The sequence below is a fragment of the Pelmatolapia mariae genome, linkage group LG10_11 (genome assembly GCF_036321145.2).
Source record: "Pelmatolapia mariae isolate MD_Pm_ZW linkage group LG10_11, Pm_UMD_F_2, whole genome shotgun sequence".
Lineage (NCBI taxonomy): Eukaryota > Metazoa > Chordata > Actinopteri > Cichliformes > Cichlidae > Pelmatolapia > Pelmatolapia mariae.
Window position 1 is genome coordinate 12,014,927 of NC_086236.1, and position 72,089 is coordinate 12,087,015.

Here is a 72,089-nt window from a genome sequence, read left to right on the forward strand (position 1 = left end):
CTCATTTAATCACAGGTGTTGCGCAACAAGTTCAATAATCGAAATGGTTAACTCAATACAAAAGTCTCATAGGCCGCTTTGGCATTTATTCAGAAAAGTAACAAAAAACATCCGAAACGGACAAAACTACAAACTTCAAATCACTCGTTCAACTCTTGATACGTTAATTCAACATTCGGCCATAGTGGAATAAACAAAAACAACAATATTCAACAAATAAAACTAGTAATTTCACTTTCAGTCACTAGCCTAGCATTAGCTTACCGGCGTTTTTAGAATGCGCGACCGCGGCACCGCATTTTCATTCATTGTGGCAAAACAAAACAAACAAATAACTCACCGTTGAGTCGAGTGTGAGACGGTGTAAAGATGAATGAATCGGCTGGGTTATTGCACGCTGTCAACTAGTATGTAGTATAAAAGTTGTCAATATCTGACAAGTACGCCAACCACAGGGACAACAGCAGCCAGAGGAGCAGGGAACATGCAGCTGAATGACCCGGAACTTATACAGAGTTCATTCCCGCCCCAATGAAGGGATTGGCGGAAGTGGGGTCAGATGTTACCGTGGTTACATAATACCCATGATAACCAATGACCAAGAAGTCATCAGTTCACCTTGTGATATCGCTATGCTCTTTAATCCTTGGACAAACTTCTCAGCCTATGCTGTGGTTTCAAACTCAAGTATTTGTCCATCAGACAACACTCGGAGATTAGCTGGATAAATTATTCCCTAGCGTATGTTCATCGAACTCAGCTGTCGTTTTACCCTGTCGAAAAACCTCCTTCTCTGTTGTAGCTCTGCCGATAGATCACGGAAAAACAAAATCTCCCGCCTGCCACTCGTAACTTTGCCTTTGGGCCTGGCTGCTCGCATCACTCGGACTTTATCCCGGAGTGTTGGGTCGATTAGAATGTGTCCAGTCGGGCAACCTATGTGATCTTTCAATGTAGAGTGGTGCCGGAAATGTTTCAGGTCCCGGCGCCACAGGGAGCCACTTTTCCAGGAAAGCCACCGCATCATTTCCTTGCATTTTCTCCGGCACTTTGGATCAGCGAAAGCGGTTTTCGAACTTGTCAAGTTTATTTGTGAGGAGAGTTACTTGTTTAACTAGTCCATCAGACCTGTCTTTCTCTGAGTTAACTGGGTCTACTGCGTTGCTAATTCGCACTTCTGCTTCATTCATGCGTACCAAGAAGTCCTGCACATCCCTCTTAACGTCTTGAATCGCTTTCAAGACCACATCAATTGGAAAAGTCATTTCTGATCTAGTCGAGTGTCTGAGTAACATCGGGACTAGCATCATCTGCTGAGTTAGCTTGGTTGCTAGCATACAAGACGTCGTCTTCCTCATTTGGAGAAAAGTTAGTTTAACTTTGTTTTGTGCCTTCTTCGCCGGCATATTCTCGCAGGTTACAATAATAAATCTCCACAGGTGTTAAATTTCTACTGTTTCTGGAGTTTGAGTAGAGATTTTCAGGAGCTCACAAAAAGTGAATATTGTTACGACCCGTCTAGGGCATTATTGTAAGTATGTACTGGTGTCCGGATTTCGTTTTTGGCAGGGGGCCCACACAATCCAATATTACCAATCAAATGGCTCACCTATTACTGGAATAGCATGTAGCAGAGCAGGTGGGATTGGTCTGTTAGGTTTCCTCGCCATCTGACATGTGGTACAGGAAAGGCAATATGCCACCACATCAGCTTTCAGCCCCGGCCAAAAGAAGTTGCGCAACACCCGATGATAAGTTTTGTTTACCCCGAGATGTCCAGCCATGCTGGCATCATGCGCTAAGCTAAGCACCTGCCCTGTGGCTTCGGCACCACCACCTGCGTAGCACCACGCAAACCACTCCGGTCAGGGGACCACCTCCTCATAAGAACTCCATCTTGTACAAAAAAAGAAGTGGGGGATTTACTTTCTGCACTCACGGCTGCGGATATAAAACAGGGAGCCAGTGACGAGTCATTCTGCTGAGCGGTTATCAGTGCATCCCTATTTAACTTTTCATCCAGCTCTGGCATCAGTTTTGTCACATCATTGCCGCTTTCTATTCTGCCACTCTCACAGCTGGGAGACTTTCTTTCATCTAGCGTCGCCATAAATGTGTCAGCGACATCCATAACATCGTCAAATTTGCGCGATTGCGCACGAGTAATAGCACAAACAGGAAACACACTTGTTATAGAGGTGGCAGCATCAGTGACAGAAGCAACAGGCGTTTCCACCACTTCGAGTGGCGGAAAAACGGTCCCACCAGCCAAGTCATTTCCCAGAATAAATGAAACCCCTTTAATAGGCAACTGGGAATTCATGGCAACTTTAACATGCCTGTTACGACCCGGCTCAAAAGCCGCAACATAAAAAAGGAGACGAATAGCAGAGTGTAGGTGAGAAGAGGTTTTTTCTTAAAATGGACTACCAGGTTGGCTAAAATGGCTGGTGCCACCCAGGCAAAGACAAGTGAGCTCCCTGGAAGCTTGCCTCAGGTGGTTTTATCCACACCTGATTAGGTGTGGCCAATTAGCACCAGCTGAACACATTAAGATGATTAGGGGCTGCAGAGGGACGTAACAATGCCCCGTTATTACGGGCGAATGCAAATGCACATTGTGTAGCGGTGCCCGAAGAACGCTCATCTTAATTCCCCAGACTAACACATCTGAGTCACAAGCAGTTTTATCTGACAATGGCAGTACACTGTCCAACATAAATGACTGATGCGCACCTGTGTCCCGAAGAATAGTGACAGGCACCTTATCCTTCTCTTCTCCCGTCACAGAAACAAAGCCTTTGGTGATAAATGGTTTAAAATGTGGCTCTATTTCAGCATCCGCATGGTGCAAATCACAAGTGGAATGCATTTTAGGCGAAGGGACAACTTTAATAAGACCTACACCGGCTGGATTTTTAGAGCCTTTGCGCTGCTTCTTCCTCCGGAGCGCGGGACAAACAGCGATCAGATGTCCGGGTTCGCAACAATAAAAACAGTCGCGATTACCACCATCCTCATGTCTATCCTTCCGTCCTACCTTTGGTGACTTTATTTTCCTCTCCTGTCCCACCCTGATATTTTGTGCGACAGCGGCTGAAAATATAGTTTTGTGAGTGAGAGTAAACTCATCAGCCATCACTGCCACTTTAGCAAGTGACGTCACCTTTTGTTCATTCAGATAAATGACTACTGTGTCCGGCAAACATTTTTTGAATTCCTCTAACAAAATAAGCTCTTTCAGCCCCTCAAGATCCTTCACTTTACTGGCCTGCAACCATCGTTCAAACAAGCGACTCGTTTCACGGGCAAACTCCACAAACGTCTGATTGGCAGTTTTTTCACACTTCCTAAATTTTTGACGGTAGGCTTCTGGGACAAGCTCATATGCCTGCAACACAGTCTTCTTCATGATGTCATAATCAAGGCTATCTTCAATTGATAAACTGGTACACACCTCCTGGGTTTTCCCGACCAGTTTGCATTGCAACAACAGTGGCCAAAACTCCTTTGGCCAGCTTAACGCGGCCGCTATACGCTCAAAAGCGTTAAAATAGGAGTCCACTTCGGCCTCACGAAACGGGGGAACCAGTTTAATGTGCTTAGTAATGTCAAAACCTGTTGAAACAGCGGTGGATGTACTAGGATGACTAGAGGCAGATGTGGAGACAGAGGTGGAGGGCTTTCGCTCCAGCTCCAAAGCTCTGACACGGAGGTGCATTGCTTGTACCTCAAGCTCTTTAGCACGGGTTTCCACCTCCCTTATACGGAGGGTCAAACGGAGATCCTCCGTAGACCGCCCCGCCAGGGGTTCCCCGGCCGTACTAGACTCAGCTGCTTCAGACTCCACCTCAGCTGCATCAGACCCCACCTCAGCCGGGAGCACATTAACAGGCCCTTTGGCATCCGCCTCCGGCTCAGTCTCCGGAGCCACCTTCACACCCCCGCCGCCAGGCTGCTCTACAGCTGCCTTCAGGGCAGAAAGGATGCCTCGCTCCACCAGCCCTGCACACAAAGCGTCCTTAACCTCCGCTTTACGGGCATTATAGAACACTTGAAGATCATAAAAACTAGCAATAATGAGCAAATCCGCCTTCCTGCACTTCACTATTTTATCCCATGTAGGCGAAGTAACAAAATCATCCAAAGAAAACTCCATAATCCCACACACCTACTATCCCCACACCAAGAAAACTGCCAAACAGACCAAAACACACGAAAACAACCACAGAACAAGGCAGAGAACGAGCCCCCAATTCATGTTACGACCCGTCTAGGGCCAGGCAATAACATGAGTGAGGCACTCGCTCTCCCCCCAAGACCCAAGCAGCCACAGGAAACAAATCTGTTCTTAATAATGTGATTTCTTTATAAAGTGGAAAAAGAGGAACAACAAAACAGGAGTGTCAACACTTCAGAGTGAGCCAAGGCCAAAATAATAAACAAAAACAAATCTACACAAATCGCGCACCCCTTACCTTACCAAAACAAAGTCCAAAAATAAAGACAGAGTCTGACCTCCTTAACTAATTCAAAACAGGAGAAAACGGGTGATCAAAAGAAACAGCAGCTCACCCCTACCCACTCCACTTCCACAACTTTCAAGCCGCACTGCAGCAAGCGGCTGCCACAGTTACACTGCTGGGTCATGAGGAGAAATGCGAGGACCTCTCCCACCGTAGCACTCCAGCCTTCTTTTAATGGGCGGGTCCTCCAGCTGGAACCAGTCACGTCGGGGCAGTGTATCCACGCACCAATCGGAGCAGGGCCCTGGCACAGCTGAATTAACATAAAAAGATACATCACCTGCACAAAACAAACACATGAACATGCAAGTTCGTAACAATATACAGAACACATATGGAACATATGGATGTTCAGTTATGCGCCATAACCATGCCCCCAAAGTGTTATTTATTTCTAAAAATAACCTTTTTAAATTCCTAGTCCCAATTCTCTGTGTCTCCTCCCTTTGTCTCCCCAGTCTGTCTTGTTCCACCAAGCATGCCTTTCTCCCGGATTGTTAATGGATTATCCATTAACTATCAAACCAATTTATATCAACTACATGCATAACATGTACAGTGGAACGCCATTTAATGAAAAATTCAGGTTACAAAGGCACTGAACGGCAATATTTCTGCCCGTATTATGGCAAAATGCCCGTATAACGAAATCCTCTGGCTCTGATTGGCTGAGCCTACAATGCCCACAATGCCTTCCGAATCATGTGACAACCCCTTGGCTTTCGTAATTGCGCTTCGCTGTTCCACTTGAACGACGTATTGTTGTTCTAGTTAGCAATTAGCCTATAGCCTATCGTTCAGCATCGCCTCACTCAAAAGGCGTGATGGGTGCTTCGACTTACGAAAAATTTCGACTTACGAAAGACCCTTGGGAACAAATTAATTTCTTAAGTCGGGGTTCCACTGTAGTTGATAGAATTTCCTTCCAGCATAGTACTTAAATGCTGCTTTACCCATGTTGACTGAGTAAGACTTTACTTCATATTGATCAGTGTACTTAGCTAACACCACTACTAATAGCCAAAATGCAGTTTATTGTTGTTGTCGCTGATGCTGTTAATGAGTAATGAGCGATTTTTAGTGTCTGCATCGATTTTATCATTAATCATAGTGCTAATGTACTAAAACAAAGCTTTGAAGGAAACTTGCTGTGGCTAATAAAAAAAAATGGAGATCAAAGTGAAAAACGAGAAGGATAATTTTTAATGAAGGGGTGCAAAATCATTTTTATTTCCCATATATCACTACCTATCATAGAACCCGATCTTGTAATAATAAAACAAAGGCAGTTTTGTGAATTTACAGCCTATTTCCCCTTTTGATAATAGTGTTTTTCCTTTAGATACTAAACTTGAACATAGCACTGCTTCAAATCTAAAAGTCAGTATCGCTAGTGCCTACCTTGACAGTCTAAATGAGTACATCTGAAAACGATGTCCAGCACATAAGGAACATACATGCTAAAAAGTATTCTATATAAGGTACTGTAACCACATCTCTTTCTCTTTCATTCTGTGTAGCGGTTGTGTTGTTTTTGTATCTATGTAGATAAAAATAAACACCCTAGTTTGTTACCGTTGTAGGACAGTGAGAATGGAACAAGTTGTGGCTTAAATAGATCCTATCACGCATTGTTTTTTCTACTGTCTACTTCCTGTTTGTTTCTTTTAACAAACTTTGTTAATGTTGCTGAGTTCACATGCAGGACATGAACCCCCTCTTATACTCCTAGGGCATAAGACAACTCTTACTGCACAACGCACAGCTGACGCTTTGTTGTTATATTTAATATACTAATATGCATATCAAGCACAGACTCAGGGTAGCATGGTTCTGATCATCTTTTCTCTCCATACCTTTCTCTTCTTCTAAGTTAATATTGGTTTCTGTCCCAATAATTCGTGTTAGTAAAACTATATCCAGTTGGTTAGTGATCACCAATTTTTCTGTCTGTATCTGGAATTCCGCAATCCCACAGGATCTTAGATGGGTATTCTCAACCACCCTAAGGGCGCATCCCATTTTGACCTCTGGTCTTCTAGGCCATACTCCCCATGGTATGTTTCCTATACACTATGCCCGCCAGTTGGTTATGGTGTTTATGTATGCTATGCCTGCTACAATCTTGTATCCTGCTGTTATGTGGTGGATTGTTTCAGGGGCGCCTTTGCATAGCCTGAACCTGGGTCTTGTCTGTGTGGTAGACCCCAGACTCTATGGATCTTGTGCTTATAAATGTTCCTGTACAACCATGATTAGTCATGATTAGCCATGATCAGTAGCGGTTTTAGATACGGGCGACACGGGCGGTTGCCCGGGGCGGCATCGTGGTGGGGGGCGGCATCACGGGCATCGGCAAAAAAAAATGCTCTTACTCATGCTGCCCCGACATCATGCCAGCGCATATTGGGAATGGCATAGGCACCGATCGGTTTTCTATCGCCCATTTGCTGGGAGTAAGGGCGCCCTCCGTTTGCGAGGTGCGCCTGCTGCTTGCGGCACACGCGAAAAGTGAGCGCGAGAGCCCTCGGTGCGCCTGCTCGCTGCTGAAGTAAAGTAAACTTTATTGTCATCTCCGCTACAGTCCAGTATATAGAGAGACGAGACGACGAGGCTCCAGTTATAGCAGTGCAAGTAAACAAACAATAAATGTAAGAAGAGTAAGAAAATAAATATACACTTTAGGACCAGGGGTAAAGGGATCAATAACAATTTAAAATGTATATTTTATATTTTGTTGATTTAAAGTCTCACACACAACCCGTTTTTAAAGTTTAAAAAAAAGAGAAAAGAAGAGGAGGAGTGTAGCGACTTCCACAGTCGCTAGAGGCCGGGGATTGAGCCTGCCTATTTGCCTGACGCGCTGTCAACTGTACGCAATAATGCGAGAGGTGGAATTGCTTGCTTGTTTATTAAAGTGCTTGAAAAGTTTACAGAGCAATGTGATCGGCTCGCGATTCAAACTCTTAAAACATCACAGCTCTAATGCAACAAGGGGAAACTCGTTGTGCTGCGGTCAACAAAAACTACGGCTACCCAGCCCTCCTCTCTGTCAAAATCAAACCAGTGAAAGACAGACTGACAACGCCCTCTTAATGTCACCGCTAGCACCCACGTGACTCCCGTTACACATCACCATAGCAACCAAACAAATGAAAACCCAGTGATCATTAAAATTCAATACATTTAATTATGGCTCCTACAAGGAGAAACGAGCAAAAGATACAGGTAAGCAGATGTGTCATTGGATAATGGCAGGTCATGTATCCTAAAACATTAAGAATCAGAATACTTTCTTAATCCCTAAGGAAATTATGTGGGTTACAGTTCCTCCAAGAAGAAATGGTAAAAATAGTAACAGTAAGAGACTAAACTCCAAACAATATATACAATAATATAATATTAATTAGTCAGTGTCAATTGTTGATTTGTCCTGTTCCCATTGTATGACGAATTATGATGTCTGTTTGGTAGCCGTTTGCATACTATGCATACTCTCTCTCTCTTCATATATAGGGTCATATATGTGTGTGTGCGTGCGTGTGTGTGTGTGTGTGCGTGTGTGTGTGTGTGTGTGTGTGTGTGTGTGTGTGTGTGTGTGTGTGTGTGTGTGTGTGGGGGGGGGGGGGGGTCAGTTTCTCTTGTGAAGACAGGTAAGACTTTTTTAAGTCTTGAGGTCCTATTTAGTTTTCAATTTTATTGAGGCATGGAAGATCCTGACTTTAAATGTGGTAACACAAAATATTTAACCAAGATTTACAAATACTTATTACAAATAAGTAGTTATAAAGGCTTACTTAACACACTTTCAACACAGTCTCAATTAAACAAACAACTAGCTCATTTCATAATCTATATGTTTCTAAATGTACATCTAATTATGTTGCCATAATATCATTTACTTGATAGTATGGACCAAGTATTACATCAACTACAAACAAGTTTTAAACAATTTGTTTGTAGTTGATGTAATACTTTTTTTTTTATAGTTAATTCATATTTTATAAACTAAAAAAAGTTTTGTTAAAAATGCTTGTTCATCCAGTCATTCCCTTGTCTCTGTTTTGTAAATACATGCTAGCAACATTATGTCAAGTTGAATTCCCAGTAAAAACAAGAATGGACATGATCTTGTTTCAAAAATATGTTTGATAACCATATCAGGAATATCTTATCTGATTCGGATATCTGTTTTTCTCATTTGCTCGTGGCTCGGAGTCCTTCATTTTTCTTTGCAGAAAGAATAAAAGAAAACATATAAAGATGCTGTTGGAAAATAACTTTTTTAATAATAAATTTGCAAAACTGATTAAAAAGAGAGAAAATCATTTCACAAGGCTTTTGTAAAGTTGTGATACTATAGAACGATTACCCACTGTTTCTGAATACTACATGAATATTACAACAGCCCACTGTCACCATAATGACAGTAACACATTCAGGACTTTAGTAGAACTGCACGAAAATAGCTGCTTCCTCAATTCTCTCTACACAAGACAGTGAGAAGACATATATACCACCCAGCTGTCAGTGGGAAATTCACTGTCCGTTCTAGCAACAAAAAGGACCTCGTACTTTAAATATGGTGAGTACCTTTTACAGTTTTGACTGTTCCAATTGCAACATCAATTAACAAACAAACATATTTTTAAGTCTAAATTATATAAAATCCTGTCTCTGAAACTGTCTGCTAATTATGGAGATAATCCACAAATTATATTATATATAATTTATATAGTTATATATTATATAATATATAATTATATATGCATATTATATTATTATTGCAAATATGAAAGTGTCTTTTTATACAAAAGTAAACCTGAATCTGGTTGACTGGGTATTAGGGCCACATTACGAAAAATATGTCTTGATCATTTTGAGAATGAAGTCAAAATGTCAAGAAAAAAGTCAAAGTAGTATACTGAGAAAAAAGTTGAAATACTAACAAGGAAAAAACAAAACAAAACAAAAAAACATACAAATGTGGAAGAGTTGGCTGGAAAATGACCAAGGATGTATGTTATATCACAAGACACGATCAGTTGGCTGATCAATTTTTTTTCAAACTCATCTACACAAGGTATGGCAGCTGTGGCAATTTGTCTTGAAAAACAAGTTTTCTCCACATTTTGACTTTTTTCTTGCAATAGTATTTCGACTCTTTAATCGAAATAGAATTGCAACTTATTCTCAAAATTATCAGTAATATTTTTGTGGCCCTAACACTCGTAGGTTGTCACTATTGTTAAGAGTTTGATTCTGCCACGACAGAAAATGATATTGACCAGCATGATCATTGCAGCTCTGACAACCGCTCCTCTGGCACAAGGTATGCTTCAACAATTACAAACTACTTTATAGTAATTTTGATGAATGACAAACATACAACAAAAGATATTCAAATTTCAAGTCATTCTAAAAAATATTTTACCATGTTATTTATTAATTGGATCAATATTTAATACAGTGGTGTATTATGTAACACCAGATAACTATGTCTTTAATACTGATACTCACACAGCATTGCCTCAGGCATTTAAAATATAAATGACTGAACGAACTATGAATCTGCAAAAATGAATACATAAATAAATAAATAAATAAATAACTTTCATTTGCAAATGCTGTTATTCATTTTTTTTAAATTTATCCTAAGTATCTGGTTTTCAATTTAGTGAATAGTTGCTGGTATTCATAAGGTACATCGCAAGTAACTAAAAATAAGAATTTTCCCTTTTTGAATTTTTAAGTTTTTAATTTTGTATTTTTCTTTTTTCTCTCTATAGGGTTTTCAGAGTGTAATCTAACTCAACCTAGATCCCATAAGTGTTTTGGAATATTGGGACAACCACTCATTTTTTACTTACCTACTAGTCTAAACACAAAGACCAGATTGGAGAAGAATACAGATATTATTTTAAACTTAAAAAATTACTCCTTACTAAATATAAATGAAAAATACAGGAGTCGTTCTACATTCTTCACAAATGGAACATTTATGCTCAGCAGTGCAACAAAAAATGATTCTGGAGAGTACAAGATGGAAAAACACGCATCTAATGGTTTGTTATTGCACAAAATAATCGTAGAATTGGACATACTAGGTAAGACAACAATTCCTATTTTCTTCATATAATATATGTGTAACAGCAGTAATGCATATGATATGGATTTACTGTAAAGGAGAAAATAAACAAATTTCATTACAAATGTCTTGATGCATGCTCACCGTTTTCAATGGGAGAAACATTTGAAAACGCTACGTCCAGATGAACAGAATCAACCCTTTGGGGTACATTACAAATCGTTTTAAACGTTTCGTGTAGATTAAAAATGTTTGTTTTCAAGCAGTTTGTCTAAGAGTCAAAATTTGCCACCTGCATTTTCTTAAGTGAGTTTTCAAAGTCCCTGGAAGCAGAGTTTCTGTAGTATTTTTATATTAATTATTTTGATGTAATACTACTCTTTATTTTTTTTTTATAAACTTAATAACCAGTTGCATAGATGACTTATACAACTACTTTGTTGCAACTTTTACTGTAGACAGCTCTTAAACATACTTTGTGAACTGCAGTTATGCGGTACATTTATCAGCTAATGTCTCCAAAGAAGTAATTTGTTTAATAGTTTCTTTTACTGGAATTTAAATAAAAACTGAAATGAATATATAGGCAACAGTTTCCAGTTGGCATCACATTTTTAAGTGATTATATATATATGTTTTTCAGCCCCTGTGTCAGAACCAGCTATATCACAGACGTGTTTGTCACCAGAACAGAAGACAGTGAGCTGCTTCTCTGAAGGAGATGAAGTAGAGTTCACTTTGTCGTTGTATGATAACTCACTGATACAGACCAGACCCAAGAAAACAGACAAACACAACGTTTTAAATATTGCCATCAGCTTACATGGTCAGATGATGGGAAACTTGACATGTATTGTTCAAAACAATGTCAGCAGAGAACAAACAGTCGTCCGCCTTAGAAGCTGTACAGGTAGAGTCATGACATTTTATTTTATCTGAATATCTTTAAAAATATATTTTTGGGGGTCGTGTATTTTGTTGTAGCTATTTGGTATATGTGTGTGCTTTTATTTATTTTACAGAAAAAAAGAACGAAAATGATCTTTCAACTCCATGGATAGCTTGCATTTTTAGTTTATAGTAGTTTACAGTTATGCACCAAATTCAAGTTTGCATCTTGAGCTTGAGGTCACTTGAGGTCATGTAGCCCTGTAAATAAGAGTGCATTATCTCAGTTTCTTAATAATGCTGTTTTTTTATATCTTCTAGATACAGTTTCTCACCTCTCTGTTTTGAATGTGGTTGTGGTGACAAGCATTTCCATTCTGCTTCTGGTTTTGGCCCTGCTTCTTGGTATGAAATTTTTCAATAAGACAACTAACCGCATCACCGTTAATGAAGGTAAAAGATACATGTTCACTTAATGTTCTTGTCTTTATAAACTAGTATAAAACCTGGACAGTTTTCTTGACATTTCTGAAGACAATAATAATTAATACAAATATTTGGAAAAAACTAGAAATTGGAAAGTGTGAATTTATGTATTGGGAATATGTACCTTATTTTACCATTATATATAATGTAAAAAACAACAAAACAATATTATTATCCTTAACTATGCAAGACACAGTTAAAATGTCTTATTTTTTTACTTCTTTCAGTTGATGCAGAAGAGGAGGTTGTCTACTCAGATGTCAGAGTGAAGCAACAAACAAAGAAAACAACAACCACTTCACATCAAAATGCAAATTAATTTTCTAATGAAACATGAGAAAATTAAATTACATATATTTTCTCTGTACATAGCAAATGCTTAAGGTTAAACCCTGGCTTCTCTCCTTTGCATGCAAAATATCGCTGGGTGAAATACTAACCCCAAGTTGCTCTGTGATGCATCGTAGTATGAATCTGTGTGAGGCAATTTGTATAAAGTGATGTCACAGAGTAGAAAAGTGCTATATAAAAACCAGTACATTTACCTTGTTTTTGTTTATTGTTTTTTTTTTTACTATTTTGCACCATCTACAATAAAAATGTCTTTTTTCAAAACAATGTGTTCAGAGTAAAGTGAATAAATAAATAACACAGGACATTTTTTTCTGTTTTTTGTAACAAAAACTTTCTGCTCTATATTTATGGGACAGTCTGAGCAATGAGCTAGCCAGATTTTTTAAGCATATTATGTAGTAAAACCGAGTCATACTGTTAAACATGCACTTCTTTTTCTCATACTGAGATATAGCATTAAATTTGCAGCAAAAGCTTTAGTGTAAATGTAGTTTGACATCACTGGTGTAAGTTATCATTAACACTGGTATAAGGGTCACAGGCTCATGTTGTCTGCCATGCTGTACAGGTACATGCCACCAGGAGGCAGCAGTATCAAGTAGTTTAAGCTTCATTTAAGCTACCAGCCAGACATAATGTGTAGACTCTCAGCTTTCATTTGAGGGTATCCACATTCAAATTAGATGAAGGGTTTAAGAGTTTCAGCTTCTTAACATGTGCCAGCCTCTTTTTAAAGGGACCAAAAGTAATTAGACAATTGATTCAAAGTCATTTTCAATTAAATAGATAAAAGGACTGGAGTTGATTGGAGGTGTGTTGCTTGCATTTGGAAGATTTTGCTGTGAACAGACAACATGCAGTTAAAGTCATCCTTAAGCTGCAAAAACAGAAAAAAACCCCATCTGAGAAATTGATACAACCAAGCCAACCAAATGAACAACACTCTTCAGGAGGTAGGTGTATCAATATCCAAGTCTACCATAAAGAGAACACTGCATGAATGTAAAATGCAGTGTTGCAAGCCACTCATAAGCCTCAGAAATAGAAAGGCTAGATTGGACTTTGCAAAAAAAAAAAGAAGAAAAAGATAAAAGTATGAAAACCTGAATGAATTCTTAAGTGTTTAGAGAAATACAGAGATGGCAACTCAAAATAGCCGCCTTATTCCGGACAGGACCATGGCAGATACCTGGTGGATTCCTGACCAATTACTGGCCAATCCATGGCTGTAATGATATATCCCACCTGTGACATGTACAATGCAAACACGACTGCTAAAGTTTGGGCAACCTTGTTAATAGCCTCTATATGATATATGGGGTGCCTTTGTCTGGACGTGCTTCCCATCCAGAGCTCCACAGCAGAGAGGGAAGTTCCAGCGCTCCTGGAATCCCTCTGTGATAGACCGCCAGTCTCCAGGTGAAGGCACAGCCATGAAGTCGTCCACTAGACAGTCCCAGATGGCCGTCGCTACCTGGGGGGTGATCTGGCACACCGTGGACACACCGACTCTGAAACTGAACGCGATGGTCCTGAAGGAGTCCCCGGTGGCAAGGAACCTGGACAAAATTGTTCAAAATTAGTATTATGTGTACTGCAGTTACAAAATACATTATTCAAATTCCAAAATGCTTTTGTGATGTCAGATTTAAATTACAAAACATAAATCTTACATAAAACATTTTGTAATTATAAGGATGATTACATAATATATATTAGATATAATATAAAACAGTCAGTTGTGTTTTGTTTTAACTTTAACATATCATAATTTGATTGGTAGCAACTTTTACCACTACAATGTGCCAATCACTCATAATTCCTAGACATGTCAATCAGGTAGGAATGAAGTAAGACATTAATAGAAATAAAGAGTTGTATGTTGACATGTAGCCCTTTCCTTGCTTAAATCATTGTTAATATTTTTGAAAAATTAACCTGTGATAAGACATAGATTATCAAGATAGAATATGCTAGATAGAACCATATAACTAAAGATGAACCAAACTGTTCACAATTTTATCTAGCTCTCAGTTTTAAGAAAGGCTGGTGACCCCTGTTATAGAGTCTGACAGCTGCGAGGATTATATACAAATATTCAACTATACCAGAATTAAACCAGGTCTAAATAAAAAAAAAAGGAGTGAGTATCACTACAAAGATTAACCCACAGTGGTCCTCATACCAGTTTGATATCAGCAAACACCGAGAGCCATAGCTGGACTGGCCATCGGGCATACCGGGCATTTGCCCGGTGGGCCGAACACTGATAACAGCATAAATCGAATTAAATCGGGACTTGATGAGACCTTTCGAGTATCACTAGAAATATTATAAACAGTCGTCTCCATACCACAGTTTGCTATCAGTGAACACCGACGGCATTCACTGATAGCATACCACATCCATGTTAGCAGTGTATAAACGATAGTTTAGCATATATTAGCACAGGTATCGATAAAGGACTACCGTATTAAACACTTTTACTAACCGCATGCAGATGGACAGGCGCTCTGCAGGTGGGATTGAGCGCCTGTAGTTGGTGTCTAGGCGGGCGATGCTTGGACCAACGCGGGACAGCAGGTCCTCAAACTGGGCGAGGGAAAGACTGTGGTACCGCTGAAAGCCGCTGTCGTCCAGGCGCAGCTCCTGGAGCAAATGGTGAAACTCACCAAACTGCTCACGCCTCTGGAGGACCTGATGGACCCAGGTACGGCGAGGATGTCCTTTACGCCGCTACTCTGCTCTCCACAGTAAATAGAGAAGGGAGACTCTCTCTTCAAATGCTAGCTCGACAGCTGCCATCTTGCAAAGATACCGTCTGGCACAACTTCCTCCCACATTTCCGGTTCACGCGCGTCAAAATTGCATATTTTGACACGCGATTGATTTGTGTTGGACACGCGTCGAAGTGCGAATGTGCACGTGTCAAATTAGGGGCGTCTGGCGCGTTTGCGTTCGCCTCTATCGCGATATTTTCTATCGCGATAGAGGCGAACGAAAACGCGCCAGACGCCCCTAATTTGACACGTGCACATTCGCACCTCAACGCCTGTCCAGGGAAAATCCACCGCGCCTCGAAATTGCATCTTTCCACGCGCGTGGACCGGAAATGTGGGAAGAAGTTGTGCCAGATGTGTTGTGCTGCAGATGTCCTCTGAATAAACACATTATCTTGTTAGCGGAAAGGTATTTGTACATCAGTGGGAAAATAGCAGGACAGTAGGCGGGCTTGCTAACTTTTGCACGGTTTCATCGGGTCAGTCTGGAAATTAAAAAGCAGAATGAATGAACTTACCAGGTTGCCCAATCTCCTCACTAATGTGCCTCCAAGCTAGGTCCGTTTTATTCCTGTCTCGGTAGAAGTAGTAACTAGCATCATTTAGCTCTGGATGATTAGCCACGGCACTGATGAGCTTTTCCTCCATACTGAATGACGAATGAAGGGCTTTGGCTGGATCTGCCCCTTTGACCTAGTTACAGCCACGTCACCGGCCTCCTGATTGGTTGTCGGGGCGCGATTTGACACCGGAGTTCATATTTTCCAACTCGAGCGTGTGCACAAAATGCAACACACAATCTGACACGCGTGGTTTTCTTCGCGAGTCACACGCGCCCCACGCGGTACACTGACGCGCGTTTCACGGGTTTTGGCGTTTTCGCGACGCAAATCTGCTTCCGCATTTTCGCCGGATGCGCAATCGCGTGTCATCGCGCTCTTTCCATTGACTTTACATGTGAACCTGACGCTCTGGCCGCCTCTATCGCGTTCGGTGTGTACGCACTGTAAGGCCCCCAAGCTGCATTTATTAATATCAGTGGTAATACCTTGTGCATCCACCAGGGGACGCAGTGCTAATGGAAGTTCATGCACTTACACCTTTCTACACATATATCCGTGCATGTTTTTGCATTGACCAGGGTTTCTATAAATATAACAGAGGTTGTGCGCATGGCACAAGCAAGATATGGCAGGAAAATAGTGACACTTGCATTCTGTGGTTATTGCAGAACATGTTTCTGAACATAAAAGGATGGCACTGCAATGTGTGTTTTGAATTCAAAATTGAAAATTGAAATTTAAACACAAAATGATTATCGGTTGTTCCTGTCAGAGAACAGTGTATTTAAAATGAGATATAGAAGGGCAAGTCAGACAGAGAGCACCATGACTGCAACACCAATGTGACAATGTGACGCCGTTTTACCAATAACACTAGAAAAACTCCAAAAGTTGATTCTGTTCATCTGGATGTAGTGTTTTGTGGGAGAAACGTTTCATCACTCATCCAAGTGACTTCTTCAGTCTCAGCTGACTGCAGGTTTCCCCAAACCTTATAAACAGTACATTTGCATAATGACTGAAACCAGCCCACTGAAGGAACAGTGGGCTGGGAGGTCAGTTCCTTAATCTTAATTATGCAAATTCTCATGACCATTGATCAACAACCACTGACCAAAACCAACTGATCAAAGACCACTGATCAATGGCCATGAGTACCATTCACAGAGAGTTGGGGAATGGCTGCAATCACAGCATTGTAAGATGGCGAAAGATGTACCCTTAGGCCCCCTCCTCGATTCAGAGATGGTCTTTCCCTTTTCACGTAAATGGCCTCCTTGACTCCACGCTCAAACCAGCGTTCTTCCCTGTCCAGGATGTGTACATCCTCATCATAGAAAGAGTGTCCACTGGCCTGTAGGTGTAAATAGACTGCAAAGTCCTGGCCTGATGAGGTAGCTCTTCTGTGTTGTGCCATCCGCTTCACCAGAGGTTGTTTGGTTTCCCCGATGTATAAATCCTGGCAATCCTCCTGGCACTTAACAGCGTACACTATGTTACTCTGTTTGTGTCGGGGGACCCGATCCTTGGGGTGGACCAATTTTTGGCGCAGCGTGTTTTGGGGTTTAAAAGCCACAGAGGTGTTTAGAAAAAATGCGTCTCAACTGTTCCGATACTCCTGACACATATGGGATCACTACAGGTTTTCGCTTGGGCAGCGGTTGTCCTTCTCTCCTGGATCGGCTGGAGCTTTCTTTAGGTGCCTTTCCAGCTTTGACAAAAGTCCAGCTGGGATAACCACATTTACTCAGGGCCTTCTTGATGTGCTGTTCTTCTGCCTCCCTGGCCGCTGTGTCAGTGGGGATGGTGTTCGCTCTGTGTTGTAGCGTCCTGATGACACCCAGTTTGTGCTCCAGTGGATGATGAGAGTCAAACCTTAGATACTGATCCGTATGTGTAGGTTTACGGTACACGTCAGCTTTTAGATGTCCCCCATTACTGATGGAAATCTCACAGTCTAAGAAGGCTAACCTGCCACTTTTCATATCCTCCCTGGTGAATTTGATGTGTCGGTCCACCGAGTTAATGTGATCCGTGAAAACACTAGAAAAATGTTGCAACAACAAAGAACACAACCAAACAAAAAACTCCACATCATGAGGAGGCACTCCCAGGGGCCCACAGGCCCACCCTGTCACTAGCAGCAGCTAGCTTTACTGCTGCTGAGGCCCACAAGCTCACACTACTCACATGAAGCAGCTATACTCCCCACTGCTTCCACAACTCCACACCATAGGATCTTTTCCGACACCTAGGACACACCAGAGAAAACCACCGTCCGTCATCCAGTTCATCCCCAGCTTATATGACCTCAGAGAGGTGATTGCTGACTAGGCCCAGGTGGTAAATGAGGCCAATGAACAGCAGCTGTGTCCTGGGGAGAGAGAAGAGCGAGACAGAGGGGTAGAGCAAGAGAAGAGGAGGCGGAGAGAGACCACACCCCCGCAAGGGCAATTTCAAGAAGAGGCCCTGCTATGGCCGTAACATACTGCTACTTTGCAGCCGTTCTGCATTCAGTTGTGTATTTAATGACTGCACTGGAAGGCTGGCAAAGAAAGTACACAGGAGCACCTGGCATCTAGTGTACAGCTAAGAAAGGTGACAAAGGAAAAGGCTTAAGCTGACTTGTATGTGAGGCTGGATACTGAAGGGAAAATGCCTTGTATTAACTTGTTAAAATTGAGGATGTGCAGTAAGTTCAGGTGAGTATTTTAAGGACCACCTTCAGAGAGGAAGGCCTCAAATGGAGTGAAGATAGTGAAGAAGGAAGTGCAAAGGATCAGTAAGGAAGAGTTGAACTGTGGTTGATCCAGATTACGGTGAAAATATGATACAAGATACAGTCTTGGAGAGTGGAAAGATGCAAAACAGACTGAACCATTCCCTGAAGCTGTGGGAAAGGTTTTTTTTAAATTAGGTTAAGAAGGGAGGAGTTGATCAGTGAACAGCAGTATGGCTCCAAGAAGGGTCAAGAAAGAAGACTAGAGAGTCATATGTTAATGAGACAATATTGATGGAGAAGTATAGAGATGGCCAGAAGGAGGTGCACTGTACCTTGGTGGATCAAGAGAAAACAGGGCACTGTATGAGGAAGAAGAGTGTCCAAGAACTATATGATGGTGGTGCAGGACATGTATGAAGACAGTGAGACAGTAGTGCAGTGTGAGGAAGGAGGTCAAGGTGGGGGTGGGATTACATGAGGGATCTCTCTGAGCCTCTGAGGTGGAGGTATGCATCACTTATACTGTCATCAGGGTCTTTGGGATGCAATCTAACATCAGGGTTAAATAGATCCAACTCATAAAAAAGTTGATGCAACACTTTTGTTAAATTCCTTGAGTTTAAATCTAGCCTTCAGTCATATTTTGATTGTTTCTTTCAGAATCCATTGCGGTGGTGCACATAGCACAAACTGTTTGTCCAAAAGATTTTGAATCTGACAGTGTCCTAACATTATTGTTACAAGTCTTTCATATATCATTGTAAAATCTTTTGACTACCTAAAAAATCGATTTCTGTTTCTGTCTTTCAGATGATGCTGAAGATGACATTATCTACTCAGATGTTAAAGTGAAACAGCATACAAGAAAAGCAACACCACGTTCAAATCAAGATGCAAGTTAGCTTTCCCCTAATACATTCTGACCTAGCACCAGTCTTAAACCTGTTGATGCCAAGTTAGCAGTTTCAGTTAGAAGCTTTCACCAACATCTTATATATAACACTGGAGATTAAAAAAGCTGTGGTCATTAGTGTTTGTGCTTTTCTTGTGCTGTGCTTTGTATATATAGCAGATAACAGCAAAGGTGAGCTGTGCCTCTCTGAGACAACAGCAGAGTCAAGCATCAACCATCATCTCATAGCTTGAACATTTTAGCTAATATTCACTGTGTCTGTCATGACTGTAAAACAATGAAACCATGTGATACTAACTTAGTTGCACACGGTGAGAAAGTGCATACTATACATGTATCTTACATAACACTGCCTTGTTTTTTTACTATTAAGAATCATAGCAGATGACAAAATGCCCACTTATTCTATCTAACAATACAAAAAAGATGAAAGATTTACTCTAGAAATAGTTGTAATTGTGCTTCTATTACAGTTTGTTATTTAAGTCTTGTATTCTCAGTGCATACAGCTTTTTGCCTGCAGCTTAGAGTCTCAGTATTGTATGTATCAACCTGCAACTTGTGAATAAGAATGATTGTTTTCCTTTACTTATATTAGTTTCTGATTAGTGGTTGTTCTGTCATATTCTGGAACAATCTGTAAACCTTAGTAGTAAATGTAAAAACAGTTTGAGAATTTTGAGCTGCAAGAAATGCAGGGATCAGCACTCACCTCATGAATCCAGTGTTATGTACAAATAACTGGAAGCAATAAAATGCAGAGCACAACATCTGCGAGATTGTATAGGCTATTACTGCAGTATATGTTTTGTAATTTTGAGTGGATAGTTGTGTATTTGTACCTCAATCCACGTTTGCCCATTCAGAGCCATATGTGAGAGATCAGATTTGTAAACGTGTAAAGAAATATCGAAATTTGTACAGAGATTTGTGAATTTTTTTGTCAATGCGTAAAATGTTTTCAAATATAAGCTTAAATGTGTCGCCAACTCTGAAAATGCATGCATGGAAATGAATAATTTACAAGCTGACATGACATCAAAGCACTGAAAACACATGAAAATTCATCAGTTACAGCTTCTTTCAACAGACTGTCTGTTAATATTAACCCTGGGATGAAGCATTACAGGCTCATCACCAGGTGGCGCCAGTACCAGTGATTTTAGCCACCAGCTGCCTAGTATGCTGCAAGTGTTAGTTGCATACATACAAAGCAGACTTACATGGAGAGACTACACAGGCTGAGGGACATGTATGCTGTAAGTCCATGTTTATGTCATTTTTTAGTCTAAGTATAGTGTAGCTTTGTAAAAACTGGACTATTATTGTTAATACAACAACTGTGCTAGCTCAGTTTATGCTTCAGCTATCAAACCCATATACCAAGTGACAGAAATGAGCTAACTGGTGGGTTCAGCACCTATCTGGCAGCCAGAGTGATGCACCTGAAACTGATAGTAAAAGCTTACAGCAGTGTGTTGCAGATAATTTGATTCTATCCGTGTAAGACAGACAGAAAAAAAATAGACTTTTTAGCTATTTTTTTTAACTCAATCTTGTAGAGTGAGAGGATGGCTGAGGAATGGAGAATTGCACTGGTACCGTTTTTTAAGAAATCCAGTAACATACAGAAGGATGAAGTGGATGAGCCATACCATGATGATAAAGGGACGTTTTGCAGCTAGGTTAATAAGAGAGAAAATGACGAGTGAGCAACAGTAAAGCGTCATACCAAGAAAGAGTGCTACAGATACAGTTTGCTTTCAGGGAGTTGATGGAAAAGTATAGAGACGATTGGAAGGAGCTTCACTGTGTCTTTGTGAAGTAATTTCCCAAAAAGTATAAACAACTCTAATTACACTAACATTATTCTATTACTTTTATACCAGATCATTTAACTAACCTTAATATATTATAATCAGATCTATCTCCTTGCAGTTTATATGATATTGTACCCCTCTCTTTCTCACTCTGTGTGGGTGTGCTCGTACATTTTCTTTGTATTTTTAAACAGAAACGTCAATCAGTCAGTGAATCTGCAACAAATTTAAAATGGAAAGAGCTGTGGTTTTAACCTAACATAGTTTTAGCATCCCACATTAGGGTGTCAACCGATACTTGCTGTAATGTTGATGAGTTCAAATTGCAGGACGTGAGAATAAAATCCCTTTAAAGGCATATAGTGCTTTATTGGTATGTTTACAGAGATTCAGAGAAGCATGCGGTATCACAGTCAGTCTAGTGAGAATATAATATGGGATTATCTGGGACATATTCCATGATTTTCCATGAATTAAAGGAACCCTCAATGCTGTATTTTTGCCTATATTTTAAAGCACACCTTAAAGCATTCTCTTCCCTTACCAACAGTTTAACCTTGAGATGATTTTCTGGGCTACACTTAGTAACTGTAAGTAAAGTTACTCTTTTTAAATTTCATCCACATAGCAGCTCAAAAATGCTTGATATTAAGAACGTGAAATAAAATGTCTGAATAGCATCAAAAGTAATACTCTAATTTGTCTAATTACTATATTTACATGTTTGTATAAGTAAAGATAAGTATGATGAGACACTAAATGCTTGAGTAAGACTTAGGTGACTTTAAATACATGCTTACTCATTTCTGTTCAAACCACAAGACAAAAACAGCAGCCCAAAGCCCGTCATGCCTGCCGCCACAGAGAACTCCAGGTGCTGGTAAGTAATGCTAAACTTAATTCTCAACAGAATGCAGCGAAATTACTGTACTATAAAAACAATTTTAAAAAGATTTCAAAGATCCATTGATTATGATTGTAAAAAATACTAGATAATACAAGAAAAAATGTTATGAAACCCTTTTGATTGGTCACCATAGCTATGGTGTCCACAGTTCAAACAATATGTAATAAATCTGTTGACCAGAACAACAAAATTTAAGCTTAAAGTAGCGATTTGAAAACAGACTAAGATTTTAAAAGTAGTAATATTTTGTTTGATAGTATAGCTTTAATATGGTGTTCAAGAAAGGAAATGTGGCCTCTACCAGCGAGCACAGAAAAAAACAAAGTAAAGAATAAAAATGTTTGTCTAAGCTAGATATTTATAATTATCAGCCATATAACAATTAAAATTCTAGTTGTTGACTTATTAAAATAATGGGAAGTCTTATACTGTGAGTATCTGACATACAGGTACAACCCACACATATACACACAGAACTTTAACTAAACGTTGTACTGTTGTACCGCTGGGTATTTACAGTTAGCACTTGATGCTAAACATGTCACGTTGTTCTTATCCTTCTGTTTTATAACTACATATTTGCTAAATTACTTTATGTTGTGGAAATGTTTCAGGAAGATCTATATCTATAACTATATCTTATAATCTAATTTGGATATTTGCATTTTTAATCATCCAGTTCTCATCATCATGTTCATGTGCATTCTTGTCTTGGTACATGCAAATAGAAAGTGCTCAAACAAAAGCAAGAAGCAGCATTGTTTATTAATGTCAGAGAATGACTCCTCTTCATTCATAATGGGCTAACATGAACACCCATTGAATCTGACATAAAGCTTGGTAACTGCTCTCACGGGATTAGCTGTAGCACAGGCCATCTCCTAATTGGAACATTGGTGAATGTTCCAATCTGCAGAGTATCATTGGGCAAGATACTGAACCCCGAGTTTCTCCCAGTGTGTTTGTCAGAGTTGGAATGTGTGTGCAACTGGATGATAGTAAGATCGAAAAATTGTGTGTGTATGAGACATGTTGTAAAGTTCTTTGAGTGCTCAAGTGCAAAAGTGCTATATAAAAACAAGGTTTTTTTTAATATTTACATTGAGTCTAGTGCTCTGGTTGTGCTGAAGGCAAATAATGTCTTCCTCGAATTTCTTCATGAAAGGGAAAAAAGACTAGAAATATACCATCCAGATGCCAGCGGTGAATTCACATGCCAGAGAGTAAGAAGTGATCTTCTTTTAAATGTGGTGAGTGAATGTTGTCATGGCGACATTAGTTAAAAAGCATGCAAATTTCTAGTATGTCAATATTTGTTGCATTATTTTCCAAAGTAAGAATAGTTTCAATTTATGTAGATAATCCACACATTTGGTAGTACACTACACATGCAAAATAATCTGATTCTGTCCAAACAGAAGATGATTTTGATCTACATGATCATCGCAGCTCCAGCAATGACCGCTGTGGCACAAGGTACGCTTCAACTATTAAACAGTACATAGAAGAACAAAATAAATCTACAATGTTAAGTCATTATTAACCTCCTAAGAACTCTTTCATGGCATGCATTTTTCATTTCTCTTTGCTATTTGGGCTGATTGGGACCTGATGAATGTAAAAACAAAGAATGACCTGATTTTTATTTTTTACCTGATTTTTTTTTTTATGAGACTGAAATGAGATCCACATATGACATTCGTTTTACATTTTAATAGAACAGTGGCAGTATAATGTCCTCGTAAGTGGATATCAGGCCCTTGTAGAGTAAAATTCAGTATTTTGGTCTAGACAACCCAAATGTTGAATGATGTCCACATATGTGGACCCCAGGTCCTAGGAGGTTAAAGCATTTAAATGTTTTCTCTTATGATTTAATGTTTAGTCTGTGAGAGAACATTTCTGTTCTCTATAGTGCTGTACAACATTACATCAGATAACAGTGTCATTAATACTATTACTTAAATTACATACACATGGATTTTGTCAGTAACTATTAATCGGTTACATAGATACAAAGTTTATGGTTTTCTGTTTAGTGCAAATAAATGATAGTTATTAATTTCCCTCTTTGTATGCATTTGTTTATTTATTTTCTTAACAGGGTCTCCAGAATGCAATCTAACTGAACCTGGACCCCAGACATGCTTTGGAGTTTTAGGAGAAACACTGATTTTTTACATACCTAACAAGCCACATATAAAGACAAGCTTGAAAAAGAGTACAGATAACATTTTAACCTTAAAAAATGATACATTAATTAGTCTCAATGAAAAATACAAGAATCGTACTATATTCTTCACAAATGGAACATTGAAGCTCAACAAAGCAGCAAAAAATGACTCTGGAGAGTACAGCATGGAATCACACAATTCTACTGACGGTGTGTTATTGCACACAGTTAACATCCATCTACATATACTAGGTAAGACCAACAACTTATTGATTTATTGAATAACATCTGTGTAATAACAATGTACATGTCAAAATGTGGTTTAGAGCTAAAACCAGAATTTTAAAAAAGCAGGTAGTTACGTGAACAGTTTGTAGATTGTATTTATCGATGTTTTTATTGCTGGTTATATATTATTAAGCGAGTTATCAAATTATCATTCATTTTGTGCACACATTTCATATAAGTAAGCTATGAGTAAGCACTTACATAAAGCCTGTATTGGTATGTATTTACACTTCTTAGAGTAGCAGTGAATGTCATATTGCAGTTGATACTGTGTCTATATGTGACTATATGTTTGTTTTTTCAGCTCCTGTGTCAGAACCAGCTGTTATGCAGATGTGTTTGTCACCAAAACAGATGACAGTCAGCTGCTCCTCTGAAGGAGAGGAATTAGAGTTCATTTTGTCTTTGGATGATAAGTTGTTTATACAGACTAAAGCCAATGGTATAGAAAACCGCAACATTTCAAATGTTACCATCAACTTACCTGGTCAGCTGATGGGAAACCTGACATGTGTTGCTCAAAACAATGTCAGCAGAAAACAAAATATCATCCACCTTACAAGTTGTACAGGTAGTGTAAAATATATGTAATAGAAATGCACATGTTAAATGTATTGTAAAGCTAAAATATATCTTTGGATAATCAAAGACATTAATAACCTGTTACATTTTTCAAAAATAGCATAGATCTGTTTTTAAAAGTTATCTATGTTGACAAAGTCTCCCAAAGAAATCTTTTTTTTTTTTTTTGCAAAATTCAGTTTTTTAAAAACTATAATGATTTAGCAGGTACCACTAGAAACAGAGTTTCTGTAGACATATATGATAGTTTGCAGAGCTGGCAGTGGATGCTAAATTGCAATTCGTACTGCATACATATGTGACCATATATGTGCATACATATGTGTTTTGCACAATATCCAACTACCAACCTCTGTATATTTTATATATTTTATTTTATTGTTTACTCTATTTAATTGTTAAAATATGTACACACACACACACACACACACACACACACACACACACACACACACACATATATACACACATGTAGATATACATATTTAGTATACACATTCAGTAATATGCATACACTCTTATATTGTACATATATTTATTCATATAATTCTCAGATTTAGCCATTCTTATATTTTGCTTGTTCTTATGTTATTGTATTTTTGCACACCTCTGTTGCTTGTGAAGCTCGCACACAAGAATTTCACTCACATGTACTGTACCAGTGTACCTGCACATGTGATGTGACAATAAAAGTGATTTGATTTGATTTGATTTGACCATATGTTTGTCTTTCAGCTCCCGTGTCAAAACCAGCTGTATCTCAGATGTGTTTGTCACCAGAACAAAGGACAGTCAGCTGCTCCTCTGAAGGAGATGACGTAGAGTTCATCTTCTTATTAGATGATAACTTGTTGATAAAAACCCAACCCAACATTTCAGAAAACCACAACATTTCAAATGTAAGAATCAGCTTACATGATCAACTGCTGGGAAAGTTGATGTGTATCGTCCAAAACAATATAAGCAGAGAACAAACCATCATCCACCTTACAAGATGTGCAGGTAATATAAAAAAATGTTCTACTTAGATATTCATTTATTTTATATTTTTAATTATTTTGTTTAGTTTATGTATTCATAGCCATTTATCTAATTAAGTTATTTATTTGAGTAAAAAAAAAAATCGATCTCATAGGTCTATAGACCAGTTATTTTATAGATACTGAAGCATAAATTGCAAGTGACTTGAGGCCATTATATCCCCATTATCTCAGTACATTCTTCTTAATGTTTCAATTTCTAGGTAATATTTCTGACCACTGTGTTATGACTGTGGCTGTGGCAGGAAGTATTGCCATTTTACTCATTCTGGCTGTGTTTTTTGGTATCCGGAAATTCCAAAAGACTGGCATTATGACTGTTAATGAAGGTAATATTTTAAATTAACTATATTGTTGCTATCAATTTTGTCTCAGTGAGCACCACACAGGAATGTATGCCAAACTGTTATAAAACCTTTACAGTAAGCGCCATTGTTTGTATTGCATCTGTACAGGACCACAAGGGATTTTAAGTAAAATAATCAATATGTGATTGAAATGCTGACTTTCACCTTTAATTCAATGAGTTTTACAAAACTTTTTTATTAAATATTTAGTAATTACAGTCATTTTTCTCCTCGGCTGTAAAAGGCTGATGGGTTATTTTTGTTATCCTGACAACGGTGGGCAGGTGGGCGACATGGACACCCAAGTTTATCATTGTGATTACTTGAGAATAAAGCAATGTAGGAGTTTCAAATTGATATCTTTCGTGTATCTACAAAAAAAATCATAACTTTTGAGAACAAAGTGACGTGGGATTTTGAAGGTTATAACATAGGTCTATCTACCTTGATGCTGAGGGTACCACTGGCCAGTGGAGGTATTTTTTTTTCCAGTCTCTCGTTTTCAGAGGATCAAAATTTACTGGACAAACTAACATGATTTAAAGTGTAAGGATCAGTTTATACTTTAGTCTTGCAGTAAGACTGCCTTCAACCCATAAACATTACCATGGTATTTTCTTTCCTTGTGATGCTCTTCCAGGACTGCACTGCAGGACCACCTTCTGTTGCTGCTAGTTTGCAGGCTATCAATCAATTATGTACAAGGTGGCTGACTGGTCATTGAATAATATCCCATCTCTTTGCCTTAAGACAAGCTTGGGCTTCTTTTGTAGTATGTTATGGGTCATTATCTATTTGCAATGTGAAGCACTGCCCAATCAGTTATGTAGTATTTAACAGAAACTGATCAGAGAAAATAGCCCTGTTTGCTTCAGAATTCATCATGTACTCCTACCAGCAGTCACATCATCAATAAACACGATCGACCCAGTTCCATTTATGGCCATTTGCCTGTAACATTATTTTCACCTAGTCATACAGTGTGGTATGCTTAAGCTCATGAGCGATTTCACTCGTTTTCCGGACTTTCCTCCTCCCTTCTGATACAAGTTAATATTGGTTTCATATGTCCAGAAAATTTCTTTCAGAAATGTGCAGGCTCTCTTTAGATCAAACCTCGCCTTACTCTGCTTGAGTGTAACCAGTGGTTTTCAGCTTGTTATGAACTTGTTATGTTATGTATTTCCACTCAGGAAGGTTGATTCCTGACTGGTCTTGATTGTAGACCTTGATTGTGATACAATCATCTCTTTATGTTCTTGACTTCTTTAGATATTGTGGAGCTCATGAGGTGTTGAGTAGGTAGTGTGTTAGGGATCAATGGTAGTGGCAAAAAGGATGAAAATAACTGGAGTAAATATATACACTATATTGCCAAAACTATTCACTCACTATTCCGCATAATGGAATTTAGGTGTTCCAGTCACTTCCATGGTCACAGGTGCATAAAATCAAACACCTAGCCATGCCGACTGCTGACATAAACATTTTTGAAAGATTAGGTCTCTCCCAGAACCTCTCAGGAATTCTATCATGGTACCGTGATAGGATGCCACCTGTGCAAAAAGTCCAATCATGAAATTTCCTCACCACTAAATATTCCACAGTCCACTGATAGTGGTATTATAAGAAATTGGAAGTCAATGCTGTGGGGCACAGTACTCAGAGGCCCCTAACTTTCTGCAGAGTCAGTCACTACAGACCTCCAAACATTATGTGGCCTTTAGCTTAGCTCAGGAAAAGTGCATAGAGAGCTTCATGGAATGGGTTTCCAAGCCTTACCCCCCCCCCCCCACCCCCCCCAGTGCAAAGTGTTGCAAGCAGTTGTGTAAAGCACACCACCATTGAACTCTAGAGCGTGGACGTGTTCTTTGGAGTGACACATCACAGATGGGATCAAGGTGGGGGTCAGAGAATATCTCTTGGATAGAAGAAGAATGGTGTATTTGAGATGGCACTGCAGCTCAACCTTGTACGTTTTTAAGAATGGACAAGTTGTTGTTGTTTGGCCATCTAAATGTTCTGCCATCTCTCTGGATTATTTTTGTCTTTTTTCTGCTTAATGATGGCCTCCCTTACTTATACTGACATCTATTTGAGCATTATATTTAAAATTACATCAAAAAGCTATAAAATACAAATTTAGATCTTTGTTATGACTTTAGATATGATGTCTGCTTCATTTTTCCAGAAATAAAAAGGAAACAGAACTTGGTCATGATACTACTTTTCCATCCATTATGTAATTAATTGATTAGAGGCTTTGTAATTAATCTTGATTAATCACATTTAATCGCACAAGAAAATTTGCCCCAAGGCGCCATTTTTTTTTTTTTTTCATTTAAAAGGGTTTTATTAGGCGACAGAATCAAATAATAGACATGGACATTAATATTGTAAACTCCACCTCTTTTAATTTCTGGAAAGAAAAAATAGGGTTTAAACTGCATTTAAATTCAAAACAGAGAAACAAAAAATAATATCCCTGGCCAAAATTGGGCAGACTTAAAAAGAAAGTGCTATTTTAAGTGCTTTACATACATTTTCATAGTGGTATTGTCTTTAAATAATAATAATAAAAAAAAATTAAACATAAAGTGCAGTTTTTCTTATTAAAAAAATAAGGTAGAAACATGTGACCTGCAAGTGAGAACAGTCTCTCACATGGGACAGAAGTGGCAGGATACAGGACAGACAGCTGTGGGTGGGTCCCTGCTCGACTGACCACCACTGCAGCAGGCAGTCTTTCTGTCACTGATGGTGGATTCTGCTCTATACAGACTCAGGGCCCTGTTACACAGGGCTTCTTCATCTGAATCAGAGTCTGAAGACAATAAAGAGAGGAGGAAGCACTTTGTCTTTGCTGGCTCCTTTGTGGTGCCATCTTTACACTGTTCCTGCAGCAGGGCCTCAATGCTGCTCCAAACTTCTTCTTGCTCTCCCCTTGCAAGACACTTGAAATCCTTAAAGTGTGGGTCAAACACAGTAGCTATCTTGAGCCACTGATGGTTGAGTGTAGCTACATGTTGGGATAGGTCCTTTGTGAAGGCAGTCTTAAATTTCACCATGTAGTTTGAGTCATAATTGGAGACCTCCATGGTGTGATGCAGGTGGCAGAAAGCAGGTAAAACCAATGAACATGAGACATGTGTCTCACCTCCAAGAAGCTCAGTCACAAATCTGTAGTAGACAGCTCAAGAAAGTAATTATTAATCTACACAATAACTGTTAACTATGGATCTTTTTGAAGAAACAGTAACAATAAGTTAAAAAATAGTTTTATTTACCTGCATGGCTCAAGGACAGTTGCCAGCTTTTGGAGGTTTATCAGCTCCGATGGAGTTAAAATCACTAGCTTGTGCTTTTGTTTGTCCAAAGCAGCAAAAACAGCCACTTGATTTTTTAGTAGACAAGAAACCATATCCAGCGCTGAATTCCACCGTGTGGAAACATCCTGTATGAGTGGCTCTTTCTGTTGCCCCAGTCTTGTTTGCTCCTGGTGTAGTTCCTCCACATTAGCAGGGCTGTCTGTAATGCATCTAATTTTGTTTGCTTTTCAGTGTCATGAAGCTGTTGAATTTTACTTGAAATAGTCTTCAAGTAAAAGTAGTTGGAAAGTTAGATCACCTGACGCTAACTGTAGCACATTTTCTAACCCCCTATCTTCTACCACTGATGGTGGTCTACAGTCCAGAGCAATCCATTTTGCGAGAGAACTTGTAAGTTTGTCCGATGTTGACTTACTAATTTTGGTCCTGAAGCCAGTCATTTCATCAAGTTTAGGCTGTCGACACAATTTTTGGTACTTAAACTGACACTGCTGGAGCTAGCAGCTCCTACAGTTTCTGTGCTCGCTGCAACATATTTTGCATTTAGATGGTACCGTAAGGTTGAAGTGCTTCAGTGGTATCCAAACTCCTTTTTGCACAGTTTGCACAAAACCACGCTTTTTTCAAGGCTTCCATCAGGTAGTCTTTTGAAATGAAATTTGCCTCCGATCAGTCCTAGCAACACGCTTTCTTCTGATTCTTTGTAGCTCTGATGTGTGCATCAGTGTAATTGTTATACCAGGAAATCCAACATTGATAAAAGTTCCCCTTTGCTTGGAATGCAAAGTGTGATTAAATGCGTTTTTCCCCCCTTTTTTTTTCTAATTAATTAATCGCAATTATCTCGTTAAATTGCTACCCCCAATAAATATCCAATTTTGGGCCTAATGCCTTAAACTAAAGGTAATTAATACTGAAGTCTTTATTTCAATCACAGTTTTTTGTTTGATTTAAAATCCACTGTGGTGATGTACAGAGCCAAAGCTACAAATATTGCGTCATTGTGAATGTTTGTGAAAACTTTCTTGCTACAAGTTTTTGATGTACAATATTAATCTCCTTTGATTACACAAGACACAGATTTCTCTTTCTACTTCTTTCAGATGATGCTGAAGAGGATGTTGTCTACTCAGATGTTAGACTGAAGCAGGATGGAAGAGAAACAAGAGAAACACCACCTATTTCAAATCAAGATGAAAGTTAACATTGACTTTCGGTCAAGTAGCTAATAAAACTATGCCAGTTTAGCAGTTCCAGCTGTGCAGTTAATGTAAAGGTAAATATATTTTACAAGTACTCACTGGATTACTTTAATTTTGAAGAAAACATAAAGGGGGAAATAAGGTATTTAGAAGGCATTTAATATTAAATTAAATACTTAATACTTCATATTCAAACTACATTTTATTTGACATAATTTAAATAAACTACAACGACCCTGTAAAAATTCTAACCAACATTTTACATTTAACCTTGGAGATTGAATAAAAGGCTTTGGTCAGTGATGGTGCTTTCCTTGTGTTGTGTTTAGCAGACGTGGGCTGTGCCTTTTGTTAGAGATAAAAACACAGTGAAGCATCAGGGTTACTTTTTTCTGTGCTGTCATGACATTAAAACCACAAACTATATCCTGTATTCACTGAGCTGCTAAACCTCTAAACCATGTGACATTACCTAAGCTGCACAGACGTCATCGAGAAAGAAAAAAACTGTATAATGCATAAAACACTGGCTTGTTTGTTCACAATGATCACAGTAGAGACTTAAGAGATCTAAGATCATGAAAAGAAGGTTTTAATTTTTTTGAAGACGTTTTACCTCTCATCAGGTGGAAAGTCCCAGTTATTTAACCCCTAGTAGGGGCTGTCCCTTAGGAGGTGATCATTGACCCACTATTAATCATCTGCGACATGACATTAGCCATGGTATGTAAAAAGGCATGGGCCATTACCATCAGAGGTTTTGGATGAAACTACTGTAAGACCTTTACCCTATCATATGACCTATTGAGGGATCTCAGGACTGCATTGTGGGTAGCTGACAGTTGGTGTCATAAGCTGCTCGCTCTGTTCAAAGGTGGTTGTTCACAGTGGACATAGATGGTCTCTTTTGCTCCTCTTTCAAACCAACCATCTGTCTTTTCAGTCCAAAATGTGAACATTGGCATCCCTGAAAGAGTGACTTTGTCCTTTAGGTACAGATGTACAGCTGAGTCTTGTCCTGTCGAGGAGGCTCTTCTATGTTGTGTCACGTATTTGTCAAGTGGCTATGCGGTTTTTCCAATGTAGAGCTCACTGCACTGCACAGCATATGCTTTGTTGCTCGGCTTGTGTTTTGGATGACTGAGAACCAACAAAGACATCAAGCAGCAATGCAAAAACATGAAGGGCACAAACTCCCCTGCAGGCAGTTCTTCTAAGCAGTATTTTAATGAAAAGTGTGATTAATATGAATATCTCGTGTAAGGTGACATAAATCCATCAATAATTTTTGTTATATGCTTGACATGTATGAAAAAGTCAGTAAGTGGACTTTGTGAGACACGTTAACTGTGTGTGTTTGGTCGGCAACCTGGTGATGCAATTAAAATTCATTGTCTTTTCAAATGCAATGATAATAAATGCTTTGAAGCTTGTTGACCAACATTTAGATTTCCAGTAATATTTGTCAGGTTTTGTGATCCCATGGCATTTTTGAAGTACAATAAAATCTGTGCTGTCCTCATGTTTTACTTAAATCTGTCTCAAGTGTTACATTTATTCTCTTTATGTATCTCAACCATACAAACCATTACGTATAAGTCAAGCATAATGTAGAAAGGAACAACGCTGTAATAACCCTTACATTAAACAAGAATCTGTGTTTTTCTTTACATGTATTATTTGGTGATTAGTGATTATTCTGTGATGATCTAGTAAAAGCTGTAGCCTTTAGTAGTAAATGTAAAAACGCATAGTATCAGCACTCATCACATGGTGGAGCGAAGTTTTTACAGTTAACTAAAAGCAATAAAATGCAGAGCATGTGATCTGCAAGATCTTGTGAAATTCACTCAGATTTAAAAGTTTGATTTGTAAACGTGGAGACAAATCTGTAACTATGTGCACAGGAATGAGTGATTTTCTGAAGCTGCTGAGAAAAAAGACAAGCCATCAGTTGCAGCTGTCACATTTTACATGTGATTTTTGTTTCAGTCCTGCTGTGGTAGCAAACGTTTATACATAAATGTGTGTGAACAGAATTTTCTCTATCTCTTGACATAAATCCTGAGATGAAGATCACAGGTTCGTGCTGTCTCCCACGCAATACTTCAGAACATACATGTTAGTGTGTCTGTAGCAGAGACACTAAAAAAAGAAAGAGTTGTGACTTTAATGTGGTTTTCACACCAGGGTGTTAACTGATACTTCCTTTTGCTTCTTTTCACAAACTTTTGTGATGCAGACTATAGTGATAAATGTACATTGCAGAACATAAAAAAGCAAAATAAACAGTTGACATTAATCCTGTGATGAAGAGCACAGGTTCAGGCTGTCTGCCACGCTGTTCTTCAGTATATAGCACCAGGAGCTGGCGGTAACAGTAACTTAAGCCTATTTTAAGACATCCGCTACCCAGTGCAGTTAGTGTCAGGCAGACACAGACAGACATGCTACATGGGATAAATCATATGGTATTCAATTTTTAGGTGTGTTCATAAGTATCCAGTGGTATATCTTTGTTTAAAAAACAAACAAACAAATAAAAAGTCCCCAAAATAATATTCTTAACACAACTGGAACAGGAGCATCTGGATTCAGTATCTAACAGTCAGCTATAGTGATAGATAGTCTAAGGAGCTTGGAAAGAAAAGCGTCTGGACTTCTGTAAGTTGCTTGAAGACGTTTCACCTCACATTCGAGAAGCTTCTTCAGTTCTAAGGTCAAATGGTGGAGAGTCCCAGATTTAATGCAATAGTAACAGAATGTGACTACACCACATTTACATTCCTTGTGTTACTTCTTTCAGATGTTGCCGCAGATAAATTTTTTTACTCCAAACTTGTATACAAAGAAAACATCACTCAAGTCACAGGAAAACTTTAATTTAATTTTTGCGCAAAACATTATATCTGACCTCAACTTAGCTGAAACTCTACAATGATGATTCCTGTCAAAGTAAGACATCTGCAATTTATGTTACTTTCTTATTACATGAAGACGTATTCTTCATGTAATAAGAAAGGTATTGCATTCTTTTCTCTGGGCTCATCTTCATTCGCCTTTTTTAAGCATACTGACATAATTGAAATAAAAAACAACAACAATATTGTAAAAGTCGTAATCAAAATTTTACCCCTGGGGATTAAACAAAGCCTTTGTTCAATAGTGTTGGGGCTTTGCTTACATTGTGTTTTGTTGAGAAGATGTGAGCTGTGCCTCAAGCATCATAGGTGGTCTTCACTGTGTTGATTGTCACAGCCTTAGAAACCACAAGGTCATGTGGTCACTGAGCTGCTAAACTGCTAAACAACTGCTGCCGTTGCACAGAGGTCAGTGTGCAACTACAGTATCGGTATCATGCATAACAATGGCTTGTTTGTTCACTATTACGAATCATAGTAGATGATCCATAATAGTAAATGCTCACTTATTTTTATCAAGCAACAATACAAAAAACATGAAGGGCACATGAGGCAGCTTGTAATGACTTTACACATTAGCCTGTTTCATTGTGGAAATAGCTCTGATTAACCAGGTAACATTTTAAAATATTTTATGTGACACAAATGCAGCAGTAATAAGAATGCTTGTTGATATGTGTTGTATGTTCACCAGTATGATAATGATGAAGCAGTAAATTCAGTTAACGTGGTTTTATTAACCAGCAGAGCAGCAGACAACTTACATGCTTGGACTCAATAACGGAATGCCGCTTATACCACTCCAAACATACACAGACCTACACGGAGGTACGGCAAGCGGATTAGGACAAAATACCAAACTAACAGCAGGTTATCTACAATATGTATAAAAACGACATTTGAAAAGTCACATTTGTCATCATGTCCCATTTATTAAGTATAGTAAAGATTTTGTTTTCCTCATGCTGTGATTTGTGTGTTTTACCATAAAAAAAACATTACAACAAAAGCAAGCATAGGAGATAAACAGAATAATGCTGCCTTTTCCTTAATACACAAGTTGATTTTTTCATCTTCTTTTTTAATGTTTTCTTTATTTGTATTACTTTATTATTATCAGTTTCTCTGTGATAATATGTCGACATCTGTAATGTTGGCTAGTATAGGGAAAGAACAGTTTGAGACAAGATGAAACTTGATTTGCATTTAATGCAGTGATCAGTACTGACCGCATGATGGGGATAAAGGCATGTCTATTCACTAACAGTGTGAAAGTTTCATATTAGATACAAACAGTAATGATCAACTGACAGTGTGATTTACATTTGCCTGTTTTTTCCATCTTTAGTGCAACATGGCCTAAAATACATTTGGGTAAAGTGTGCTTTTCTTGTACAAGAATAGATATTCCAGTTGATAACTAATTCTTTAAAGACTTAAATGGCATCAACCATCAGTGACAGCTCTTCATGTCAGTTTTTGTTTATCAGTGGAATAAAAAATTTACCAAATTTTTTTCTTTCAAGCTTCATGAAGGAAAACTGTCATCTGTCACTTGTTGGGTTGAAGGAAGTAATTGAGAAAGAAAAGAGATAGAACAGCAGGGTTTAATGGGTGAAAATTTAACTTGTACATAATTTCTTCAAACTCACTCTCACATCATTACTTACACCACAGAACACTGTAGTTGAAACCACATCCTTTTATTCTCCAGAAGTTAAGTCATCTTGTCTATATTGAGCCTGCACTCTTTTTTAGTTGCTCATTTCTTTGTTTTGTCCAAGCTTTCTAAGTATAGTTTTTCTTTTCTTCAATACTCGTGTATTTTTTTCAATCCTCATGTATATCACAACATCCTCAGTGCTTTTTTTTTTTTTTTTTAATGTGTGGAAAAGAAAAATACAATTTATAAAACTATTATATTTCATTCACACTCATCTGAGTGCCCAAATGGCAATTTTTGTACAAACTCCTACAGACGAAAACCGTGGCAGCGCCGCAGAAACTCTGTCCCGCTGTGGTGACCGCTGCGGAAGCTGCTTTACGGCAAGCTCAGACTGCTACTGCGTTGGCGTGGTGAGAGAGAGGGCAAGCTCATGTGCCCTGACCTGCTATGGTGCTGCCCAGATTGGTGCCCGAAGCAAACTGCTGAAGCCGGGGGCTGGTTTTTACCATTGCTTCCACTGTGCTCAGTTCCACAGACATGGCCCGTAGGCTGTCAGACTGGGATATGCGGTCCAGCAATTTAACCAGCCTTTCCATCTCAGCATCCAACTCCGAAGTGAAAAGGTCTGCGGAGTCCATGTTCTGGTCGCGATCTTCTGTTATGAAATGCCTGTGTGCAGGCAGGAAAAGGACCCAAAGTGCAGACTCCGGAGACAAACGTGAACTCAAACAGCTTTAATGCTGAACTCAAAGTAACAAACTTCCAAAATACAAACAATAAACACCGGCAGGCAGACAGAACACACAGCATGAATGAGGGTAGATAAGGGAGATCGCAACACAGACCAAAGAGAACACAGGGCTAATATACACAGAGGGAGCAATCAAGGAATGAGAGACAGGATGGAAACACAGCTGGGACAAATCAGGGCTGACGAGACAAAGGAAGCAAAACCAGACGCATTAACATGAGACACGGACTTTCAAAGTAAAACAGGAAATGTAACACAGAGACGCGGACTTGACCAGGGGATACAGCTGATAGGGGAGACAGAGCAACTAGAGAACACAGAGACATAAACCATAAGACAGAACTCTAACAAAGAAACCAAAGACTAGAAATGATAAATAATATCAAAATCAATTTCAATATCAAGTTCAATAATATAATAAACTCAAAACTCTGGGTCAACGACCAAGGCACCCTAACAGTTTGTCTGTGATAAGATTGCTTTCAGAGCCGTTGCCCAAGCAAGGGGGAGGATGCATCCAACCTCCTCGGCTGTAATTGGTCCACCACCTTTCACTGTAAATGCCATTACAAAAAAAACAAAAACAAAACAAAAACCATCAGCCCAATAAAATTAAAAATCACCATTGGCCCTCTGGGCAATTATGCCCAATGGCCAGTCCAGCTGTGCCCACAGCCAATGTCTGATACTGACTTTTTCCTTAGGTCATGCGGAATAATGATTAAGATGTCCCAAATTCTCTACCCTCTGTGTTTTCTGGGGTGACTGCAGGAGAAAGAAGGAGGGCTTTCCCCTCTGCTTTACACCCATTCTTTGAAAACATATGGCCTGGGAATAATTGGGTTGCAACTGTAGCAGTCCAATGAGTTGGCCTTGATTTGGAGAATGACTCCATTTGCTTTTGTTTGACTGCACCTTTTATCCTCTATTCAGGATCAAGATTTTACTGTATATGCCTGGCAGGCAGCCAGATGTGAGAGGGGAACACAGACTGAGCATTAGTATACAGGACTATCTCACATTCAGGATATGAGGTGACAAAAAGTAACAGTTAAAAGTAACGTTGATTAAAAGTAACAATATATAGCGCTTTTCAAGGCACCCAAGGCACCCAAAGTGCTTTACAATTCCACTATTCATTCACTCTCACATTCACACACTGGTGGAGGCAAGCTACAGTTGTAGACACAGCTGCCCTGGGGCAGACTGACAGAAGCAAGGCTGCCATATCGCGCCATCGGCCCCTCTGGCCATCACCAGTAGGCGGTAGGTGAAGTGTCTTGCCCAAGGACACAACGACCGAGACTGTCTGAACCAGGGCTCGAACCGGCAACCTTCCGGTTACAAGACGAACTGCCAACTCTTGAGCCACGATCGCCCTATAATGTTACTAACGGGGTTACATTTTCAGTAACGAGTAATCTAGCTAATTACTATTTCTATCGCTACAATACTGTTACCATTACTAACAAGAAAATGTGGTGCGGGTGCGTTACTATTTTTCAACACACAGACAGTTGAAGCTGTCTTCCTCTTACCAGGAGCTAGGGGGTCGAAACAATCACACAAATGCTGCTGACTGGCTGAGGAAGAATAAAATAGTCGTGGTAAACCAATCACACGACCAATTTAAGATGACATAGCAACAAGATGCTATACATTGTTTTTAAATTGTGTTGATAGGCCACGTAAAACCAGAGTCTTGCTAAAAAAAATAGTTTTTTCCTGAATACTATCGTCACGCTTGCTGGCTAAGGACAGCACTAGCAAGCAACCTCTGCTTACTACCAAAAAAAAAAAAAGAAAGAAGAAAACAAAACAAAAAACACCCCTTTCCCATTGGTGGAAAAATTTACGATGTGGACCAATCAAAAAATTATATGGCAACATGGTATCAGTGTTGCCAACTTTAGCGAACTTTATTTAGCGAGTTTTCAGACCCCCTTAGCGACTTTTTTTCTAAAAAGCGACTAGCGACAAATCTGGCGACTTTTTCTGGTGTTATTGGAGACTTATTTATGATGACTTTTTGACATGAAAGCGCGTATTGCTCTTGCTCTCAACAAGCAGCGTGTGCTGGCGTGGGCACCTTGCTCGTGCCAAAGCGCTCACAGGTGGAGGATAGTCCTCCCCCAGCTGCTATCAGGGCAGAAAATGTTCACACCTATGCGGCCAAACTGCAAATGAATTGCGCATGAGCGAAGCCGCTGCTCCCGCACTGACTGTAACACAGTCAATTCTTCTTTTACTGTTATGCTGTTTTGTGTATCACAAGGTTTAAAACTACTTATAAACACACGCACACACAAAGTAACTCCACCAGAGTGCCTATTTCGGGTCACTTTTGCCGGTCCAAGCCCGGATAAAGGAGCAGGGTTGGAATTGTGACATTAAAAAAACAATAACTGCTAAAAGAAATTTAATTTGTAGTTCTAAATAAACTCTAAATGCATTTAGGACGTTTTTTACTCACTTTATGTCTCGTTCCACGTTGTTATTTCTCTCTTCAGCAACGTAGGTTACACTTACATTAGCATGACCAATTATGCAAATTAGGCGATGACGTCATTAAGCAACTTCTAGCAACTTTTAGGACAGCCAATAGCGACTTTCCTTACTGAGGAGTTGGCAACACTGCATGACATTTGTTTGTTTAGGAAGAGGGGGAAGTTTTAGGAGTGACAGCGTTGAGAGCGCTAGGGAGAGAGAGAGAGAGAGAGAGAGACTTTTGACTTGTGAGAGACTTGTCTTATGTAGTTGGTGTGTAGTGTAGTTGATAGTTTTGTTTTGTGTGTCAGAACAATTAAGGGACTGGTGAATGTCATAGATGCTGCCAAAAAGCTACCAGAGGCAGATTGCAAGGGAGACATTGTCTCCAGGTGGAAAACAGGAGGAGTGATACACCTCCTACTGTCAGGCCTGCAGGTATCAGGCTTGTGATGTTCTCCTTGATCTTATAATGGAAAGAAATTATTTTTTGGAGTGGCACAAATAATTTGTGCAGCATCTTATCTGATGCAGAACACCTGATTATTCTGTAAATAGTTTGAAATGGTTATAAAAAAATTCTTGGCTGCATTTTTAGGTAAATAGTTGCACATAACTTTGGTGTTTGCAAAATTTGTGCATAGGTTCTAAAAATTTATATTTGCATTTCAAGTTATGAAAATGTTCAATAAACGTCTTTGTGGTTGTTACTAGGGGTGGGCGGTATAAACGGTATACGGTAGAAACAATATAAATTTGGCCAACGGTAGAGCTTTTGACTACACCGCTCTACCGCAAGTTGATGTTGTCATCAAGGTGCACCTGTTTTGGTCTAAAGCGTTGCAGCGGCTGCAAACAGTATCATCTGCAAATTATGCCGGGGACAGTAATAGCTATGAGACGAAGCACTTTTGGAATATGGGGGCGCTTCCCCCACTTCCGAACCATTGATTGCTGAATTGTCTCGCAGCTGCTCTATTCCCATGTTGTTGCCATGTTAATGACTAACCTCGTATTGTGGATGGATTATCTCAGTTGTTCTCCTGACTGAAGTTTGGTCCGTTTATAGCATCCTTCCATGCAATTGCATTTGTCCCTAGCCACCAGAAACCCTCACGTTAACTTTTATCCAGTGGAAAAAGGTTAGCGTTCATCCTTCAGCTTCACTATGCTAATGTTATGCTAATATAGCTGTTTTGCTAGCAGTCACGTAGTACATCATTATATACCAGCTAGTCCAACTTCAGTAACCCTACAAACGTCACTGCTGTTTAGTTTTCTCTCTTCGTTTATGTTGGAAGTGATAGCAGAGCTGTACGTTTTAACTTTTTCAGAAATCTCTCAGTTAGAACATGGCATATCATGTTTAGGTGGAAACTAGCGAGCTAACTTCCTGCTAACTTCTAACTCCGATGAATTTAATAAATTCTGTTTTCATGGATGCCTGGATGTTAAACTTAATTGTTACATTTGGTAAAGCAGCAACGCTAACCATTTTATTAAAAATGAAAGAATTTAGACAGTTTTTAACTCTCAGTGATGGCGCAGTGTTTGTTTGACTTTGGGACCTGAAGCAGACGGAGTTTTGGACCCATATTACTCCGCAAGGCTCCTGACTATGGCAGCCGCCATGCTCCAGCGGTGCGCGTTCATAGCTTACCAAAGTCATACTAAAACATTATTTGACAGATTTCTGCGCGCCGTGTACTACATAAAATCGGTTCGAGGTCAGTAAGCACAACCAGAATTCATACATAAGGCACACTGTCGATTTTTGAGAAAATTAAAGGATTTTAAGTGTGCCTTATAGTGTGTAAAATACGTTATACTGAAGAAAAGAATATATCGCAATATATATCGTTACCGCACATGCTTCAAATTATACCGTGATATGGATTTTAGGCCATATCGCCCAGCCCTACTTGTTACAGTAAAAAACATCTTTTTTCTGCTCAAATTTTATGTTTTTTGTCTGATTTTAGATCAATTGTGCTAATAGAGTACCGGTATGTCAAAATGAAAAAAATAACTGTAAATTCAGACATATGAGGTTGTGCTGAAAAGAATGATACCAAAAAAGGCAAAGTAAATAGTTTTTAAAAGTGAAATGTATAGGTAAAATAAAAAGTAGTCAAAAACGGCCAGTTATACCCTGGACCCCAGAGGGTTAAACATTTTTTTTTTACACAATCGTTACTTTTCTAGTAATTAGTTACTTTTATAATATTGTAACTAGTTACTAATTCAGTTACTTTTTTGAAGAAGTAACTAGTAACTATAACTAATTGCTTTTTCAAAGTAACTTGCCCAACACTGCTCACTAAACACTAAATCAAACTAAATTTTGACTAAAATATGATGAATTAGCTTAGAATTAGAATTCTTTTCAGCTGGGAATAGGATAAAGGAAGGTCGAGGTCTCTGCGCACTGTAATTAATGTGAACTCATTCATTTTTGGAATAAGCAGCAGCTGGGCCTGCTTAGTCTCAGTCAAATTCTCAGGGTCAGTCAAACAATGAAGGCTCTTATCTTCAAACAAAGCCTCCTTAGTTAATGAAGTAAGTAAACACAATGACACACCCAGCTAAAGCTACTTCAAGATTCAAATCTAAAATATAATTGAATTAAATGAATGATAAAAAAAGAAAAAAAAATAGCCTTAGAGAAGTACTCACTGAAATGAGGTTATTTTAAGTTTGTCAGAAACACTGCACAGCTTTGCAGCTTTGATAACTTTTAGTGGTCACTATCCATCCTGAATAGCAAATTAATTAAGTGATCAAGTAAGCATTCATGCCAGTGTGGAACACAATACATCCAGTGTAATCTCTGTCCAAAAATGGAACCCTGTTTTAGTGAACAAGCAGACCCTTCCAGAAAGTGTCATCTGGAATTTCACAGTAATGAACCAGCGCTTGAACCCATGTTCCAAATCGTTGGCTCAGTAGGCCAGATGAAATAGTCAGTTGGATAAGCCCACACAAGCACAGTGCATGCAAAGACTTGTAAATACACACAGGAGAAACAAAACACATGTACATGCTTATATACATGCGTGATATGTGTATAGGCCCCAAATCCAGTTCCAGTCATTTTGTACACTATCAATCTCACTCACTCACACACACACACACACACACACACACACACACACACACACAAATACACACAAAGACCTCCTTTCTGACCATGGAAACCATGGAGATGCCAAGCAAACAAGCGCTCTCATTTGGCTGGCCAGCGGCTGGCAGGCAGCTTGTTGGCCTGTATCTGCACCAAGCCACTGTGTCAGATGTGTGATGGGACACCATACAAGCCCTTAACATTCATTACTTCATTCATGGGTGGTAAGGTAACTTAAATTGATCTACTTACCTTAGACGTACTTTATTAAATGAAAAATTTAATAAAAAAAAAAATAAAAAAATTGAGATGTGGGGTGATCTGTATTTTTGTCATGGTAAGTATTAAACTTAAGTGTTTTGGGTATCTAACATTGACCTTGATGCAAGTTTGTTGGGTCTGTTGACGAGGAATGCATGTGCTTACAATTAACTAAATTTCTGAGCTGGGTTGAGCTGATCGCTCACATCCATGCACTGTTATGTTGTGTTTAAGGGTCACGGGGTTTAATTGGGCTATTTTCATACTTTGTTGCCTAATTTTAGCATGCTCTCTTATTGTCATGGTCCCAGGACTTCTGACCTGATGTTTTGAATTTTGACATTCTGTATTAAGTTCATTTGTATTCTTAAGATCCCTAAGTTTTCTGTTCAGTATTGGTTATTAGCTTTTCCCCACATATGGCACATAGCATATAACTGTATCTTTTAAACTGTTTTCACTACCCAGCCTACATTCAATGCTATTAGTCACTGATGTTCCAGTATTAGAGCCCATGATGATAGGAATAGCTGACTGCACATCCAGCACTAAACCAAAACATCACATAATTAGGAAAAGTGGATAACAACTGACAACAATAGTAGGAATTAAAATGCTTCAAATAGCCTCCCCCTGAAAATTGTGTTGTGATTTTGCAGCAGACACTAAGAAATTTGGTTTGTGATGTTATATAATAAGTGTCAAGGAGTGGCTGTGTGTAGGCAAGAGAGGACCCAAACGCACGGCTCAAGACACACGGGGATAAATTCAAAAGGCAGGCCTTTATTAACAGGAACACAAAGAGCGGTACAAAACTATACTGGGAGAAAGCTAAGGCACAAGGGAGACACAAGGAAACGCACACAACCATGAGGGACGACACGACACGGAACAGAGGGGGACACTGACATAAATACACAGAAGGTAACGAGGGAAGTGGAAGCACATGGGGAACACAGCTGAGGACAATTACACACAACAGAGCGGGGAGGACACGAAACTGAAAATGCTGATGCCAAGACGCGGACCTTAAACATAACACAGAAAGTACACAGAGACAGTCGAGAGAGGCAGAGAGAGAGAACACGATGGAAAGAGGAAAACACAGGACACAAGGGGTGGAAGCAAAGCACAATAACTCAAATCACTATATACACGGTCACACAGAGGGAGACACAGACGACAACACGGATGTATGTTTATCTAAAATATCATAATGGTATAAATGGTTATTCTTGAGCATTTGCTAAAGCTGTAGTTCATGACTGTTTTAACTTGTTGTCTTTCTTGGCACTTCTCCCACTCAAAGCTAAAATTGTCCAAATCTTTTTTTTATGAATCTAAAATGACACAGAAACAAATTCAATAAATTCACTGAGGTGTAAAATATACATGTAACCTCTGCTATTTGTAAATCATAATGTTGTAGCTCTATTACAGTTAATATAAAGTAATGTTTCAATATTATTCCACAGCATCTTGAAAATAACGAAAAAGCTGTCATGCCAATGAGACTGAGAAAAAGACCAAAAATAAAAGAAAACAAAAACAGAATTTGCTCTAATGTAGTGAAGTCAATTTGAAAACTGCCCCCTCTAGCTTTTCACAGTGTGCATTACACTGTATATTCATAATTAAGTGACACAAATACTCTGAAATACTGCAATAGTAGGGACATTTGATTTGATTTGATTTGATATACCTTTATTAGTCCCACAAGGGGAAATTTCATGTTAAGGCTGCCGACCTATTGCACGCAATGGCGGCGCCATCATACCCTCCGACCATACATACATTACACAAAAACATCACATGGGGAAGACAGGTCAGAGAGGTATAACAATGGAAAATGCACCACATGAGGAAAGATAAGGAGAAAAAAATAACTCCCCCCAGACTGAGCTCCAACAGGGAGATCAGTTTGAGAACAGAAAAAAACACCTCTGCACATAGCACATGAAAAAAACTCTTAATACACCAAAGAAACACATGACAAGCAACAGGGGTGGGTAAAGGGTGAGAGACAGCCGATGTAGACAGTACATCCTGGCCTGCAGCCTATGCGCTGGTCTCCATGATCCACCGTCAGCATCGGAGGGGAATAAGCGTTGAAGGCGTTTGGAGGGGGAGGGGGGATGAGTGTACATCTGCATGTGTATATATGTCTGTGTGCGTGTGTGCGTGTGTGTGTATGTGTCCAGAGTTCAGCTGAGACAGTGTCCTTCGCCCTGCCAGGCTAAGTAAACAGTCTTCCAGCCAACCCAGGTGGCCTTGCATAGAATGGGAAGAACAGTCTCAACAGAGTCGTTATCAGGGTGTTGTTGTTCAGCTCCAGCCTTGAGACCGCAGCTGGCGCCGAAGGGGTCTCCGCATGAAGTGATGGTGGTTTTAACTTTAGTGCGAACAACTCATATGAATTTCAAAGCTATTCTAACAGTCCAACACTGGTCTCTCAATCTCCCGCTGGAGAGCCGTGAGCTTTCTATGATGTTATCCAAACTTACGTTCCGTGATGTTGTCATTCTTGTGGTCAAAGAGCAGGTTCTGAGAACTCACGACTGCAGTGCGCTTCCCAAGATGTGATCCAATTTGCGCTCAAAGGTGTTATTCCGAGCGAGCCCCTCCAGATGTAATGAGTTTGCACTCAGAGGTCTTGTTCTGAGTATTCACGGCAGCCGTGCGGTTCTCCAAGATCTTATCCGTGCTGCGCTCAATGAGCCCATTTCGAGAAACTCACGCCTCGTCCCATCGTTTCAATCCCAGCGGGCAGCCTTGTGGGGGTTTGAACAGCTGGTTCCGCTTCCTTAATTCTTCGATAAGCCAGGGCCAAGCCAGCTCCGATCAGCAAGAACCCTGTTATCATGGTTCCGAATAGGTAGTTATCTTCAGCACTCAGGCTCACCCAAGCCCAGACTTCTCGTTGAGAAGGGGTGTCAATTGCATTCAGAGACCAGTTGATCAAATCCATAATTCCTCTTTTAGGTTTTAGAGAACAGACTGTGAGAGAGTGTTCCAGGGAAAAGTAATACAAAAAAACACGAGACTAGACAAGGACACAAGAGGCTAAGCAGGGAAGCTAAGGGAGAGGAGGAGGAGGAGAGGAGAAAAGTGCGACCGCCTTCGCCAAGAGCAAGAGAAGAAAATGCCCTAGCTTAAACTAAGAAAAAAAATGGAAGTAATAATCATTAACATTATCAAACAAATTTAACATTATGAAAAAGTTTAATAATGTCAGTTATAACTTTATAATATGCTCTTATTTGTTTAGCTGGATCAGCCGGTCATTGCAGCAGTTGCTGTAGGAGACAAAAGTGTGAGAAACAAGAGTCTGGTGAAGCACTGGTGTCATGTCACAGTCATGAAGGTGCAGCTACAATATCAATCATAATACTGAGCCTGTCCTGCCAGGTTTCTTCTTAGTTACTCAGCATAGGGGCTAAGGCCCTTTACATTTTAAAATTATGCAGGCTGTAGAAAAATGCTAATTATAGTTCAGTCATTTTCAAAATAGCTTCTCATATATTCTGTAATATATATATATTATATTCTGCTCTCAGCTGTTCACCTGTGATCTGTTTATTATTGTTTACAGGCGTGTATCTGTAACATTTAGCTGCCTTTAAATTTTTTTCCCTCTCTCATCACTTTTTCTTATGTGTTTCATTCGATACACTTGAGGGGCTCCAATTTAACCTGTCTATTGATTTGAAAAGATCTGCCATTGATGGTTTGATAAAAGAAGACGTTCTAAAAAAATGTGTATGAGCCATTGATCTTCTTTTTCGTGTGTTTTGGCTTATTATTTTCCATCCAGCAACTGACACACAGTATTTTCTAGTTTAAATCCCTTGAGCATCCATAACTGAGCATTGCCAGTTAAACATCGAATCATTTATGTTAGTTCGTCTGAGAAAGTATCTTTTTAAGTGCATTCCTGGGCACAGTGTGCTACTCCTTAAGCTAATTCTGACATTTAAAATTAAATGTCTGATCCTCACATTTGAAAAAATGTAAAGAATTAAGTGTAAACCCTCAGGCAGGTTGTGTGGAGACATGTCTGAAAGAAAACTACTCATGTTACATTTTCCTGAGAAAATACCCTATGTTGTTTCAGTTGCACGGGTTTTACTTGTTTGCTGCTTTTCCTCTAATTTGTCTCCTTGTCCTCATTTTTTCAGTGGTCTCTTTTATTGTTACACATATACTTGTTTTGCCTCATTGATATCCTCCTGTGACATCCCATACTAGTCACCAAAAACAAACAAACAAACAAACAAAAAACGGAAAAAACAAATAACACACACCTATTCAGGTACCGCTGGTTTGCTTTCTTGTGCTTTTCTTGCTCCTCTTCTGCTTTCTGCTACTGCATTCCCTCCTGTTTGCTCTCTCTATTGCTAACTGGAAGGTGATGAGATAAGAGATTGGAGTACCAGTGATTACAATGATTATATTCATTGCAACATTTAACATTTTTCAGGTACGCAGACCTGACAGTTTGCCACTTAGACTAACAAATATGACTGGATGAACTCATAACCATAATATTTTTTCTGTCCTTATTTTTGCTTTTAGGCTGCACAAAAGAAAGAGGATTGAGCAATTTTGAGCGTTTTCACTTAGAATGTAATGAGGAAAACAATGCAAACAGAATAATAAGCAACATGTGTGTGGACAGCCAAACCACTTTGAATTTCAAGTCTCATCCACCCCTACACACATTCATACAGCTCTTTTTATTTTTTTAATCTTCAACATTCTCACTCACACACACATGCACACAAACACCTACATGCGCACACACACAATCCAATGTAAACCAATGGATGCACGGTATCATTTGTAACTTAGGGATCAGCATCTTGCTCAAGCATACCTCAATATGAAAACTGGAGGATGCAGGGATTGATTCATAGACCTTCCAGTTGGTAGACAGTCTACTCTACTGCTTGAACTACAGCTGCTCAAATAAAAAATAAAAAACATGGCTCAAACATTTGGTATATTGTCTTTGTTGCATTTCCAATTTATAGCCTTTAAATTTGCATTCCATTTTATGAGGGTATTCCACAGTGTAAGGGTATTCCATATTGTGTCATATGTTTTAAACTCTTAATTCTCAAACTTAGAGTCAATAACATTGTTTGGATCGATATTCACTAAGCTCTTTGGAGACCAACCTTGAATTTAAGGCACGTGGTGTGCTTGCAAAGTACATGGGAATAGCTAATAAAAAGCGCGCTGGTTTCTTTCTAGCTTTTATTTAAGCTGAAGTAAAAAGTACTGTACATTGTGTAGAGTGAGGTATGAAGCATATCCATCACAATAGAGTAACAGATAGACAGAGACATACACAGACCTTGCCCCAATTTAGAATCTGCAGTTAACCAAACAACCATGAATTTGGACTGTTGTCCAAGGACCTGTAGAAAATAGAATGCAAAAAAATCTGTCCTCTGATTTTATAACATGGTGCTACAGTGCAAGTATATCCAAAAAGTCATGTTGGTTCACCTAATGTGTTAGCAGTCGTTGTTATTGTTGTTTTATTTAATGAGCAAATTAATCTCAAAAGTAATACAAGTTTCCACCAATCTGCTTTGTTGTGAGATCAAATGTAAAGTACTTGGTTAAAGTCTTCAAAGTTCTGTCTAACTGATTTTAAGTCAGAGGTTAGACAAGTTTCTTATGGGCCTGTTAGTTTCACATTAATGCTGCAGATGAGACAGTGACAGAAAAAGAAAGAACCTGTGGTTTGTAACTGTCAGTCTCACTCTTGGCTTAATTCGTTATTATATTAGTTGTCTCTAAAAAAGGCAAGCAACTGTATTAGTGATGGTTTTAAAACGTTTTTTCTGGCATGCCCCAAACATTCCCACTGCCCCTTCATAGTAGAAGCTGAAAAATGTCATGTCTACAAGCCATAAATTTTAATCAACCATTAGGAATTCCAAGGAGAGTTTTAATAAAATAAAGGTCAGAACAATGGCATCAAGAGGCAAGCTATTCGCCAAGAATATCATAGTTATCATATACAAATACCAAACCTTCATATGAAGAAAAAACACCCTAACAATATCCCTTTAAATATTCCCTTAAAATGCATCAGCTTCTGAATACACTGTGCAAACATGAAAAATATGAAACAAGGAGAATGATTGTTAATTATTGTAATTTAATTTTACAAATGGAAAATTATGTCGTTTCTAACAATTCACAGCTGATCATCATTTATTTTAAGCACGTTTATGAATCTTTAAAAGTATGGATGTATAATTTATGGCGCCGGTGTACGTGGCTGCTCATCTGCCATTGTTAGTTTTGTTTGTTTTAATATTGCTCCTGTCGTGTGTCACTCCGGAGATTGGGTCTTTACTGGTGTACGATCGCCAATCGCTTCCGAATCTCCAAAGTTCTAGTAAAATACATTTCCAATTGCTAACGGAGGAGAGAAATCCTGGTGCCCACTGCTGTCACAAATACCGACTTACCTATGCCATGTTGTCATGTTACCTTCCTGGCCTAGGCCCATACCTCTGCCTCAGCTGCTGTCAGGGTTGGCTTGGTAAACGCCAAATTGCTGGGACAAAAATCTTTTATTCTGAAAGAGTTATTCACCTCCTGGAACCTGGACTTCATGTATGTCACTGAGACTTGGCTGAACACTGGTGAGTCCAGTACTTTATCTGAACTTTTACCAGTGGGTTGTTCCTATTTTAACACACCTAGGACAACCAGGGAGAGGAAGGGCCGCTGTTGGTTCATTAACCCTTCCACTGGTACCCTATTCTCCTTTAGCCAGCTGTCTGTCCCCGCTGAGCTCACTCCCTCTGAAACAGAGACCTCAGGTCCTGGTTTGAATCTTCCTGCTAAACTATCCTGGACTCTATGGGACCATTAAAAACCAGGCAGCCCAAGGCTAAAACCGAGCCTTGGTTTAATGACACCATTGGGGCTGTGAGGTGGGAGTGTCAAATCTTAAAGGACTGCTGGTGTCTCTATCAGGATAGAGTCAAAGAGGCTAAAAGGGAATACTTCTTCAAGATCATTTCCTCCAACACTCATAATCCACATGTGTATTATGAGCTTTGCTCTGCTGTTTTTGGCCAGTTTCAGCCTGTTACTCCTTCTTATTTAGAGAATGTGGTTGGCTATTCTGAAGCCCTCTAGTTCTCAAAATGATCCTGTCCCTCCATGATTTTTTAAGGAGATTTTGCCTAGCATAGGGCAGGCTGTTCCTACTATTATCAACAGCAGTTTAATATCTGGTGTAGTCTCTGCTAATTTTGAGCACGCAGTAGTACCCGCCCTAGACCACACTGTATTGGCTAACTACAGGCCTATCTCCAAGCTGCCTTTTCTGTCTAAAATTCTGTCGAAAATTGATTTTTTTAAATGAGAATGGTGTCTTAGAGGTCTTCCGATTAGGTTTTAAAAACCTCCATAGCACTGATTCAGCACTTTTAGAGGTTTTTAATGATATCTTACTTACCTGTAATTCTGGTAATCACATTGTTCTTGTCCTCCTTCACCAAACAGCTGCTTTTGACACTGTAGACCACAAGTGTTTACTTTCTCGTTTACACCATCTTGCAGGCGGTCATGGTACTGCTTTGAATTGGTTAAGGGCTTATCTTTCTGACAGAACTTTTAGTGTTAACTTTTGAGGGTATGAGTCCTTTTCCGCTGATCTTCAGTTTGGAGTCCTGCAGGCCTTAATTGTATGATTCTTTTTTCATTATATTTACAGCACCTGGGAACCATCCATAGAAGGCATGGAATATCCTTCCACTGTTATGCCGACGAATGCCAGATTTATCTGCCTCTGCAGCAAAAAGATGCCTTCTCTATTAAATAGCTTCTGTCATGTCTAGAAGATATTAAAACTTGGATGTGCCCAAAACCTTTCAAAATGTAATTCATGCAAAACAGAGGTGATCGTGTTTAGTCCAAGCGGACCTTGTGATTCTGCCTCTATTGATTTGGGACCACGGCAGAGTATTTTAAACTTGTTGTTACTAACTTTAAGATAGACCGTGATTTTAAATTAGACTCAAATTAGGGCTACTGTCAGGTTTTTATTATTTAAGTTGCTTGGCAAAGGTAAGACCTATTTTATCCAGGCCGCATTTTGAAACAGTAATCCATGCTTTTATTTCATCTCGCTTGGATTTCTGTAATGCACTGTATTTTGGAGTTAGTCAGTGTCTTCTCTCTTGTCTGCAGGTGGTTCAAAATGCCTCTGCACGGAACTTGTAAAATCCATTTTTATTCCTTGGCTTATGACACAGTTTGACCCTGATTTTACAGCTTTAATATTAATAATAATAATAATGTGCTGATTGTATTGTTTTCATTTAATTTCAATTATTATAATTTATTTTTAAATTTAATGTATTGTTTTTTTGTCATGTCAAGTGTACATCACTTTGTTTTCAGCTGGGAGTTGTCTGAAAGTATTGTATAAATACATTGCTTGCTTGCTAGCTAGACCAATTTGTACATCTGTGGGTGCAATAGCTGCTTTCTTTAGAAGCAAGGAGGATGACCATAGGCCAACCTTCAGTCTATTAAAAATTCACAGTGCAGTCTCACACTACCACATAGAGCACATGCCCTCCTTAAATGGTGAGTGAAAGCTTTTCATTTGATTCTATGCAGGTTGATACTGATTAAAACAAAATATTCTTGAAAGTTTTATTTCACAGAAGTATAAATAATCACACATGTATACTATTCTTTAGATATTATTTAACCTTTGTTTGATTTATACAAAAACAGCTTTGTATGTAACCTTGTTAATGTTTGAATAAACTAGGGCGAGCACAACTTTAAATATATTGTGACATGTTTCAAAATGTTGACGTCTGTGTTACAGAAACAATGATTATCATCTACATTAGCATTGCAGTTCTGGCAACAACAGCCCTGGCAAAAGGTACTCAGTTTAATAGTATGTTGTACTCAGCTTTCAATACAAAAATATTGATTGAATGACCTATAATTAAAAAATAATTTATTATAGTTAAAGATTTATATATTGAGGATTACTTATAGTACTTACAGTGCAGGTAGTAATTATACTGGATTAGCCTAAAATTAAAATATATAATTTGTCAGTTTTATTTTATTTATATATTTGGTTTCATTTCAATCTATATTTTACATAATATGTTGGTTTTTTTTCTTTTAGGTTCAGGTGAATGTATTTTCTCTGAATCTTCTGCAACTTGTTTTGGAGCTACAGGACAGCTGCTAACTTTTCATCTGTCATATAAACGTGGTACTTCGATTGTAATCACGAAGGATGACAAACACAGGATTTTGAAAATAAGCAATAATGGGAAAGTTACATTAGATAAGGAATATGTAAATCAGTCAGACAGCATAGACACTGTAATACTCAAAGTAGTTGAAGCCACGAAGAAACATTCTGGACATTACCAGTTGGAAGAACATGATCATGATGGAAAGTTACGGAACAAAATGAATGTATATCTAAAAATACAAGGTAAGTTTTGTTTGTTTGTTTTTTTTTGGTTTTAAACTCAAAATTATGCTTAATGTTAAGATATACAAACTGCTATGTTTTATTAAAAGATTAATAAATGCACACATTGCAAACCTAGTAAATTAAAAACATGTCTGACTATTACTTAAAAATCATAATAAATGTTAGAAATGTAATAGACAATAGTTCAGACTTAACAATACATCTATCATAAGTTGTATGAATTTTAGTTAATATCAGGAACTGCAGCAATGTGCTTGTGTTTGCTGGTGGACTGCAAATTGGAAAGTTAACACTGATTAACAATTTAGAACCAGAATGCCAGTGATGGAGAAGCTCACAGTCCATCACAATTCATGTTATTATTTGTAAAATGATAAATCTGATTTTGACAAAAAGCACAATTTGGTGTCTACTTAGGTGATAGTTTTGTGCAAATTTCACTAAAAGGCAGATTAGGTAATCACTATGTGCAAGTTTGACAAAGGCTGAATTGGACCAAATACAGTAACATTTCATATCTAATGGGATTTAAAAGTATATAGCTATCAAACAGATGTAAATTACCTAGATATACAAAAACAAATGATTACTCTGAAATTTGTTACGTCTATTTCTTTTCTTTTTTCTTTGTCCTTTTCGTTGTCTCTTCTAGCTCCAGTGTCAAAGCCAGGCCTGTCTCAGAAATGCTTGTCATCAGAACAGATGAAGGTCAGCTGCTTTTCTGAAGGAGATGGAGTACAATTCATTTTGACTTTGGATGGTCAGATACTTACACAAAGCAACGATCACAACCAATCTCCAAACATCGGGACATCCCAGTTTTCATATCTTACTATCGACTTACATGGGAAGCTGACTGGAAACCTTAGTTGCCAAGTTTGGAATAATATTAGCAGAAATGAAACAGTTATTCACCTGGCAGCCTGCAAAGGTAGAATATTTAAAATCTCTTGCTTACCATTTCAATAATATTATCTGATAAAGTACTGTATGTCTTTACATATTTTACTGTAAAGGAATTTAAGTATATATGTGATAAAATTGTCACGCTGCTGGGTCTGTAACCCAGTATTTATGTTTTTGGACTTTTTGACCTTCTGTTCTTATGATGGTAGCAATTGTTTCTTAGTCTTTTTCTGTTATTGTTTAGTTTCCTCGTTTATTCACTTGTATTTCTGGGTCTTAGTCACTTGTTCTTTTAATAAGTTCCCGTTCACGCCCAGTTGCTTGGTCTTGCCTTTGTATCTCCTGTGTTACTGATTTTTGCTTCTCTGTGTTTTCTATCATGTATAGTTCTGTCTCCATGTTTATTCATCTGTTTCCAAGTCGTGTCACTCGGTCATTCTGTTCCCTATATTTATTCAGTGCATGTCTCAGTGTGGTTCCTGTTGTATTCTGACAGTCTCTGTTCCTGCGTGAATCGAATTCAGTTTTCCTTTTTAGCCTCACTTTTTTGTATTAGTTCCAGCTGTGTTCCCTAGTGTTTCCCATCGCTTCGTGATCCGGTGTGTATCTAGGCCCACTGTCTTCCTCTGCTCATTGTTGCGTCGTCCTAGTTGTTTCCCTGAGGTACTAATTTATTCCTGCTTACTCTTAGCTCCCAGTTCCAAGTTCTTATTTTCCTTTTGCGTTTTCGTTTTCTTGTATTTAGTGTTCCTGAGTTTTTGATGTTACAGCAAAAAAGCTGCCCCCTTTTAGTTCATCCTTTTGTATTTAAGTCCTGCAATTGGCAGGACAACCTCTGCCTGCCATGCAGACGGTTATGACAAAAACAGTTTACCTTTCAGCCTCAGTGTCTTCAAATTGTGGTATTGGATGTCACTTATGAATTCTTGTGGGTACAAGTTATTATACATGCCCTATGATGTTACTGTATGTTGAACATCAGGTGGATGGAACAATGGAACAAAATATAAATAAATATCTGAGAAGCATTTTGGTATCTTTCATTTTGTCAAGATATTCAATATTGTCTAACATTTGCTTTTGAATTTCAGATTCTGTTACAACCTTGACAGTGATAGCAACTGTCATCATGCTCTTTATCGTTGTGGCTTTGAGTTTGGCTGTAAAACAGTTTTGTAAAAAAACAAGACCAACAACTGTTAGTGAGGGTAAGTGAAATACATAAACATTACTTGGGAAAAAAAGACTTTTAAAACAATATACTTTCCTCCAAAACACAATACACTTTTTTGTTTATTTTTCCCCCACAGATGATGTTGACAGTGAAGTTATCTACACAGATGTTAGAGTGATAAGTCCTAACAAATTAAACAAAATCAACTCAGGAGAATCAGCTGGGATAGGTTTCAGCACTGACGTTGAGCCTGAAGTGGATCAGCCATGAAGAAGATGGATGGATGAATTTTTTTGCTTGTGTGCAAATTTTTTTTTTGCTATTGATTATTTGTTATTATTATTTATTATTATTTATTATTTTTTCGTTATCGAGTTATTGTAATTACTCAAAGATTCAGCAATCAAAAGGACTAACATGAATGATAAGCATAAACTATTTTGTTATTGCTGTGAAGAACATGTTAACAGAGGACAAACTGAAAGGCCCTGATCATTTTTAAACACAAGATGGAGACAAAGGTAACCACATTTTATGATACAGCATGTTTTAATATGTTCTGTTTTTAACCTTCTAGGACCTGGCGTCCACATATGTGGACATCACATTATGGGTTGTCTAGACCAAAATACTAAATTTTGCTCTAGAAGGGCCTACGAGGACATTATACTGCCTCTGTTTTATCAAAATTTAAAACGAATATCCTCATATGTGGCTCTCATTTTTCTTAGAAACAAAAAAGCAAACAAAAAAAAGCCCAAACATCAAAGAGAAATTAAAAATGCATGCCATGGAAAAGTTCGGGTCTCAGGAGGTTGAGGAAGCTTCTTTTATATATGTGTGTGTGTGTGTGTGTGTGTGTGTGTGTGTGTATGTGTGTGTGTGTGTGTGTGTGTTTATGTATATTCAAAAAATGTTCCTGTCCATCACATAAGGAAGTAATATTCAAAAGTAAACTACTTTTTTTTTTTTTAAATTAGTCTAACTTCATGTACTGTAACCACATCTCTTTCTCTTTCATTATATTAGTGTGTCTCTGTGTTGTATTGTATCTTTGTAGATAAAAATAAACACCTAGTCGTTACTTGTCTGAAGCAGAGACTGTTAGAATGGAAAAAGTTGTGGTCTAAACACACTAGCGCTTGTTTGGTTCTTATGTCTTATTTGAAACTTCCTGTTAGTGTCTTAACAAAGTTTGGTATACCATACAAGACATGGGGAAAAATGCTTTAAGTGTATGTCCACCACAATTCTGAGAAGCACAGTTCAATAACAGGAAATGAGCTCTTACTGCACCCCACATATCTTATGTTCTGTTACTATAATTTCATGATTTTGCTATCACCAATAAATATATCACAGTACATTAACATAGGCTTTAAAAATATAATTCACACTTAATGAGATGACTGTCAGTGTAAAGGTCTGTACAGACCTGATAAGTTTATAGTCTCATTTAATTTAGGAATCCCTCACCATGGACATACTGCAGGTGCTACTTGCACACGTTACATAACCAAGGGCCTGAGGGATGAGCCTCACCAACAACATCCATTTAACTACTGTTAGTGGGATCATAACTGGCAAGAAAATGTCAGGAATGGGAAACAAAGTGGTTAATTGGAAGGTCTGAATGTCTTAACCACCTGATCAAATGCAATAAGGTGTTTCTACATCAGGGATGTCAAACTAAAGTCTTCAAGGGCTGGTTTACTGAAACTTTTAAATGTGTCCGTGCTGCAACACACCTGAATAAAATTAGTAGGCCATTAGCTAGACTCAATAGAACTTGACTGCATGCTGAGGTGGCAATTCAGCCAGTTCATCCATGTTACAGTAGCTCATGAGTGAATGAACATGGTGCAATAAAAGTACTTTTAGAAGTACTGTTGGGTCTGCGCTTCCACAGGCCCCGCTGGTTTAGAAACGTATTCCTCATGAAGAAAGCAAGACAATGACGGAACCGGGTTTTACTTGGTAGCAAGGGAGGCTGGTCGGAACCAGGCTCTTGGAGCTGAACGCTCCTCACCTGTTTCCTAGCCAACTTCAAATAAACAGCCTTCCTTGCCATCTTTTATTGAATACAGTTACAGTACACACAAGCACCACCCATTGTAAAAAGCCCCTATGGTTACAAAAGGTTAAAACACTGCGTGTGTGTGTATGCACAAGTGTGTGTGTTTGTGTGTGTGTGTTTGTGAGTGTGTAGGTTTGTGTTTGGGGGTGCGTTTGTGTGACCTCCTGCCCAAAAAGGATCATAAAAGCAGGAAGCTTACTAAACAAGAAAACAGAACCTTCACAGAGGATGAGCCTATAATAAAACACTATAGCCTCCCCCACCATCTAACAGGCTGGGGAGGTGGTCAAAGACAAAGGAATGTCTTTGATCGTGCTGTTTGAACTAAGAGTTACAAATTTAAGTAACACAATGACAACATTTAACAATTTGACCCTAACAAGTACATTTAAAAAAAAAAAACCCAACAACTTACATTTACTTACATTTATTTAAATTTACTTGAGTAGGGTTAGGAGCTGCATCTTTTACTTTAATTTGCTGTTAAGGTTTGGTTGTGTCGCAGGGAGGAGGAGGACCCAAATGCAGGACTCTGAGACAGAGTATATGACTGAAGGCTGTAGCTTTATTTGCTGGCAAAAAACAAACTGAGAACATAATACATGAGCTAGAAAATAACACAACTCAAACTAGGAAGAACGACCTGCATTGGAAGTTTATGACGTGGCATGACGTAACCTAACAAAACACGACGGGTGAGGAACACACAGCTAATGCAAAGGTATGACGTGACACTGTCCAGGGGAGACTCAGAACTAAAATACACAAGCAGGAACACGAGAGGATGGGAAATAGGTGGGAACACAGCTGGGTCTATTCAGACACTAAGAGATGAGGGAAGGCAAAACTAGATACACTGACGAGGGCCAAGGACTATCAAAATAAAAGAGGAAACACATGACAGGCCCAGAGGCACGGACTTGATACAGAACAGAGGGAACACGGCCACAGGGGCAGGAGTGACATGAGATGCAACTGACTGGGGGAACAAGACAAAAAACATGAATACTGAAATAAACCCATACTAAACACCAGGGCACAGGAAACAGAAACCTAAGAACTAGAATTCAGAGAGCAAACGAGGAACTAGAGTGCTAGAAATACAAAACAGAGACCAAAACACTAGCATTCATCACCCATTATGAAATCAAAACTCAATAATAATGATACAAAAATCAAAACGATAGCATTTTATTCTGTAAAAGATAATTTAATTTTGTTTCACTTCAGTAAATGTGCTTATGATGCCAGGACTGACGTCCTCCTCTTCACTTGTCTTTACACTATTAACCATGTCTGTCACCTTATGATGTGGTCTTTTGAGGTCACCTGACACAAGATGACAGTTGGTGTCACAAGTGTTATCAGTGGACATATATGGTCCCTTTCACCCCCCCCCCCCCCACCCCACCCCCCTTTCAAACCAACTGTCTTCTCAGTCAAAATTTGAACATTGGCATATTCGAAAGAGGGAACTTCATCCGTTGGGTGCAGATGTTAAGCTGAGCATTGTCCTGTTGAGGTGGCTTTTCTGTGTTGTGCCATGTTTTTGCGTTGATGCTGTTTGGTTTCTTCTGAAGTGCACTGGGGTGTGATGGTGGGAGAAAAATTCTCTTGAGCTTTTTTGTTGTTCCGTTGTCGCTCACTGTTTTCAGTGCTATGTGTAAGTATTCGAAAAATTTAGTGTAACTCTACATATGTATTTAAACGTTTTGGGTGAATAATCCAGTCAAACTGAAGGTACCGTAACTAGATTTGTTTTTCTTTCATTTTCTCTGTGCTCTATTTTATCTTTGTAGATAAAAATGATCAACCTAGTGTGACAGTGAGAATGGAACAACTTGTGGTGTAAATCCACGCTATTGTTCATTTGGTTTTCATATCAAATGTGAAACTTCCTGTTAGCTTCGTCTAACAAGCTTTGATAATTCACACTATGTTGCTGAGTGTCCTATGCAGGGCATGAAATAAAATCAATACCATGAAAAGAGGTATGACTGCATACAGGTTAGCAGATACTTCATTGTAATATTTTGAGATTCTGTTATTTATACTGCTACTTTGGTCTGAATAGTAAATACATGATTATACCATTAATGTAGGTTTTAAAAATACAATCCACACTTCATGACATTACTGTTGTTGTTTTTTTGTAAGAAAAACCCCCCAGATTGCCTTTAATAAATGAAGGTCTTTTTCAAGCTTTTTTTGATTTATAATAAATGTATTTATTTATTATTAGTAGTATTATCATTATTATTATTGCCTGTCCCATTTGCCACTGTAGAAATCAGAATTATTGTCTGAATTACTGTTGTTTTAAAAACCTGTAAAATAAAAAAATTAAATGGTGCAATAAGTTTATGTTTATATTTAGTAATCCCTCACCATGTTCATACTACAGGTTCTATATGTTAGAAAAAGACAAAAAAAAATTTATGTCACCTCTGTACACCACTGGTGATCTTAACCCTTGCATGCTGTGTCAGGTACTGTCTCACTCTAGAGAGCTGATTCATCCAGCACTGGGTGTCAGGGCTCCTGGGTCATTGACCCAGTGTTTTCAGTTTGTTCATGTTCTCTGTTTATGTTCCACATATTCATGTTTCCAGTTTTATTGTGTTTGTCATCTGTCTCTGTGCCTTATGTTCCGTTCTATTTCCTGTGTGTCATTAGTTAGCTTCAGTTCAGCTGTGTTTCTTACCTGTGTCTAATCATCATTGTTATCCATTGTATTAAAGTCCTCAGTTTCCCTCAGTTCCTTGTCTTGTTATCGCCTTGTTATCCGCGCGTGTGTTTTTCAGTTCAGTTAGCCAGCCATTTAGCGTTTCAGTCAGCATCAGTCTATCTGTTATATTCTGGTCACCCTGCCTTCCTAATAAACACCGTCCACATCCTTCACCAGCCTGTGAGTCCTGCATTTGGGTCCTCTCTTCCTCTTCTCCACATTCACACAGCAATTGCCTGGGACACTTTCCATGAATAAAGGATTAATGGTTTAATGTTAATAATCTTTCATATTCTGTGAAGCATACTACTAAATAATTTAAATACTAAACACCTTGCTATTTCCCTCCTAATTAGTTGAATTGCCACATTGCTTCACACTGCCAGACTCCAACTGCACTTTATGTAAATTCTGTGGTATTCATATTTGTACTCTTGTATTTTTTTCTATATAAGGATTTCGATTGTTTTTTTTTATTGTGGTTTATGTATATTGTTCATTGTGTCACTTATATATTGTGTGTTTTACATTGTTGTGCTTGAGAGACATTATCGTTTACTTGGCCAATAAATGCAATTCTGATTCAACTAAATACTTTAACAAAAACAGCAACAACACTAACAATAATAATACTTATTTATATAGCACTTTTAAAAGACGTGCCATTGAAGTTAAAAAGTACTTCTCAAGATAAGATAGAAAAAAAAACCCAAAAGAAACATTTAGGAGGAGATAAAGGTGAAACAACGTTAGCTATAGGAGAAGGTGGTGAAACACTTTTGAAAGAGAAATAACTGTAATGGAGACAAAGAAAAAGGCTACTTATACACACACATGCCTTTAAGAGTGATTGAAAGGATAAACCTGAGCTCACCAATCTGATTTACTCAGGGAAATTATTCAAGAGAATGGGTTCCCTGACAGAAAAGATCTTTTCCACTTCAGTTTAATCATCTCAGATCATTTTCTTTGTTATAATTTAAGTTGTTAGTGCAACTGAAAAGTCAATAGAAGAATTAAATTAAGGTCATTACAGCTCACATAATTTATACTTAATTAATTTATACATAATTTAAACCTCAAAATCTATACAGTTTGAAAAATTATTCTAACTTACACCAGCAGTCTTTATCCAACTAATATAAGACATTATTAGTTTGCAACTTGTATTGTCGTTAAAATGAGAACAAATAAAATAACGCCCCGAGTTTCTGAGTAGTTCGATGATTCTACATACATACTTCCTACATTCTAAGAAAACCACAAGACAAATAGAGTAGATTGCCCATACTATCCTGCTGCCACTAAGAGGAAGGTGCATGTGAGTAATGCTACGCTTCTGACTTTAAAAAATGCATAAAAGCTACTATACTTTTCATATTAAAAGGTTCCAAAACAGAAGAGATAACAAGAAATAACACAAAAGACAGCACAGGTTTATTAAATTATCTTTTTAATCTGAAGTGAAAACTTGCTATTTATGGCTACATGCGTCATTTAGTATCGGCCACTTTGCAAACATTTTATGTTGAATGCCCAGTAGAATACAACCATGTACAAGAGTATGTATCCTTGATATACATATCAACCATATCATACTATGCCATTTGGATATTTGTGTTTTCCAGCTTGTAATTCTAATCTGCCTGTAGCTTAGAATATTTTAGCTCTTCTTCTTGGTTTGATGGAAAAGAATACAAAAAAAGGAAAAAAGCTGTGCTTTTAATAAAAGCCACAGAAAAACATTTGCCAAAGGTACTCATGGTAGCATAGAATATATACCTATTGTTTCTGAATACTACATACAGCCTAGTATTTGACCCGATAATGACTACAGTATCAGTGTAACTGCCTCCTCAATTCTCTCCACATAAGACAAAAAGACCAGAAACAAGCCAATCGATGAACTGCAAAAGAAGAGCCTGTATTGTAAATGTGGTGAGTGACTTTTACAATTTTTTGTACAATTTTGAAAAGTATAACCTATTTAAATTTGTATATTTGTAACTCTAGAACTGTCATCTAATTATATAGATAATCGTCATATATCTATATTATCTAAGTGTAGCATTTATGAAATTTATTTTTATTTTTTTCTTCTTCATTTTTAAATAAAACTGAATTTTATTGTTTACTTCGCAAGGACAATACATAGCTGTACATCTGCACCTAAAGGATAAAGTTCCCTCTTTTGAAGATGCCAGTGTTCAAATTTTGACTGAGAAGACAGTTGGTTTAAAAGAGGAATAAAAGAGGCCATTTTTAGAAGTTGGTAATACTTTAATTCTATCACCACAGAAAATGATTTTGGCATACATGATCGTCACAACTCTGGCATGGACTGCTTTGGCACAAGGTACATTTTAGCAATCGCTGTATAGAGTTGAACAAAATTGCTACGTTTATAATTTTCATATTAAGATTGAAAGTCATTCACAACAAGTATTTTACAATGCTATTTATTAACTTTACTACACTGTTGCATTATATATAACTAAATCTTAATTAGTTACTGTACTCATGATGGTAAATCACATGTAAGATTTTTACTTTTTTTTTTTTTTAAAACAACAACTTTTTTTTTTCCTTTAGGAGCTTTGGCATGCAATTTAACTCAACCTGGACCACAAAAGTGTTTTGGAGTACTTGACGAACCGCTCATTTTTTACCTACCTACTAAAACACACACAAAGACAAGTTTGAAAAAGAATGCAAGTAACATTTTAACATTGTCAAATTATTCATTAAGTGCAATAAATGAAAAATACAAGAATCATATTACAGTCTTCAAAAATGGGACATTTACAATCAACAAGCCAACAAAAAATGACTCTGGAGAGTATATGGTGGAGATACACAGCTCTACTAATGGTTCATTATTGCACACCAAAAGCATCTATCTGGATATACAAGGTAGGATTGAAAAAGTAATTTTTTCAAATAACATTTAACAGCATTGTACACCTTAGAAATGTGGTGTAAAGATAAATAGAAATGATCAAAGTCTTTTAATTTTACCTGACTTGTTACCTGAAATTACAAGTAATCACAGGGTAGTTACGCCTTAGTCGCGGTTTGTATTATGAAGTTTGCCTTAAAAATAAACAACTTAAAATGAATTATATAAAAAAATGTTGTATTTTTAGTTGCATACTCCCATTTTCACTTTCAAACATAGAAAAAAAAACTTACACAAGCATAATGATGATAGTTTGCAGGACTGGCACTGGATCTTTTGAATTTCAAATAGCACTGCATCTACATACATGACTATATTTGAAAATATATCTGTGTCTTTCTTCTCCTGTGTTAGAGCCAGCTACATCTCAGTTGTGTTTGTCACCAGAGCAGAAGATAATCAGCTGCTCTTCTGAGGGAGATGAAGTAGAGTTTATGTTGTCTTTGGACGATAACGTATTGTTACAGACCACAACTAAGAGTACAGAAAAACACAGCATTTCAAAGGTTACCGTCACCTTACATGGTCAACTGATGGGAAAACTGGCATGTGTTGTTCAGTACAATGTCAGCAGAGGCCAAAAGATCATCCATGTTACAAGCTGCACGGGTAATTACATTAAATTATTTAATTCTATTTTATATCATTATTTTTTTAAAAATCTATTTATTTGATTATTGTAATTATGTCACAGCTATCTTGTGTATGAGTACGTGTTGATTCCCTTTACTGAAAAAAATGTTTTGGAAATATACAGTCTGATGCATCAATATTAAATACATATCTAAAGCCTGTGACTTCAGGTCATGTAACGCCTAAATAACATACAATATTTCAGTTGCTCAGTGTTGATTTATATATTTTCTAGGTACTGTTGTGACTGTGGCTGTGGTAGCAAGCATTGGCACTCTACTTCTTGTTTTGGTTGTTTTTCTTGGTGCAAAGCATTTCAATAAGAAAACTGACCCCATGACTGTCAATAAAGGTAAAGGAAACACTGCACTTAATTTTCACTTAATTTTTTTCAATCAGTTTACAAAAAAAGAAAAAATTCAGTTTACTTGATAATCCTAAAAATACTTTTGCAAATCATAAATATGTGCAGTGGGAATATTTACCTTTTTCACCATCTGTTTTTAGATTTTTCAGATCATAGTGAAGACGATATCATCTACTCAGATGTTAGAGTGAAACAGCACGCAAGAAAAACACCATCCAATTAACATGCAAATGAATGTATTCATCAAATATTCTTTCTGACTTTGCCTCAGCATTATGCTCTTTCTGTTTAAATGTAAGACTGCCTTTATTGTGCTTTGTTTGGAATCTTTGTCCCATTTCTTTCAACCTACTGATCCAAATCATGAACTTTAATTCTGTTAAAATTTTAACCAAAATCTAAACCTGTCTGATCTTGGAGAGTCAATAAAGTTTACTGGTCAGTAATACTTCCACACATGGGCTCAAATTGCTGATTTGCTCGTGATTTTGGGTATAGGTGTTCACAGCAGATGTGAGTTGTGGTTCTTGTTTGAGGTCAGTAATCTTCACTGTGTGGATTGTCACGACTTTTAGAACCACAAACTATATGGTTCACCTTTCGTGGCCTTGCTGTTGCACTGATTTTTTTGTGCAATTTTCCATGTATTTTTTTTAACAGCGCATTGTGTTCTGCATCCTAATTGGCTGTAGACCATTGTCAATCAATTTTGTGCCGTGTCTCCTGTCCAGTACAGAATGCGTTGGGCTTGTCAAATTTACATAAATCTTCGATCGCTAGCAGTGTGACTCTGAAGTGCTGTACTGTATGTTTGTAAGTTTTCTCCCCAACAAACACAACAATGTCGACGAAATGTTTTGCACTGTCAAAGCCAACCGCGGGTGTCTTTGGTTTCATTCTATAATACTGGACTTATTTTTCTGCGAAGGTTTGAACTTTGAGAGAACAAGAGAGAAAAGTATGAAAATGTTCATGCCTGTCTGAGAAAAGTGTAAAGTGTGTAGTGAGGGGTTTTACAGCATCTATAACAATTGTAAAAGTTGGCTACTTCGTGGATTTCACCTATTGCGGGTTATTTTTCGACTGTAACTCCTGTGATAAATGAGGGACCACTGTGACTACCTGATCTGTACTGAAAACCCGATCCGTACCACGCATGTGCGAAAGGCGTCTACTTCCGCTTGAAGCATTTTATGATAGTTATGGGTCAGAGTATCTGTTAAGATGTTAAAAATAATAAGCATCTCTTAAAATGTTTGCAATAATGAAACATTTCAATATAATGTAGACATAAACGAAAAATAAAAAGATAGTTATGGATCAGGACTCCCCGATCCTTACTACGCATGTGCAGATGTTCTCTTCTTGTTCTGTTTCGTTCAAGTCTGTAATTAGGTGCCATTCTTCTTATTTTACAGCGCTGTTGTTCAATCGGGGGAAGCTCTCCGCATGAATTTGTTTGTATACGGAGGTATCCATTGTTTAAATGTCCCGGGCAGTCGAAAAGCAACAGTGCAAAACTAGAGTGTTTTTTGTTAGTCTAGATTATCCTTAATCCTGACACAGGCTTGTGTCTGCTATGCTGTACCTCAAGATATACCACCAGGTGTCGGGGTAGTATCCATACAATATTAAGCCTGATTTAAGATAGTGGCTCTCAAGATACAGTGCAAGCAAGAGTCTATGATATACATGTAATGTATGTACTTGTTGATGTTACTTTTAGGAGTAATAAAGATTCAATGATTTTTTTATTGTCAATTTTGTACATGTACAAGACATATAGGAGAATCAAAATACTCTAGGTGATGTATAAAAATCAAACCTATGTACAGTAGTAGCAGTAGTACAAGATATGAATAAAATAAATGAATAGAGCAGCTTGTGACATTTACAAGAACATTAGTGCAAATGACCAACAGCAACAGTTATGACCATGAAGTTCAAATATATACAAAATATATGGTTTTGGATTTTGTGCAAAAATACATGACTTTCCCCCTAATTTCCTGCTTCCTAAATTCAGATATTGATTTGTTTATTTTATTTATTTGTTTCACTGGGTCTTTCCCAGAAGTATTTTAGAGTATTTGGAGAACCACTCACCTTTTACCTGCCTACCTAGTAATCCACATATAATGATTAAAAAAGAATACAGATAACATTTTAACAAACTATGAAAGCTGTGATGCTGTAATGTAACATGCTGCTTTAATCAGTTTTGAAGATTAAATTTCATACTTAGATGCTGACTTGGCCATTGAAGTTATCTCATCTCTGTACCACGCAAAAATCTTTGCCCTGTAGACTTCAGTTTACGTCTTTCTGCTTCTACTACAAGAAAATTTGTTTTTCATTCCATCTATTGTTTTGTGATGAGTGATTGTTCTGGAATAATCTAACCTCTATGTAACCTGTAGGAGCAACTGTAAAAATACTAGGTATGAGAGATACATTTGACTTGCAAGTAATACAGTGGTCAGCACATGGAGGGTGTGACAAGAAGCAATACAATGCTGACTACTTAATCTACAAGATATTGTAAAAATATATGTACAGGCTATTATTGTAGCATTCTTGTTTAAAACATGAGTGCAGAGCTGTATGTTTGTGCCTCAGTCGATGTCTGTATATTCAGGACCATGTAGGATGGAGCTCTAATTTATTTTATTTTTTTGGGGGGGGCAACCAGGCACAGAGAGACATTTATTTTGTCAAAAGTTACAAAACATCTGAAGAACGCTCATTTTTTCTTGCAGTTTATAACAGAGGAGAGGAGTCACAGGCATGGGATCATCTGGTATGGTAAATGATCTGGTTCCTACAGTATATTGTGCTTTTCTGCTCTAACACTGTCCACTCAAACTGCTTTTATACACATTTATATTAGAGAATGTTTCTCTGACAAACCTGCTACATAAGAAATGACACTTTTGGTCTATTTTTACAAGTTGATTTCTGACCTTCTTTCCTGTACAGTTTCACTGACTTGATGAAGGTCCCACTGGGATTTTCACATATTTTGAGAGCTTTCTTCACGTGTCTGTGTGTGTTTTTTTTTTCCTTTCTGTCTAATGGCAGAGTGCCAAGAGAGGAACTGTGGTACTGGATGAGGAAGTCAGAAGTATGTGATGGTGGTGCAGGAGATGTAAGAGAACAGTAAAACAGTGATAAGGTGTAGGAGTGACAGATGAGTCCAAGGTCTATGTGGACTTCGGAGTTCAGGTGCATGATGGTCGATGAGTTTAAATACCTGGAGTCAACCAAAGCACTGGACAGTACATGAGTGGTGAAGAGACTGTAGGCAGGCTGGAGTGGGTGGAGACGAGTGTCAAGCACGATTTGTTTCAGGGTAAAAATACAAGTTGGTAGTGAGATAGTTCATTGGTGGCACTGACAAAAAGACTGAGCTAATGGTAGCAAAGCTAAAGAATTTTCATTGGGAGTGAACAAGATTAGAACATATAAAACAAATTACACAAGGTGTGAGTTTGAGATGCATTGGAGGAGGGATGCTGGATACACTGGACAGCGGATTTTGAATATGGAGCTGCCGGGTAGGGATACTGTAAGGACAGGAATGAATAATAATTCCTGTTATATTCTTGACATGGATGAAAAATTCAGTACATAGATTTTTTCGACATTTAAATTTTCAACAAACAAATCTGTTTTATGATAAAAATCATTAAAACCATGTATTCACCTTTACATCAAACTTGTGAACTAGAATTAGTGTTATCATTCCATGCAAACGCTTGGGTGACTAAATAATGCAGTGATCAGCACTTGCCACATGATGGGGCCAATGCTTTTCACAAGTAACTAGAAGCAATAAAATACAGACCATATGGTCTGTACAATATTATGGGCAATAAATGAATGCACAATTGCAATATCTGCACTTATAAGTTAAAAGCTGTATATGAGTAAGTCCATGTGTAAGTAATTAGATTTGTCACACTCTGAACAATGCTCAATGTTCTCATGTGTATGAGTCTGCAAATACATATCTAAAATCTGTTTATATAAAGAATTTAGTACATTTGTAAGAATTAATGAAATTCACCAACAGTGCTTAAAGGTATATGGGGTGTTTAGATAAATATGCCCCTAGCAAGAAAAACATCTTTTTCAGCAAAGGTGTTGTATATTTCAACAAGAAACCGTGAAATGTAAAGTAAGTGTGATTCTTCTCAAATCTTTTTGTTAACAATTAAATAGTAATAATGAGAAAATAAACTTATTGTACCTTTTAACTTGTTGCGTTGCATACTTGCCAGATGTAAGATGAACTAACCAAAATAGTTTACAGAACGTAAATCAGAGGAACAGAGCTCTTAGTAAGAATAGAGTTCTTATTAAACTGGGTTTGAATATAACTGCTTCCGTTCTTATCATAAGAGAAGGCAAACAGCAAGGAAGAGCATAAAACCAACCCTCTGCCAGTGAAAAATCAGTCACTTAGTCTTACACAGCAGCAAACAATACGTGACCAACTTTTAAATGCGGTGAGTGACAGCCTGGAATTTGAATCTATGTAAGCTGATAATTAATTTAGCATTTTGGATCAATAATCCATATATGCTATTTCACTTTGATTGCCCATATCATTTTTAATTTATTATGAATATTATGATTATGATTATTACTATTGTGTTATTTTTTATCAAATGCACTTTTTAACTTAGCCTCACAATTACTTGAGTAAAATTGGCTAAACATAACCTTTTAACCTTATATACATTTTCTTCTAGCATTAAAAATAATATGTTATTATAATCAAATTTTTACTGCTGTGTTATAGAAACAATGATTTCCTTCTACATGAGTATTGCAGTTCTGGCAACAACGGCTTTGGCAAAAGGTATTCACTGTAAAGTAAGATATTTTACCTGGGTTTCAATAAAGACACACAGAATGAGAGAGTAAGGCAGAAGGCAATCATTCGCACTAATAAAAATAAAATAACATTCAAAAAACTGACTTAAAACAAAAGATAGAAATCATCTTGGAGCAACTTTAATGTTAAATTTACATGAACTTTTTTTTTTTAATATAAAAAATTAAGGGTGTATCTCGCCCCGTGGCACTTCAGATAGGCTCCTGTCCCCCCCGCTACCCTGAATACATGCCATAGAAAATGGATGGGATGGACAATAAATTAATATAATAAATAATGTTTTCCAGTCGGTGTAAATGTTTTAAAAATGTGTTTCTTTTTTGTTACTTTTAGATTCAATTGTATGCCATTTTTCAGAATCTGGAAATCGTCATTGTTTCGGAGCTGTAGGACAGCTGCTAATTTTTCATCTGCCATTTAAACCTAACTCTTCACTTTTAATCATGAAGGATGACAAACACTGGATTTTATCAAAAAAATATCAGGGGAAAATAAAATTAAATGAGGAATATGCGAATCAGTCACAAAGCATAAGCAACGGAATGCTTAAATTAGGTAAAGCTATGAAGAAACACTCAGGACATTACGAGTTGGAGGAATTCGATCATCATGGAATATTACTGAAAAATGTAAAAGTGTATTTAAAAGTACACGGTAAGTTTATTATCATTTTTATTATTTATTTGTTTGTTTATTTTTTTTAAATCAAGATACATTATAATTTTCATCTTAGACTTTCAACTAGTATGACAAGACAAGTTAATAGTTTTAAATTTTAACAGGATTTAACAACAATGTAAATACCTATGAGACAACTTAAATTATTAAATAATTCTCATTGTTTTTCTGATTTTAAAAAAAAAAGGAATAGTTCCTCTGGAACTTATTTTATTTATTTGGCATCTTTTATATGAATCTTTCAGCTCCAGTGTCAAAGCCAGCACTGTCTCAAACATGCTGGGCACCAGAACAGATGAATGTCAGCTGCTTCTCTGAGGGAGATGAAGTACAATTAATTTTGACTCTGGACGATCACTTTCTGATACAAAACAAAGACCAATCCCTGAGCAACTGGACAACTGAGAAATCCATTGTTTCAAAGGTTACCATCAACTTGCATGGGAAGCTGACAGGAAACCTTATGTGTCGAGTTTGGAACAATGTCAGCAGAGATGAAACAACTATTCACCTGGTAGCCTGCAAAGGTAGCAGATTAATACAGTTTTTTGACATATCACTACACACTTTCTTTTCGAGGAATTTAAACAGGTTAAATTAAAGTATTAAAGCAAATTAAATTAAATTTAGCTTTAAACCAGCTACTCATGATATTCAATATTGTTTGACATTTGCTTTTGCATTCCAGGTTCTGTTACAACTTTGACAGTGACTGTGATCGCAAATGTCATCATGCTCTTTGTCATTGTGATTTTGAGTATGGTTTTTAAAAAGTTTTGCAAAAAAAGAAGATCCGCAAAGGCTAATGAGGGTAAGTAAAGTAAAATAAAGAAAAAATAAAATAGGAAATATAGTCAGGAAAACGATTATTTAAAGAACATAGTTTCCTTCAAAACACAAAACACTCTTTTTCTTTGCTTTTCTCCCACAGGTAATTTGGATGATGAAATTATCTACACAGATGTTAGAGTGATAAGAAAGGCCAATTGAAACTGCATTTTCTGCATTGAAACTCAATGCAGAAAAATCAACATGGTAAAACTTCCAGCCCTTAACCTGATCCTTAGGTGGATAAGCAGCTATTAAGGTAGATGGATGGATCAAAAAATACATACTAAAACCAGCATCAAACTGCAGGAAAATATGTTATATATGACTGTTCTAACCTGGTTTTTTTTTGTTTGTTTAGTTTTTTGCTTTAATGTTGAATTTTGCTTTGTAGTTGATTAGTTATCAACCTAAAAGTCAATGTCTCCTGTGCAAATGACTAAACTCCTCAGTGACAGCAATACTTATGAATGTGAAAATGCTACTTCCCACCACTTAAGGAACTTAAATGTTAAATACTGTATATATGGCCACATCTCATTCTCTTTGACTCTGTCAAAGATGCTGTATTCCATCTTTGTAGATGAAAATAAACACCCTAGGTTGTTACTATGGCTTAAGCAGAGAGTGGAACAAGCTGTGGTTTGAACACACTCTGGCACGCTTGGTTTTTATGTCTTATGTGACACTTCCTGTTTGTTTCTTTGAAAAAAAAACAACCTTTGGTAATACTGACTATGTTGATGAGTGTACTGAGTGAAGAAAAAAAAGATCTATAATGGTATGTTCACTGCATTTCTGAGAAGCACATTACACGAAAGACTTCTTACTGCACAGCCGATAAATGATGCGTTGTTGTTATATTTTTAGGATTTTGTATCAGTATCAGTAGAATAATAAATATATGACATTTTTATATGATGTTTTTAAAACATAATTTATTCTTCATGATGTTACTCTCAGTGTAAAAGTCTGCAAAGCAACAAGTTAAAAGGTACAATAAGTTTATGTTCTCATTTCATTCAGTAATCCCCAAATGCAGGAGTAGCTTATGAAACTGGAAAATGCACTGCTGTCGTACTGTTAGGTATAACTTATTGTCTGTTGGACAAAGACATAATTTTTGGAGTTTTAATTCTGTGCACCATCCCAATGGATTCTGACTCATATATATTGTTCATATTCTATGCTGTCACAGTATGGGCCAAGTCATTTTTACACGGTTCAAAACTCGCTTAATAATATATGTCTATATCAAAGTTTAAATCACAGATCTGTTTAGAAAGCTCAAACACATAGGTGTTCAGAGACCCATTTTCAACAATAATCCCTCCTGTGTTCAGTGTTTCATTGTCTTATCTAATGCAAGTTTAACACATTAAAAGCCTAACTTATCACCCAAAACAGCTTTTTAAGAGATTTTAGCACAAACTCAAACTATTGTGGTGATTAAAGAAACAATAAATGTGTCTGGATCATCCCAGCTTTTGTTTTTAACCTCATTAAACCAAGTTTACATTTTCCTCTAAAGGGGCTGCAACACCCAGCTGCACAAAACCTTCACTTTTTTAACAGTTTCACTCTTTGAATATTTTTCATTTCTTACAATCAGAATTCTCCAATAGATTTTTAGAAGAAAGTTATTTTCTTTCATGCATCACCAACTGAACCTTTTATGTAAACGTTTCAAGTTCCAGCCTAACCTCATTTAATTTTGCTTAGCAAAGTACTTTTCAACTCTAATAATTAGTAAGAGTATATTTCTTATCATCTATTGGTCAGCTGACCTGATAAACTTCAATTAACATTATAACACAGGAGTGATTGTCTCTAAAAATGGGCTCCTGCACACTTGCAGACATTTTTCCATCACAACTTATGGATGATGAATGATTTGATTAAAGCTGTGAAAACATTACTGATAACCTTCATGTGATATTACATTAAAGCCAATTTTCTATTAAAATCAGGGACTTTTCTAACTGACCTCCAACCTTTGAGCAGTAGTGTGTACTGTATGTTTGTATGTAACTGTATCTGACCTGGATTTTATCACCAGTTTCAAATAAGAATTTTCTTTAAAGTCTGTCTTTAAATACAAATGAAGTTCAACTTTAGCAAGGCTGATGGTAAACTGGCCCTAACAAGTCCACTTTATTGCGTGCTCATTGACTTTCTCCTAACAGAGCTGTTTAACAAGCCCACTTGATACATGCTTATTAATCTATCACGCTTATCAGTGGCTCATGGTTGCTTAAAGCCTATGTCTGAACTTGACCACAGAGGCAGAGCATCATTCAATCCTACCAGCCGCCTATCTTGGCAGCAGCTCAAGGATGACAAACTCCACTTTCTCTGCATCAAGACAGCTCATAACTTTTTAACAGTCTCTCCTGATAGTCTCATATCATCTGCTCTAATCAATAACCATACACTATAATTACAATGTAGACCACAGCTCAAAAGTCTGAGGTGAATTTGAAATGTCTTGTTTTCTGAATAGACTCACATTTGGTTTCAGATTGAATCACAGCAATTAATCAAAACTGTAAATAAACATATAAATACTTAATATTAACACTGATCACAAATCATGAATGATTTTTAATAGAATATCTACAGAGGTGTTCAGAGACCCATTTTCAACAATAATCCCTCCTGTGTTCAGTGTTTCATTGTCTTATCTAATGCAAGTTTAACACATTAAAAGCCTAACTTATCACTCAAAACAGCTTTTTAAGAGATTTTAGCACAAACTCAAACTATTGTGGTGATTAAAGAAACAATAAATGTGTCTGGATCATCCCAGTTTTTGTTTTTAACCTCATTAAACCAAGTTTACATTTTCCTCTAAAGGGGCTGCAACACCCAGCTGCACAAAACCTTCACTTTTTTAACAGTTTCACTCTTTGAATATTTTTCATTTCTTACAATCAGAATTCTCCAATAGATTTTTAGAAGAAAGTTATTTTCTTTCATGCATCACCAACTGAACCTTTTATGTAAACGTTTCAAGTTCCAGCCTAACCTCATTTAATTTTGCTTAGCAAAGTACTTTTCAACTCTAATCATTAGTAAGAGTATATTTCTTATCATCTATTGGT

At 37.8% G+C, this 72,089-nt stretch overlaps 1 protein-coding gene across 1 annotated transcript; it reads left to right on the top strand.

The window, feature by feature from the left end:
* The first annotated feature begins 24,402 nt into the window (after window positions 1-24,402).
* On the top strand, window positions 24,403-31,130 carry LOC134637933 (uncharacterized). The gene is made up of 5 exons (XM_063488502.1): window positions 24,403-24,472; window positions 24,813-25,079; window positions 25,826-26,092; window positions 26,334-26,459; window positions 30,910-31,130. Exons 1-5 carry the CDS (start codon window positions 24,406-24,408, stop codon window positions 31,008-31,010), a joined length of 828 nt encoding a protein of 275 aa, XP_063344572.1. The 5' UTR covers window positions 24,403-24,405; the 3' UTR covers window positions 31,011-31,130.
* Window positions 31,131-72,089: the final 40,959 nt, after the last annotated feature.

Bases quoted from the DNA above. Each gene is read 5' to 3' on its own strand.
- LOC134637933 (XM_063488502.1), top strand. From the start codon at position 24,406: ATGGAATCACACAATTCTACTGACGGTGTGTTATTGCACACAGTTAAC. The intron at 24,473-24,812 runs GTAAGACCAACA...TTGTTTTTTCAG, and splicing joins CATCCATCTACATATACTAG to CTCCTGTGTCAGAACCAGCT. The intron at 26,460-30,909 runs GTAATATTTTAA...TACTTCTTTCAG, and splicing joins CATTATGACTGTTAATGAAG to ATGATGCTGAAGAGGATGTT.